General features: G+C 34.9%; 4 protein-coding genes and 1 pseudogene across 5 annotated transcripts; 4 read left to right on the top strand and 1 right to left on the bottom strand.

Annotated features, from left to right (window-relative positions):
- Positions 1-3,501: 3,501 nt before the first annotated feature.
- On the top strand, positions 3,502-9,636 carry LOC117704246 (olfactory receptor 4P4-like). 2 transcript variants are annotated; one of them, XM_076929051.1, is made up of 3 exons: positions 3,502-3,604; positions 3,951-4,055; positions 5,640-9,636. In XM_076929051.1, exon 3 carries the CDS (start codon positions 5,672-5,674, stop codon positions 6,605-6,607), a length of 936 nt encoding a protein of 311 aa, XP_076785166.1. In that variant the 5' UTR covers positions 3,502-3,604; positions 3,951-4,055; positions 5,640-5,671; the 3' UTR covers positions 6,608-9,636. The 2 variants fall into 2 exon arrangements, with proteins under 2 accessions (XP_076785166.1, XP_076785165.1); XM_076929050.1 differs by lacking the exon at positions 3,502-3,604 and adding an exon at positions 3,615-3,706.
- Positions 9,637-11,147: 1,511 nt separating this feature from the next.
- On the top strand, positions 11,148-18,768 carry LOC117704206 (olfactory receptor 4P4-like). Its single transcript, XM_034496253.2, has 3 exons — positions 11,148-11,174; positions 12,923-12,955; positions 17,317-18,768. The coding sequence occupies exon 3, from the start codon at positions 17,349-17,351 to the stop codon at positions 18,276-18,278; it is 930 nt and encodes a 309-aa protein (XP_034352144.1). The 5' UTR covers positions 11,148-11,174; positions 12,923-12,955; positions 17,317-17,348; the 3' UTR covers positions 18,279-18,768.
- A 7,113-nt stretch (positions 18,769-25,881) lies between these two features.
- Positions 25,882-26,800, top strand: LOC117704537 (olfactory receptor 4P4-like; annotated as a pseudogene).
- On the bottom strand, positions 26,772-33,189 carry LOC117704123 (olfactory receptor 4P4-like). The gene is made up of 2 exons (XM_076929049.1): positions 33,065-33,189; positions 26,772-29,273 (listed from the first exon to the last, which is right to left on the bottom strand). Exon 2 carries the CDS (start codon positions 29,249-29,251, stop codon positions 28,280-28,282), a length of 972 nt encoding a protein of 323 aa, XP_076785164.1. The 5' UTR covers positions 29,252-29,273; positions 33,065-33,189; the 3' UTR covers positions 26,772-28,279.
- Positions 33,190-45,136: 11,947 nt separating this feature from the next.
- On the top strand, positions 45,137-51,234 carry LOC117704231 (olfactory receptor 4P4-like). The gene is made up of 3 exons (XM_076929048.1): positions 45,137-45,397; positions 45,997-46,064; positions 48,120-51,234. The coding sequence occupies exon 3, from the start codon at positions 48,152-48,154 to the stop codon at positions 49,073-49,075; it is 924 nt and encodes a 307-aa protein (XP_076785163.1). The 5' UTR covers positions 45,137-45,397; positions 45,997-46,064; positions 48,120-48,151; the 3' UTR covers positions 49,076-51,234.
- Positions 51,235-72,089: the final 20,855 nt, after the last annotated feature.

Raw genomic sequence — 72,089 nt, 5'->3', positions numbered from 1 at the left:
TTCTTTAAGTTCTTAGAAATGAATGTGAAATTTCACACATGCTGCATAAATGCTTTCAAATCATCCCCTGAGTGTTTAGGCATCTTGATGATGGTTTCATCTAGTGAATAATAAGTATTGCAAACTTTGAATGAATTTACCTTACACAAACATTACTTAAAATGTGATTGTATCATTACCAGTGCATTCAAACACTGTGCCTACCAAGATCTATAATCTTAGATTCATATACTTACTGCTATATGAATTCCTTACAAGGTTGAGGAAAATAGTAAGAGTTTATTTATGTTATCTAAAATTGTTGTGAATGATCATAGAAATGATGTAAGATAACAATGTTTTAAAAACATACAAATGTGTATGTCAATAATATTTTTTCCTTAATTACTTTATTATTTTTCCAATGCTAGACTACTAATACACAATTTACATGAGGTCAGTTTAGCCTAGGAACAAAGTAGGAAATGAAACAGAAAAATAAGGACACAGGCTCCAGATTTACAAAGACATATATTCAAATCAATACTTTGATAAGTCTCCCATTTAATAGATTATTAAAATTATTTACATCAGAAAAGCCTCACATTTCAGTTAAATTACCTAGTGAAGTTGTATGTGTATGCTGTACTTGGGAGACTCAGGTAAGGAAACAGGCATAATTTCTGGTATAGCCTGAGTTTTGAAGTTAGATGTGTTGTTGAAAGGCTGGGTTCCCAGACTCAAGATGACAAAGAGAAGAGCTTACATGCTCACTTGCAATAGCTGTAGGATATATTCAGAAATAAAACCTTTGTTGTTTGAAACACCAATGACAAAAATATATATTTAAAACATCTACAACATATTTCTGAATTATGAGAAAAAATCTAGAGGTTTATTTTACCTTGTAATTCTTGCTTCACCTGATTTTGGCATAATCAGCACCACTAGATATTTTATCTCTTCTTTTAAAATACTTTTTTGTCTATATAACCATTTTGGGTTTTTCTTTCTTTCTTCCTTTCTTTCCTCCTTTCTTTCTTTTTTCCTTTCTTTCTTTCCTCCTTTCTTTCTTTCTTTCTTTCTTTCTTTCTTTCTTTCTTTCTTTCTTTCTTTCTTTCTTTCTTAGTGACAGTATTGGTAACTCTTAAAAGTCATGAGCATTGATTTTTGTTTTCTTATCTACTAATCTTAAATAGGCTGTCTATGAAGCTATGAAATTAAAGGTATCTGTTGGAGCCTGGTTGGTTCCTGGGAAACTCTTGCATCCCTGGCATCTGGGACTTTCTAGTGGCTACCTCAAGTTCCTCATTACTCACTGCTACACACCTCAGTTCAATTTTCTAACCCTCTGTACTTCTCCCCTGTCTCCTCCACACCTAATCCTGTCTATCTCTTGCCTCCCACCTCCTCTCTTTCTCCCAGGTACTTCCCTCCCTCTACCTTCTGTGATTATTTTGTTCCCCCTTCTAAGTAGGACTGAAGCATCAACACTTTGGTCTTCCTTCTTCTTGGACTTCATATGGACTGTAAGATTCTCCAACATGTAACAAGGACATATCTTCACTATGTTCATAGCAACCTTATTTATAATAGCCAGAAGCTGAAAAGAACCCAGATGTTCTTCAACAGAGGAATGGATACAGAATATGTGATACATTTACACAATGGAATACTACTCAGCTATTAAAAACAATGAATTCAAGAAATTCTTAGGCAAATATATGGAACTAAAAAGTATCCTGAGTGAGGTATCCCAGTCATAAAGGAACACACATGGTATGCACTCACTGATAAGTAGATATTAGCCCAAGAGCTTGGAATACCCAAGATACAATTTACAGACCACATCAAGCTCAAAAAGAAGGAAGACCAAAGTGTGGATGCTTCAGTCCTTTTTAGAAAGGGGAACAAAATATTCAAGAGTGGAAATACAAAATACAAAAAAAAAAAAAGTGGAAATACAAAATTTGGAGCAGAGACTGAAGGAAAGGCCATTCAGAGACTGTCCCACCTGGGGATCCATCCCATATATAGACACCAAACCCAAACAGTATTGCAGATGCCAAGAAGTGCTTGCTGACAGAAGGATCCCTATACTGCTGTACACTGAGAGGTTCTGCCAGAGCCTGACAAATACAAAGGAACATGTTCACAGCCAACCATTGGACTGAGCACTGGGTCCCCAATGAAAGAGTTAGGGGAAGTACTGAAGGAGATGAAGGGGGTTTGCAACCCCATACAACAAATAATAATATCAATCAACCTTACACCCAGAGCTCCCAGGGACTAAACCACCAATTAAAGAGTACATATTGAGGGACCCATGTTTCCAGGTGTATATGTAACAGAGGATTGCCTTATCTAGCATCAATGGGAAGGTAGGACCTTGGTCCTGTGAAGACATAATGTTCAAGAGTAGGAGAATGCTAGGATTGTTGAGGTGGGTAGTAGAGAACCTTCTTAGAAGCGGGGGGTGGGGGGGGTAAATAGGGTAACAAGTTTGTGGAGGGGAAACCAGGAAGTGTGATAACATTTGAAATGTAAATAAATAAAATAACCTATAATAAAAAAAATCCTGGGAATATTGAACTATTGTTCCCAACTCTCAAAAAAATATCAAGCTAGGAATCTGAAAACACTGATAAACTTGTCCCCCAATTGTGTGCCATAATTCTAAAGTGTATCATTGTTTCTAAATACATAAGCTTTTTAATTTAAAAATAAAGCAAAACCCAACAAGATAAAAATATGGCAAGACAAGAAGTCCACAGACCCAAAAAAATATCATCAGATTATGGCCAAATCTTCGACAATGAGCCTAATTGCGGCCACTTCATATTGAAACTGTAACAACCACAAAGAGACAGACAGACAGACAGACAGACACATACACACACATAATTTATTTCTTCTTTCATCATCTAATATTTTTGAATGATTAATTTGGCTAGTCTTACTTATCATTGGGAGTAGCAATGCATTTATATGCATTTATATGAATTTAAACATTCATTTCTCTGTTCCTTTTCAAATCACATGAAATATTCAGTGAAGGACTGTGGAATAGTTTATTACTGTTCTGTGTCATCTGACCAAAAACATAATGTTCAGATGCAAATCACAGAACTCATAGGGACTGTCTGTGTCTGTCTGTGCTTCCTTTCATGATGTTTCTGGGTAACATTCTGAAGATTCTCTCTCTCTCTCTCTCTCTCTCTCTCTCTCTCTCTCACACACACACACACACACACACACACACACACATACACACACACACATACAATACACATATACAATTTCCATTTATGCCTCCTATCCAGAATCAAGGACCCCCTGCAAGTAAAACAATGTTCTTTTAGAGATTCTCAAGTGTTCTTCATATTCTTCAGAGAAGGATATTTCTTTGAAGTCCTTGAGGCTTTCTGGATCTCAACAATAATATTGCCCCCTGGAGACACTGTGCTTAGAAAGAGGCTACTACAAAAAAGAAAAATCAATTGTAGCTTCCATATTCACAAGAGGCTCGAGAGTGAAAGGTGTAAAGGTGCACAGCTGATAATTCTGTGGCATAAGCATCATTTACAGAAAGCTTTTAAGGGAAGAGGTAGCCCTACATTCAAATGTAAAGATGTTATAGTTTCTTTTGTTTGTACTTTACTCTTGTTGTCATTTTAGAATATGATATGTATCTGTGAATATTTAGCTTTGTACATATCTGTAAATGGTACTTTCGAAATATTCTCATTAATCTTTGGTAGACTAAGTATAAAGAATGATTAGGGTTCAAGATGAAGGATAATTTTCTTATCTACTGAAAAAAGATGGCAGTGCAAATCTATAATTTTTAAATCGTATTCTTCTTAAACATTAGTAGAACTTTCCACATGGAAAAAAGAAATTTAATCTTGAAAATGTTTTGAGCAGTTAAATTTGTCTGGCCTGATTTATAGTCTTTTGTTTTATTTCAGGTGTTCATGTTAAGAAAAGTCAGCAAGATGAGCTACTGAGAAGGGTACTTGTGGAATGAGGAGTATTAGACACTAATCACAAGATCATCCATAAGTCATGTGCAGGTAATGTTCATACTACTGTATTGTAGGTATTCGATGTTAACTTGTTATTTTTAAGTTATTAATCCAGATGTTATCAAAAATTGAACCAATGGGTTTGGAGTCTGATACCATATGTAAGTTCTTCAAATTATTAGATTTTCATATTTGACTCTTTTTGGAACAAATTTTCTCCAGAAATAAAGCACAAATTTCAAATATAAATCTGATCTATTTTTTAAAGAAATGAAATATTTACTATGTTTTGTGAAGGTGCTATTACTTGTACACATTCTTAGGTTAAGTTCTGATGTTTAGGAGATTAAATGGGAGACAAAGATTAGGAAGATATTCTCAAAACATGAGACATTTAACACTTCTATTGGTAATGTAATAAAAAAACAACTCAAATTAAATTTTTAAGTCAATATAATAAATAATTACTTCTAAAGTTCTATTTAAAGCCTCAAGTAGTCACAGAGGTCACATTTACTAAAATTATAAAATATGGCAAGTTTGGACAAATACCCTAAACATCACTTGGAATAGAAGGTATGATTTACATAGAGGTGTGGTTAGTAAATTAGGATTTAGGTTCATGTAGGAATTCCTTTTGGCTATCATTTAACTTTGTCAGCAGAGACAGAGGGGAAGTATTTTGTTCTTGCCCTTCTCCTCCTTTCATAGCTTGGTAATAAAGCTTGATAGTGTACCTACAGAATAGAGAATAATATATGTGAATGTACCAATAAGTCTCAAAACAGATGCAAACTAATATTTTTTTACTACAGAGTTTATACTTTGATTATAGCCTATCTTTAAATTTGTTGGCTACACATACACTGTGAAGACTATAAATTATCTGTGAATTTCAGGCATTTTTTTCCTGAAGTTACTGTACACTGTTAATCAGTCTAGATTTGCATAAAGATAATCTTTTATACTAATGTATAGATGAGAAATACAAACAATTTTTCTTTCTTTACAAAATCTTGATAAAAAGTTAATATATTTTTACCTTGCTAATTATCTTTAGAACTTAACCAACTAGAATATTTTATTAACTTTAATAAGTGATTCTCATGTCTCTACCTCTTTGACATATCTCTTGGAATATTTCTCATCAGTCATATAATTCTCAATTTAAAAATTTTAAAAGTCACAAATATTTTTCTTTAGAGAGTATGAAGGTAGCTACAATATTTAATATTGGAGAGAAAGAAAACCCTATTGAAATACATAACTGTTTTGAATAAACTATGCAACTGAAAGCATAAATAAGACATATTTTCCACATTACATTATATTACTTTCTTGTTTCAAAATTTGCACACAAAACAACATTTTATTTTCATTGAAAAATAGTAAAGATAATTTATGTTTTAACAGTTAAAAGATTTTTGATATTGCTATTAAGACAGATTATTAGAGATAATCAATAAAGAACTATTTGAAATACAAAGTTTAATTTCCAAATACCAAGGCAATTTATATTGATTTATAAATGATCGACTGGGGTATTTTATAATAATGTCCAATACTTGTTTATAATGCTTATGTAGTTGTTATTACATTGAAAATACTTTGCCTAAATCTTTTTTTCCATAGGTACTCAATAATTCTTATACAGACTATAATAAATGGAATGCAAGAGGAATATATCAGAATTTCTTCTCATGGGACTATCTTCCAAGCAGAATATTGAAGTGTTTTGCTTCATGTTCGTCTTATTCTGCTACTTTGCCATCTTGTCTTGGAATCTGCTGATCCTTTTCTCTATTAGATGCAGTTCTCTGTTCAACCAACCTATGTACTATTTCCTCAGTCATTTATCTTGTATGGACATTTGCTATACTTCCTGCGTGACACCCAAATTAATTGGGGAATTGCTTGTAGGAGGAAAAACCATCTCCTATACAAACTGTATGGTACAGGTCTTTGTCATGCACTTCTTTGGAATGATTGAAATTTTAATCCTAACAGCCATGGCCTTTGACCGCTGTGTGGCCATCTGCAGACCTCTTCACTACATGGTCATTATGAGCCGAACCAGGTGCAATGTCCTTATCTGGGCTTCCTGGGTTGGTGGGGTTGCCCATTCCTTTCCCCAGGTTATGATGCTAATCTGTTTGCCCTTCTGTGGCCCCAATGAAATAGACCACTACTACTGTGACATTTTCCCTTTGCTGAAAGTTGCTTGCACTGATACCTACATCGCGGGTATCCTCATGGTCGCAAATTCAGGAATTATTGCCTTTGTAATCTTTGTTATTTTGTTTGGTTCATATGTGGTTATACTGTTCACGTTAAGGAATTATTCAGGAGAGGGAAGACGCAAAGCTCTTTCTACCTGTGGATCCCATATCTCCGTGGTTATTTTATTCTTTGGATCTTCCATCTTTGCCTACCTGAGACCTCCTACTACTTTCCCTGAGGACAAAATCTTTGCCCTGTTTTACACTATTATTGCTCCTATGTTCAACCCCCTCATATATACTCTAAGAAATACAGAGATGAAGACTGCTATAAAGAAAGTTTGGTGTCAGACAACATTTTTAGGAGAAAAACATAGTTAATTTGCTTTATTAATAGGATGTTAAAACACTGCACAACTGTTAAAGAGGCTGTATCATCAAGAGGAACAATTAATGTTTTAACTGTTCCAAATTTTGCTCATTCATAATTAGCAAAAATGAGAATATGAAGAATAATTACTAACAAATATTTTACTTTGCAACCTAGTAAGAAAATAAACACTGAAATTATTCTGGATTTAATAAATGATACTTTAAATTCATAAATATTAAACTTTATTATTTTTTATTTTTCCCACTCTGTTTTTAATACCATTTTAATTAAATGCAAGTATTAAGGTCAGTTCAAGGTTGAGGAACTAGCAATACAATAAATGCAAATAGTCAAGGAACAAGCAAGACAATAAAGACAAATAGTCAAAGAACAAGGAAGGCAATAAATAAAGTCCTGTTACACAATCATTTTCCATACTGATTTAATGTTACTAGCTCCTTCAATTGATTTATTACATGATGATAAACACTTTTTCAAGCACAGTTTAGGAATAGATTGAAACTGCCTTCAGAAGAAGTGTTATAGTAATGAACTTTGTATTGTGACAGAATTTGTAAATAACCCTTATGTAATAAGTCTCTGAAACAAATCATTCTATGAAATCTTAAAAGAAGAGAGATAATTTGAGTAATTCTCACATCAAATATTCATCATGAATTCATTTGAGAGTTGCTAGCTTGCCTACTTATAAATGTAGGCATATACATTAGCTTTATGAGTGGTCCCATTTATTGTCACAAACAATGACTTTACGGATTGTTTCATTCTTAGGCACATACAATAGATTTATGAATGATAACAGGTTTAGGGTGAATTTATGAGTTTGTCTCTTTAAACGTCTTCAGCTTGTAACGACACTGAATAAGAAAATACTTTTTTTTTCTTTTCAATAAAATTTATTTAGTTGAGGAGTTCTCTGATTACATGTTTGGAGAAAAGCAGCACATGCCAGATTGTCTGGATACATTTATATGACAAAAAAACAAAACAAAACCAAAAACAAAACCAAAAACAAAAACAACCTATTTTACTCTGATCAAATGTTATAGTGCCACAGGTTTTTTTTGTTTTTGTAATGTTTAGGCTATTTGTTAACATATAAAGAATTGTTATGCATATTGTGGTCTTTTGATACACACAGTTGTCTCCCTTCCCTCTAGCACTCTTTGGAGCTTCCTACCCTTTTTCTGATTTGTTTTGTTTTTAAATTATTTTCATAACATTGTATTTGGAGCATATTCTTTCTTGTTTATAACTCCTCCTAGAACCTCCCTCCCTGCCTCTCTACACATCCAACTTCATGTTTTCCTTCATCTTCCTCTCTCTTACTCAAAAAATTCAAAACAAAATAAACTGATAACAAGTCTAAATACCAAAACAAAACAAAAAGTATACAAAAATCCATGGAATACATTTTGTGTTGGCTAAGTACTAATGAGAATCGGGCCTATCCTGGAGTACTGTTAAAATACTCAGTTACCTTCCATTGAGGGGGGGGGGTGCAGATTTTCCCTTTCTCAGTAGGTATCAATCAGAAATAGCATCTTTGTTAGGAAAGAATTTTGTGTCTACTTCCACTTTGCCTTTATGAAATTTAGTCCAGAATGAACATGTACAGGTCTTGACTTGCTCTTGTAGTCTCTGTGACTTCACTTGTGTATCAGTCCTAATGTTTCCAAATGGTGCTTTTTCTTAGCATCAATTACTACCTCTGGCTCTTACAACTTTTCTGTTTCTTTTTCAGCACATATGCTGAGGGGAGAGGCTAACAAAGACATTTAACTTAATGCTGAGTGTTCCAAAGTCTCTCATTATCTGCACATTGTTCAGTTGTAGGTCTCTTATTTAAAGCCACCTACTACAAGAGGAGGCTTCTCTGATGAGGGCTGGTTGCTGCACTGATTTACCAATATAACAATTATGTCAGTGAGAGTCATTTTATGTTATGCTTCCTTATCATAATAGTAGTAATAGCTGGTTCTTTTAAAAAAAAAACTATTTTTGTGTTACATGTATTCCACTGCCTTCATTTGTCCCACATTCCTTGTTTCTTTATAGCTTATTTTCTTCATATTTTACTTTTTTCTTTTATATATTTATGTGCTTTTCTAGGCTCACTCCTTCCCCCTAAAACCTATTTTCTCAGTTTTAATGGTAATCATTTACTTGCCTAACAACATAAAGCAATATATACATTTCATGGTTGACGGTCATTTTATATCTATTTTCAAAGTATTCCATGATTGCCATTCCTAGGACCTAAATGTGCCCACTTTATCATATAATCATGCAGATTCTATGAAGAATAATTAGCTTGAATTAGTGGAGCTAACAAAAGGATGTAATGTAGATACTGATTTGGTAACTCTTAGACCTATCAATATTACCCAAGTGACCATTGCCTAGGGTCGGCTGTCCCCGACCTATATATATTTATTTCAACATTAATTTCAATTCATACTCTCACAAAGGAAACCACTTATCCCATTTATGTTTCTCATGGAAGAGTCCATGGACCTTTTATTTCAATGGTTAGGCTCTTGAAGGTGTTGAACGTGTATCTCATCTTACTCAGAGCTGCCTAACAAAATGATGTGTAGACACTGGGGCATGCTCTAGTAAGGTAACCTTGTAAACTTTCCCTTTATTTCAGTATCTCCCTCACTTAATCTCTACTTCCATTGCTTTAGTCATAAGAATAATTCAGGTTTCAATATAAAGAACATACTGGATATTCCACTTCAGCTTTTATGTATGTATAATAATCAAAACTAGAACAGGAATTAAGACTGTGGTTCTCATTATTGTATTATATAACTACCTTCTATTTAGTAAATTTAAGGTACATTTATATATCAATAGATACACCTGCACATCAGTTTAAGTAAATTTGTTAGCTAGACAAATTAAAAAGGTAGACAAAAGCTAAAATTCTTCCTCAGGATCGGTTATTATTCTTAATTCATAATTATTTGAACTTTAAACAAATAAATAAACTTGTTTACTTATTTATTCATTAATTGATTCATTCCTTGTTCTTTTTCCTTTTCCTCCTTTTTATTGAAAATATAACATTTCTCATAATATAATCCTGATTGATAATTGGATATATAAAACATTCATTTCTTTCCTTTACAGCACAGTATACCTCTTCTTAATCTCCTGGAAATATGTTCTTTCTAGATTTTAGACCTTTAATCAGTTTTTCAATAGTCTGCTGCTAATTTATTAAAATATTCCAATATGAACTTTCGTGAATTCTAGAATTTAAAGTGAACAATTAAAAACACACTCTCTTCCTATGTATGTTTCCTGGAGACTTACTGGATCTTCCTTATTCCTTTTGTCTTCAAGATTTATTTTATAGTAAGAAAAGCTGTGGTTTCTTAACCAAGTCATTGAGAAAATTTTTGCTTCTTAATAAAATATTAACAATTTTCAAGAAGAACATCTTGGGTTTGACTATTTATATTTTGTGCCTTTAAACAAAATTAGGTGGATTTAGTTTATAGCAGGGGACTTTTTCTATAACTCTCACTCTTTTTTTTTTTTTCATTGAATGCCCTTTACTGCACCAGGTGTTAGTGTGTGTTCATGGAAGGAGTATTCTTCATATTCTATCAATTACTATAAATGGTAATGTTTAAATTATCATGCTTCAATATTGATGTTTCTTCTTCCCACTGTGTTAACAGAGATAGCTATAGCCTCGGTTAGACTTGAAATCCCAATCCTTCTACTCCAGTCCACAACATGCTATGAAAAAGACACATTTGACCATGATCAAAAATATTGGTATTCTTCATATTATAGTCTTAGACTATCCTAATTTTAGCATAAATCATAAGGACTATTGATATATGGTATGTGAGATTATGCAAGGAATAAATAAACAGAAGTATGTGCATGGACATAGTGTGCATTTGTGTGTGTGTTATGTGTGTGACAATGATAAAAAAAGAGGCTATCAACTTGAGAGTGAGAAAGAAAAAGGAGAAATTTGAGGGAGGCTGTCTTAGAGTAGCTGAAGGGATAACAAGTAGAATGGAAAATGATAAAATTCTATTTCAATTAAAATCATATTTTAATAAAGTAATACATTACTGTATTTGGTGATGAGTGAAGAAATACATGAAGAGACAATAATGAAATGAGAAATGAAAGCATATTTTCAAAAATTTATTAGTTATATCTTCTCATACCCTTCAGAACAATAACAAAGGAAACTAGTTACAGTTTTCTTATGAAATTCTACTATCAACAAGAAAAATAATCCCACTGACATAGAAGTCAAAGGTATTATCTTCTCTTAGAAAACTTTAGAAAAATGGAGGTGATAGATCTTTCTAAAAGTTTAAATTCAAATTTGTTTTCTCCTGAAAACTTGTGTGAATTTGCAAGGGAATCCAGTCATTGATGTCCAGGGGATGAACAGTGCCTGGAATCTTTACATCAGTAGCAACGTCATGTGTGGCTGGATGGTTATTTATAACCCACATCTGGTGCTAGCTTCAGCTTCTCAGCTAACTGGGACCTACAGGAAATTCTTTTCTGGTGAGTTTATAATATGGTGAGTATACCCAAGTCTCTTCTGAAAGAAAAAAAATCAACATACATAATTAAAAACAAATAGTTACTTTAGACTCTATATTAATTTATAAAATATCCAGTGATCTTCTGTCTCTTTTTTACATGAAGTAATTTTAGTAATAGAATTAGATGTTATGACTTGATGAGTTTGGATGTTTAACTCATTACACTTATATTAAAATTCTCCCCATAATAACATGACCCTTACTTCTGTGAATGTTTCATGAGTGACAGGTGTCAGTTTTCTTTAAAAGATGCAAGAGATTTTTCTATAAGCATCTACTAGGTGTGTATGTGTGTGCGCGCACGAGAGAGAGAGAGAGAGAGAGAGAGAGAGAGAGAGAGAGAGAGAGAGAGAGAGAGAGAGAGAGAATGGGTGGGGAGAGAGAAATAGAGAATAACTTAAAAGTGTTGAAACATGTATAGAGGAGAATTAAAATATCAGTGTAAAAATCCAGAAAAAAGTATAAAGAAAGGGGGACTAACAAAGGGTGAAACAAGATGGTATTATAAATAAATTTCCTTTCCCATCATCTTCTCTGAGTACACGCTCTGTTTTTTGCCTCCACTATGTAGAATGCCATGTAAGTAAATGTCAAATAGAGGTAACTGCTTTGATATGGAGATGGGACTTATTTTGAAATCAGTTCAAAATGTTGTTCATAGAGATTAAAATGTGACATGTCAAATGTTCAGGTGAGCACAGCAGGTAAATGATGCCTACTTAGGTTTTAAAAACCTATATAAGGGGAAAAATCACTGGAATGTTCAGTAAATCAATGGAGTGTTGATTAAGCAAAAAGTTATTTTAAACCTACTAAAAAATTCAGAAGAGTAAATTGATACATGAAACACATTCTGTCAAGAACTGCTTGCTCCCTCCCTATTCTTCAGAGGGAAACAAAGAGAAAAACATACCAATAAACAAACAAAAATCAAACTCACATGAAAAGAGAATTAACTGTAGTCAACCTCTCCCCCTAAAAAAGAACAAGCCAAATCAAAGCACCTGAATGTTTATTTAGTTACCTTTTTTGAAGTAGACTGTGTTGATGTTTATGTAGATTATTGAATAATTAACATTAAAGTAAATTAAATATTTGAAGTGATTTATTTTAATCACTTAAGAAATACTTAAGAATTAATTCGTGGCCAGCATTGGAAGGAGATCAATAAAAACAAGAAGACTAGACAGAATTAATTTGAACCATTTACAGGATGGAGTTACTCCATGAACTTATCTTATATTTGAGAGTTAATTATCTCAAATTAGTAAATGATAAAAATGATGCTTATAAACGTTCTTATCAGTATTTCTTACATCAGAGAAAATTTATTACAGGACAAAAATCACACAGAGCAATGGGTGGTAGCTGGCATCCAAAATGAGTAAAAGTAGTTTTCTTAGTGTTGGAAGCCTGTAAGACATACCTTTTTAAAAAAGAATTAAGTTCAGGAAAATCAAATACAGATGGAGATTACTGTTAAAAGGATTTAAAATGAAATATATGGGGCCATTGTACCTCTGTTTTAAGTAGTTTTTTTTTATTGTACTGCATTCATTAGAAGTTTTATTTTCATTGCTGCCATTATATTTAGATATAAGGTCTTAAGATAATCATTGTGTTAATAATGATTTAATATATTCTTTGGTAAAATAGGTTTACTAAGACTTCTTAGTGCTATTTCACTTAAATTATTAATTCTTTTAGGAACAAGGAAAATGGGAAGGCTTGAATATCATGGTAAGAATACAGAGATTGAAGGAGCTGAAAAGGTTTGAGGCCCCATGGGAAGAGCAACAATACCAACCAACCAGAGCTCCCAGGGTCTAAACAGCCAGCCTGGGAACACACATGGAGAGACCTAAGGCTCTAGCCCTATATGGAGCAGAGGATGGCCTTGTTGGGTATTTGTCAGAGAGGAGGCCCTTGATCCCTTGAAGACTGGATGACCCAGTGTGGGATAATGCAAGGGCAGGGAGGCAGGAGTGGATAGGTGGGTGGGGCACACTCTCATAGAAGCAGGAGAAGGGGGGATAAGATAGGGGACTTCTGGGGAGGGATGGGGAAAGGAGATAACATTTGAAATGTAAATGAATAAAATATCCAAAAAAAAAAAAAAAGAGTACACCTATAAGATGCTTCTATGAGAATGGCTTACCAAGGTCAGATATTTTATCATGCTAAAATGATAAGTCCTAATTATTTCACTTTCATATGTTTAAAGTTTGACTAAAAATTAATTTTTCAATGATTGGGTAATAAGTATATAATCTTAGTGAAAATATTGTTGTACATTTATTAAAAATATGTCACCATTGTCATATTAAACTAAAAGCAAATTATTAAGAGAGTAGTAAATTAGATTTAAAAATGTCATATTTTTTTGTTTCCAATTCTGCTCATGCAGAATGGCCATTGTAGCTGCTCTAATGGCTGTGAGACCTGAGGCTGAAGAATCCATGGTTTTTTACACAGGAAAATGAGCCTTATTTTTTTGTTCATAAATATATGGAATGCAAAGGACAGAGGAACACATCTAGGTTCAAGTTTCATTGTATATTTCTTTCTTTTAGTTAGGTACATTTTAAAACTCAATTTTGTAATGCACATACTAGTAATTTGAGACTGCCTTGATATACTAAAAGTTATAATTCTGTTTTAATTCTATGTTGGGTACTTATTAATTTGTCTAACAAGAGTAAGATGCTCTTATTATCTTATTTGTAGATTAAAATAAAGCATGAGTTTGATTGCAATTTACATTGTTTAGACTGCAATAAAAAGTACTGAATCATAAAGTGAAAAAAAATCTGCTAAGTGGCTGACTTAGATTTTTTTCAAGTAATAAAATAAACTTTGGTTCAGGATTATGTGAGTGTACATATATGTTGATCTTTGGTCCCATGTTTTTATGCAGAGATTCTTAGCATTGACAATTAGGAAATCAAAATATCCTCAGAAATTGAATAGGCTCTGCATCTGTAAGTATCAAACATCCAGTCAAGATTAAGTTCTTTATAAAAGTACCATGCACATCCATATCATTGTTATGAAGATTGGCTTTGTCTTTAATAACTGGAGACCTGAGAATTAAAAAAAAAGATATAATTCTGATGGCAAAATAAGATAATGCAGAAAGAGGTGAAAAGTGCATCTTAAGTTCATTATAGAACTTTGGATGTATTCAGTGTATGTAATATTTTTGGCTCCAGACCTAAAAAAATTCTAATTTCAAAGGTCTAACATGTTGCATGATCCTGCTGTGGGTTTCTTTCCTTGATCATTAAGACTCAATTAATTTTTACATTTCTCAGTTTACACTATTCTCAGATGTATATGAAAGTAAACTGAACATGGCGACATGTTTGGTATATTTTCTTCTCCTCTGTCTTCCGACTTAAATTTAAGACATGGGTGAATTATTTGACTTATTTTTGAGTGTTGAAGGAAATGAACTGAGATCACACTTCGTGTGAGATCACACTAAAATTCATTGCTGTGTTAAATACAGAATCCAATCATCTTTTCAATTCTAAACTCTCAATGGAAGTTTATAGAAAGAAAACAATGGATTAGCAAATAAATTGAAGAAAAGTCTGTCAAAAATCAAAATAAAGTCTCAGCTGTGGCTTCGTGGAAAAGGATAGTTAGAGATTCAAATCTATTTTGAAACTAGAATTACAATTTCAAGCCATATTTAGTAAAACTTAGTTTCAAAATTTTTTATCAATAAGACAGAATGATCATTTACTTCTTACCAAGTATTTTTTAACAACTCAATTTCTCAGAGAATCATGTTATATGTGAACTAAAATTTTAATTTCATTTTTTTGAGAACAATGAATTTTATCTCTATGAACCTCACTGAAATAATGCTGCTGTTGGACTCACATGAATAAAAATGACTTTGTGTGAACATGACTCCATTAAGTGGAAAATATTTACATATGTGTTTGAAAAACTATATATAGCAATAGATATTAACGGTTTGGCTATTATGTAATTATAAATCTTAAAATTATACTGCAGAAATAAATTCTTTCTCAACATGCTTTCATTTTTAATGTGGATGTTAACATGAATAATGTAATTCATAGCAAAGAGATTAGAAAAAATTAATAAATGAGTAGGTAACAATATTTTTAAAATTACTAGAATATACAAGAGATTTCAGTAATGACCATAGTTTTACTCTTATTTGGATTCAAATTTATTATAACAGCATTGGTTAATTACTCTGTCATTCTTTCAGCTGGATTGGGAATGTTAGTAAATTAGAAGTACTCTCAGTCCCTAACTCAGTGTCTCAATTTTCATGAATAAAATCCTATTGGGTTGTCATCTGATGATTGCTGGATAAAATAAAAATTATATGAATAATTTTCTCTGTGACTTTTAATGGAAATAATTTTGTTTAGAGATAAAATATTTAATTAGGGAATCTCATTCCTTCTTACATAAGTTATCTTTTGATATTAAAATATCAATTTCTTCAAAGAAGTCAAATTCACTGAATTCTTAGACTATTTATTCTGTATCATCAAAGTTTAAATTACAAATTTAGACTATACAAATCTCTGAATACAAAGCCATTGTACATTTATTGATTGATTTATTATTCACTCCTACTATGTAATTATTTCTAGGAGAATTTCTACATCATATGTGGCAGATAAACTGGAATAATAAAAAAGATTAAGTATTATAGAAATATCTGTTCTGTAACATAAATTGAATAGACAACTTGGAGATCAGATATGTACCAATAGAAACAATTTTACATAATTTGATTTCTGAAATAAACAATATAAATATTCTTCACACATTTTCAGAAGCAGATTGAATTGAATAAAATAAAAATTAAAATTGAAGTCTTTCATATAAAAAATAGAAAATATATTTATATTTTGCTTATTGTATATACATGATCTCAGGGCTGACCACTTGGTTTTGGGTAACCAATTAGGAATCTCACTCATGAAGAGGATATTTCTTTTTCTCTTGGTACTCCTCAGTTGCCTATAATTCTAGTGTGTGTGGAATGGGTGACTTTCCCTTTTCTATGTTAGCATGTCTGAGATACCTTCACAGGTCTTGTGTAAGAACACATGTTATTGTGGTATCATGGGTGTAGCAAAGGGTCGGGCTTGGCATGGTTGGAGATACCTTCACAGGTCTTGTGTAAGAAGACATGTTATTGTGGTATCATGGGTGTAGCAAAGGGTCGGGCTTGGCATGGTTGGAGGGTAAAATTGAAGGATGCAAATGACATATTTATGTTTGATATAAAAATTTAAAAAGCAAAATTATACAAGTAAATAAGTATTCTACCATTCTTAATTTTAATAACTACCATGTTTCATGATTAAGTATATAATTTTAATGAAATGCCTACAGAAATAATATGTTTTTAATTACAAAATATTAATACAATGGTGTTAAGATCACAGATAATAAAAGGAAAAAATAAGAAACTTGGAAAATTAGTAATTGTGTTTAAGGTGTAGTTTTTATTGGGTATAGGTCTGTGTGTTTTTATGTCAGCATAAGATTTAAAGAACAGGAGTTGGTTGTAAGCAACCCCATATGGGAGCTAAGAGCCAAACTCAGATCCTTTCTAGGAGCATTACTCATTCTTAACACTGAATGATGCCTACAGCCCCCTGGACAATTAATCAAATCAGTTTTATAGACTTGATACTTAGACTTCTCATTTTCCAGTTCACATACACATCTATGTATATAAATTTTGTTCAACTGTACCAAAATCAAAATTTTGATGAATCAGAATCAAATTTTGACTTACAGTTTAAGATTAGATTTTACCTGTGCTTTGAATAAAACTTTTATTTGTAACAATCTTGGAGTCTTTTAGGATCCCAAACTCATCTTTTACAAGAACTTAGTTGTATATTAAAAACATTCAGTAACTAACCACAATTCTAAGCCATTCTTTTATTATTTGATGAGTCAACTCATTATATTCATGTGAAAACTAACATAAAATCAATAGGGTTATCTCTCAAAGACAGGCTGATATCAGTATTAATAATCAATGATCACCATATTGATGTCTCTTATTAATCTATCTGTCTTTTCAGAAACCTGCCATGTTTTTCTATGTCATTGAACTATGGGGAATATTACTGTGTTTATTCTCTTGGGATTGTCTGACAATCAAAACATTGAAGTCTTCTGCTTTGTATTATTTCTATTTTGCTACATTGCTATTTGGATGGGCAATGTACTCATAATGGTTTCCATCACATGCACTCAGCTCATTGACCAACCCATGTATTTCTTCCTCCATTACTTATCACTTTGTGATCTTTGCTACACATCCACAGTGACACCCAAACTCCTGACTGATTTACTGGCAGAAAGGAAGATTATTTCCTATAATAATTGCATGACCCAGCTCTTTGTTCTTCATTTCCTTGGTGCCATCGAGATCTTCATTCTCACAGCCATGGCCTATGACCGCTATGTGGCCATCTGTAGGCCCCTGCACTACACCATCATTATGAGCAGACAGAGATGCAATGAAATCCTTGCAGCTTGTTGCACTGGAGGATTTGTGCACTCAGCCAGTCAGTCCCTTCTCATTTCCTTTTTGTCTTTTTGTCATCACAATGAGATAGATCACTACTTCTGTGATGTATATCCTTTATTGAAATTGGCTTGCACCGATACACATAGAATTGGCCTTTTTGTTATTGTTGATTCTGGCCTAATTGCTTTGGTGACGTTTGTAGTTTTAATGGTATCTTATTTTTGGATAGTACACACCATTAGTATTTACCCCGCAGAGAGCCGTTCCAAAGCTCTTTCCACACGTAGTTCACATATAACCATTGTGGTCCTGTTTTTTGTGCCTGTATTCTTCATTTACATCAGACCAAACACAACATTCCCAGAAGACAAAGTGTTTGCTCTTTTCTACACCATCATAGCTCCCATGTTCAACCCTCTGATCTACACACTGAGGAATCTGGAGATGAAGAGTGCAATTCAAAAAATGTGGTATCATCAAATACCTTCATACAAGAAACAAATTCCATGAAAGACATGAAAAAATGTGTATATGTGAATATCAAGTAATTCTATAACTGTCTTGTTCTTTTCCTCACTTATTAGATTTTAATAATAGTTCACAGGGTTTGTGTGTGTGTGTCTTTTGTTCTCCCTTCTTTTGTCTTTCAGTGTGACCTTCATTGGACTGAGATTCTTTCCAGTGTAAACCAAATGCTGATTTTGTGAGTTTTATTTTCTTCATGACCTGGTATTTCCTTGTGACTTTTTTCTCTCATCAACTATCATATTCTAAAAAATTTTGAAAATTAACTTATAAGGTTTCTTGGGTTCTGAGTAGTGATTATACTTGTTGTGATTGTGTCTCTAAAATCACTTTTTCGTTGGTTTTCTTAGTAGAAACACAGCACCCCAAATGTCCAGGCCTGACTGGTTGTATAATATTATTTTAATTCAATAACATAAATAAGGTGTTCCCATTTAAAGGCATAAATTTTACAATTAAGAAGAAAACAATTAGAAGTCACATGTCATGTTTCAACAATTCTGTAAATAAATTTTCATGTATAAATACATATGTAGTTTTTCATTTCTATAACTGCATAGAGAAATAAATAATATATTGGTAAATATGTTATTAATTATACAACTCTATTTGCTGAGAGAATCATCTCTGACATTGTATATTAAAAGTTCAGTAAGCCATTATAGCTTCATGTTGAAACAAATCAAAGTCATGGTGCATGTTTGCAGAGGATATTAAATCCAGCAAAATGGCTACTCTGGGGGGAATGTAGACACATCCTTTATACACACACTTTTAATCTCGAACATGAAGTCTAATTGAGGGACAGATAAATGGATAAATCAGAAAAAGAGTTGACAAAATAGGATATGCCCAACTTTCTTCAGAACAGCAAAGGGAAGAGAGGCTATTTAGCAGAGTGCAGGGAGAGCCAGTGGAGTTGAGTTGAAGTCTGTTCAGTCAGGTGAGTTAAGTGCAGTTGAGTTCAGTTCAGTCAGCTGAGGCAATTGAATTGAGTTCAGTGAGTCATTGTAGTGGAGTTGAGTTCATGCAGTTCAGTACAGGTCATCAGAGCCAACTGAAGCCAGAGAGTAAGGAGACAGATGATTCGAACAAATTGTCAGAGTTGGTTTGAGGCCAAGCAAAACGATTCAGTGAGAAGTTGAGAGAAGCCAAATTTAAATCAGTCAGCTTTCAAAGGAGTTTGAGCCAGAACAGCTGAATTGAATCAGGCAGCCAGAGTTCAGAAAGAAATAGAAAAATAAACTTATTCAGAAGTAAGTCTCAGAGGTTGAAAACATTGAAGGTCTGGATTAGATTGTATTATAGCTAGTACCTTCCAAGACTAGGCCTAGATTACCTGACAGAGGCAGTAAGCCACAAAGGAGACAATTACTTAAACCAAAAAACAGTTAATCTCACACATATCAGTTTCCTAGGGGCAAACTTGAAAACTAATGTGAAATGAATGGTTGACCTAAAAGAAAAAGATAAGAATTTTTTGTTCCATTTTTTTCTTATCATTTCTGAAAGCTCAAAATTAAGACACCAATATGTGTGATTTCTATAAAACTAGTCTTTTTGGCTTACAAAGGCTCATGAAAAAAATAACCAGAAACAAGTCCAACCATAACTTTCTTTTTCTCTTTTATTTTGACCTTTTTATAAATTAGATATTTTCTTTATTTACATTTCAAATGTTATCCCCTTTCCCAGCCTGCCCCCCCCCCGGATCCCCCTATCCCATCTTCCCTCCTCCTGCTTCTATGAGGTGTTCCCCACTCACCCATTCACTCCTGCCTCCTCTCCCTAACATTCCCCTACACTGGGGCATCGAACCTTCACAGGACCAAGGGCCTCTCCTCCTATTGATGCCCAATAAGGCCATCTTCCCATACAAATGTGATTGGAGCCATGGGTCTCTCCATGTGTACTCTTTGGTTGGTGGTTTAATTCCTGAGAGCTCTGGGGGGGGGGGTTCTGCCTATGGGTTGCAAACCCCTTCAGCTCCTTCAGTCCTTTCTCTAACTCCTCATTGGGGACCCCATTCTCAGTCCAGTGTTTGACTGTGAGCATCTGCCTCTGTATTTGTCAGGCTCTGGCAGAGGCTGTCAGGAGATAGCTATATCAGGCTCCTGTCAGCATGCATTTCTTGGCATCCACAATAGTGTCTGGGTTTGGTGTATGTATATGGGATAGATCCTCAGGTGGTGTAGTCTCTGGATGGCATTTCCTTCAGTCTCTGCTTTACACTTTATCTCCTTATTTGCTCCTGTGAGTATTTTGTTCCCTCTTTTAAGTAGAACCAAAGCACCCACACTTTGGTCTTCCCTCTTCTTGAGCTTCATGTGGTCTGTGAATTGTATCTTAGGGATTCCAAGCTTTTGGGCTAATATTCCCGTATCAGTGAGTGCATACCAACCATAACTTTCAAATGAACATAGTTTATAATTAAAGAATATAATGTATACTCACAAATAAATATTGTGATTCAAAAGCTGTGTATTTTTGGAAGACATTACAGGAAACTTGGCAAACTGAAGACATGTTTATTTTATAGAAGACATTTTTTTTCTCCAACTGAGTTATTGATTCAATACCAACTGCAATCCAATTTCCCTGGCATATTATAAAATACAGGAAATAACAGATTGTGTTTAAGGCATGATTATTTTGAAGAAATAAATATTTTGAGAATTCCATACATGAATATTTTATTTTCATAATTTCTCATCCGTCCTTTTTACCCTCTAGTTTCTCATTGTCCCTCCCTGTCTCACTGTCAAGCTCATGACGTCTTCTATAATTAGTATTGTCACACCATTTAATGTTGCTCTTATGTACATGGTCTTAGGACTAATCGCTTGAGATTAGATCCCTTTCAGGGGGCTTGTTCATGCCAAATGTTGATTTACCCCTTTCAGCAGCAATCGGTTGCTTATAAGGTTTTTTATTTAGTGGTGGGAACTTGTAAAAAGTTTCTCTATTCAAATGGTATGTTCACTGGTTGTGAGTGTAATTATTCAGCTCTTTCAATCATGGATATTTTTGAGATTTCATGGGACAGCATCAGCATTGTATCTAGAAGACACTGTCACCAGGAGTCCTTATCCTGTAGTCTCATAGTCTTTTCATCTCTCTTCTGTCTTGTTTTCTGACAGTAGATGTCACAGTCCCCAAAATATGTCAACTGAGCATCTACCTAGGCACAAAAATGTAAGAATATTAGAGGAGATACTCAAGATTCTGAATGCAATATTAAAATTAATTAAAGCTCAGAAAAGGAGGAGGGAAATTCCATGTTTCCCCATCCCCACTCTTATCAGGTAGCAAAGCAGGAAAAAAGAATTATGTAGGAGAGATGTGTATATTAGAACTTGTTTGGCTCACTAATTCTGATTAACACAGGAAAACCCATTACTTGGCATGGTCAAGGCCCCAGAACCCATGCTGCAGAATGAGTTTCTCCAGATTCCATGTGCAGGACAGACCAGGTTAAAAACACTTACCCAGCATATTTGAATTCCATTCGCAGTGAAACCCATGTCCCCAAACCCAGGCTGACCCTTAAGTTCTGTGTTAAGGTTTTCTCTAGAGGCCTGCTAGGCCCTTCACCTAAGACTCCAGAGGATCTTGACCATATAGCTATCATCAGTCTTTAGGTCTATAGCTCTCCTCTGTGAGAATAGCACTTTCAATATTTAGCAAATTCCCTAATTAGCCCATCTCTAAAGCTAGCATCTGTGATATGGCAGAGGTTCCTCTAGTACTAGGGTTCATGCTCTCCCCTATAAACCCTAATTTGGAGCTTGCTCACACAAGATCTAACTTGTGATTCTCTTCTAGAAATGAAACACAGACCTGGTTGTTAAGACAGAAAACATGGGTTGCCACAGCAACTCAGATAAAGATATTAGGTAATTTAGATTTGATAATGCAATACAATCATTCCTCCTACTCTGAACAACTGTTTTTTGTTTTGTTCTAACCAAACTCACAGAAATTGTTCTTATTTCCCTGCATCAAATATTCTTATGTCATGCCCTTTGGCACGCAGAATGCTTTAAATTCTCTTTGGATTTGCGTCAACGAGAGTTTGAAGATTACTATTATGAAGTACAGGTCAACTCCAGGATTATATGCAGACTTCAGAGTATAACTTATTAATAACTTTAGAAGAGCTATTTTTGAAAGTCTGAGAGGAATTAAATCATTTAAATTGCACAGTTGCCCAATGTTCTTTTAGGATATGCCTCATGCCTCAGAAAAAGTAAGAGGATATCTTGAGATCTAATCTCCCAGGTAATGCACTTTGGAATCATGGAATTATACCAGAGAATTTATAACTATATTTACCACCTCTGAAACCACAGTGGGTATGTATCTTAAGGAGAGAAACATGAACATTCTTCCCCCAAATCTAAGTCATGGTTTTGTTTCAGGAGAATATGTCTTTTCTCAGAAAGGAGCAGGGAAATTCTAGATCCAGAACACATATAGACTGATGGAATACGTGGTATGTAACAGCCATTCAGATGGAAGTAATAGCTATAGCAAAAAATAAGAAACTGAATTGCCTACACTTGTATAGTTTAAATCATGTGTGTGCATACCTATTTTATAAGTCCTCTTTCTTTCACTATTTTGGAAACATTTTACCTGCTACTTTTTCAAATAAAGTTATGAATAAAGAGTATTGAGAGATTAATGAACTGTTAATTTTGTATAGTAGTAAAGAGATATGTAACAAAGAGTGAATTAAAAGTAATAAAATATATTAGGACAAATTATTTTTTTCCTTTTCTGCCTTCCTTGTGAGATAAAGACATAGTGAATGGTGAAAGAAAATTGAAAAATATCATGATTTAGTTTGCCAGAGTTAGAGGATTGTAAACATCATGAGGATCACAGTTGATGAATAGAATAACAGAGTGAAAATGAAGTTAACACCTAAATTATAATTAAATTAAAAGAGACTCAGAAAAATCTGTGAGACAATGATCCAAAGCTTTGAAGTAAATTTATCATTCAACTTTTACTCTAAAACTTATTTTTATAAATTCTTTGAGATTATCCTACATTGTAGCTTGAACATATTTGCCCCTCAACTAGTTTACTTACCACCTTCTCAGCCCTCCCAATTTGTTCCAACCAACTTTGAGATTGCTACTCCTTTTTGCCTGTTTTCTTTTTTTCCCTTCATGTTCAGTATGTGTTGCTCAGCTCATCTTGAAACTGGAGCCTGCTCTCATTTCTTGTGTGTGGTCAAAATACAAGGAATAATATCATTAAAACAAAACATCTAACTTTCCCTTTCTTAGAAGCCATTAAATGTTACTCCCTTGTCAGGCAGTTGTTGGATTTTTATATCTACTGTCCACTCTTCATGCTTGGATTTTGTCTAGTTAGAGCTGTACAGGTCTTGGCATGCTGCTCCAGTCAGTGAGAATTCTTGTGTGCCACTGTCAGGTTGTGTCCAGAAAACACTGTTTCTTTGACATTATCTACCACTGCTTACAATTTTTCCTGTTCCTCATTGGCAAAGATCCCTGATCATTAGAGTGAGGTATGGACGTCTATTGTAAGGCTAAGCACTCTGCAGCAGTCAACAATTACCTGTTGTGTGTCTCTGTGTTGATTCCCATCTACTGAAAGAAAAAGCTTCTCTATTAAGGGTTGTGAGATGCTCTGATATAAACATAAGATTAATGAATTTGACTTCATGGGTTTTGATAAACAATTACAAATAAGTAAGTAAGTAAGTAAGTAAGTAAGTAAGTAAGTAAAAACACTATAAAATTAGAAGTTTGGACATGTAAAGCATATTTCTAGGATTTAAATAGCAAGAAAAACTTTAATGAGTATATATAGTATTCAGTGTGTGTATATCTAAATTATCAATAACAACTGTTTTCAATTTTTGAAGGTTTGAAAGAAGAATTTTGTGCTCTTATAATATAAAATATATATTTTATATAAAACACTTGAGACTGTATTCTGATAAAAAGGTAAAACCTAAGCACATATTGGTTATTGTCATTTCTCTTGTTGCCATGGGAAAGACATAAAAAATATTTGTTTTATGTAAATGGTGATATTCAGATTAAATTTTAATATACCATTGGTAAGCTTTTTTATGCTTACTGTGTAATCGCTATATATTTGTATCTGGTAACACAAAAATCATCTACTAGTGCTTGTTATCAATTGAACCCTAGGTAATTTAACCTTTGTGGTCATGGAAGATTGAAAATAGAAATACTTGTACTAAAGAAGAGTGGGTAAGCATAAGGGAGGTTAATATCTTTGTCTATGAAACTATGGCCAGAACTTGTCTAAATATTAAGATTGTGCACTGAAATAAATTGACCATGGCAGAAAATTATGAAAAACAGCAAGAATATAAGAAAGGGTAGCTGCTTGTCTGAAGAACTGCCTTGAAGAATCCCAGAAGAGATGATAATAATAGTATTGGCGGAATCATGCAGGAGTCAGAGGCAATGCAGACTTGGAAAATAATACAGAGCCTAGGGAAGTTTCCTAAGGGTGGAAGAATAATGAGCAGGTCTGGGTTAATTGAGTGACAGGTCAAGATGGAGCTGCATAGAGATGTTTTTGGTTTACCATGGAGGAGAGTCTAGGTTCAGTGCATAGTAGGTTTGAGTTCAATGAAAAGAAATAGGATTTTAAAGTTTAAAGAAAATAGACACAGAGACTAAGAACATCCTACATGATGTGCAAATATCCAGTTTAATGCTTACTTTTATGAAGTCATTTCTTCAAATTCAGAACTTTCTCAGTTCTAAATATTCTTGTAAACATGATTAAACTTTTGGCTTTTGTTTGTGCTATTCATGGTTTGAAAACTAGTAGGAAACCAGTGTTCAAAGAGACTGTAGCAACATTATTTTGTCAGATTATAGTCTAAGGATTACTACTTTTAATTCATGAAATTGAAAATAGTACAACTACACAATCTTCACTTAATAGGATGTTCTTAGTCCTGCTTCATATGCCATTCACAAGTATATGATATTTTTCAAACTATGATCAGGGATTAGATTTAGCACCTAGAAGGCTTTTCAGGACCACAATTTAATAACCAAATATTTCACTATCAATAGTAAAAATTCTACAACAAATATTAATTTTACAACAATATTATATACTTATTAGTTCTACTTCCTTCAGTTTAAGACTCGTGATTATAAGCTACCAAATGGGTAAATTACACAGTGATAAAGAGATCACAAGCCTAAACTCACTTTTTGTAGAATGTAAGGACATGTCTTTGATTATGATCTCTACTAGGCTGATTTTTAATTTTATTCACTTTTACTAACCTAATGTAATTTAAATGATTTTCAAATGATGAAAATATTGTGTAGAATATAAGAATTAGAAATATACAAAATATATATGTGTATGTGTGTGTATACACACACACACAGAGAAAGAGAGAGAGAGAGAGAAGATGTGAACATGTTTTAGTAAATGCATATACTAGTTATAATATTTGCTGCAATTCAGCAATACTATGCTGAATAAAAATTTCTAATCTTTGTCTTTCCTTTCAGCTAATGACATTGAATGTTAATTTATTTGGAATATGGAAAATACCAATAACATCACTGAATTTAAACTGTTAGGACTTTCCCAGAACAAGAAAATTAAAACTCTATGTTTTCTGTAGTTCTTGTTGTTACATAGCTATTTTGGGGGGAAACATGCTCATTATGATTTCTATCACATATAGCCAGCTAATTGAGCAACCAATGTATTTCTTCCTTTATTACCTTGCTTTGTCAGACCTGTGCTACACCTCCACAGTGATGCCCAGGTTTCTTACTGGTCTTCTCATAGAAAGGAACATAATTTCTTATACCAGCTGCATGGCTCAGCTTTTCCCCTTGCACTTCTTTGGAGGAATTGAGATCCTCATACTTACAGTGATGGCCTATGACTTCTATGTGGCTATCTGCAAGCCTCTGCACTACCATCATAATGAGCAGAGGAAGGTGTCATGCCTTGGTAACTTTTTGCTGTACTGGTGCTTTTATACATTCCTTCTTCCAGAGCCTCCTTGCTATTAGCCTCCCCTTCTGTGACCACAATGAAATGGATCACTATTTCTGTGATATTTATCTTTTGCTGACTCTTGCCTGCACCAATACATACAAAGTCAGACTTCTGGTGGTTGCCAATTCAGGCATGTTGGGACTGGTCACTTTCATGGTCTTGATGTGGTCTTACTCTTTCATATTATACACCATCAGTGCTTACCCTGCAGAGAGCCAACACAACGCTCTTTCCTCATACAATTCTCATGTCACTGTTGTCATTTTCTTCTTTGTGCCTTTACTTTTTATTTACATTAGACCAGCTACCACTTATCCAGAAGACAAAGTGTTTGCTCTTTCTATACCATCTTAGATCCCATGTTCAATCCTCTGATCTACACACTGAGAAACACAGAAATAAAGAATGCATTGAGAAATGTTTGGTGCCACAAACTATATTTATTGTAAAGAGAATAATATAATATTTATTGCTAAATAAGCATGAAAAACTAAGATGTGATGTTTGTCTTCCTAAATCTCTAGGTTGTTTCCAGTTTCTGGCTATTATAAATAAAACTGCTATAAACATAGTTTTATTTTAAATTAGATACTTTATGTATTTACAAATGTTATCTATCACCTTTCTTAGTTTCCCCTCCGAAAACCCCTAGCCCATCCGGCCTCCCCCTGCTTCTATATAAATAAATAAAATATTCAATAAAAATAATAATAGAAAAAAGTTTCCCTTTCAGAATAATAAATGAATATTACAGAAGCAAATAGCAGGCCAATTCTCAATAAGTAAGTGTGGAATGTTCATCTTTCTAATGTGTTGGATATACAAGAGGATTTAGATAGGTATTTGGAACAATGGCTTGATACTCTTTATCCTATTCAAATTATTGGAAGGAAGTTCAGAGTTTAAGAGTAAGGAGCCATCTCGAGTGAAATACCAAATACCATTGGATTCATGTTAGTTCTAAAATTTACAGTGGTAGTCATTATAATTAGGAAAAAGTTTCAAGACACTTGCAGTGTATTTGGCATAATTCTAACAACTCTCTGGATGTTTTAACTTTGCATAGTGAGTATATGAATTTAAAGAATGCTGCTCTGCTGAGTATTGATGCAGCAGATACGACTAATAAAATTATCGATGGCCTGAGGTCAGTATTTCTATTGTGGTCAATCTTCAAGAATGGCATATAGAGCTTCATCTTGCTAGCCCTTTTTGTCCTGGGAATACTTTTCCTCCTGCCCATCATGTTAAAGCTTGTCTCTAACAACATCAACTTGTTGGCAGCCAAAATACATGGCTTGAATGTTCATTTTTAAAGGAAACATCTATAACACAGAAAGACATCATATGGCACAGAACACAGTGAAGAAGAGGGGATTGTGGAAATTTTGTAAAAGCCAGTGAATGCCAAAAGGACTACTGTTAAAAAAATAATTTACGCTTGAGAAAAGTGAATTGAGTTTAGAAATATAAAAAGTTAAAAAATGTTCTTTTTTAAAATTAAAATAGAATACAAAAATGTAAGAAATATTCTGTGACATAGAAAGTATATCTTTTAGATATTCTCTGTTGTAGGTACAGATAAGAATTTCTTTATTTCTAGAAGCTAGATATAAACTGAGTTTACTAAACATAGTCACACAGCATAATGCATTATATGTGCTCTCTGTGTTCACATGGGGAGCACTTTGCTGTGGATGACTTTCTGTCAAGCATAATTAATTTTAGAACAAAAGGAGCAATTTAGTACAAACAATGTAGACACCAACAACAGCAGAATATTAGAATACCAACACTACAGTCAAAATATCTGTTTTAATATTGAGAACAGCAAATATATTCTCATTGAAAAGAACCCTGTACATATCACTAGGTATAAGACACATTTCAGGACATTTGCCTTTTGCTGATTTAAGTTATAAACACTTTCAAGAAACTGTGTAATGGTAGAAAAGAGTGACACCATTCAGCCTGTTTCCTTCACTCCCTGACATACGGTAGCAGAGTCTCTTGATGGCATTCTTCATTTCCTTGTTTCTGAGTGTATAAATCAGGGGGTTGAGCATGGGGGCAATGATAGTATAAAAGAGAGCAAATACTTTGTCTTCTGGTAATGTCCTTGCTGGTCGAATGTAAATAAACAGTAGAGGTGCAAAGAAAAGGACTACCACAGTGATATGTGAACTGCAAGTGGAAAGAGCTTTGTGACGACTGTCTGCAGAGTAAGACCTGACAGTGTATAAGATCACAGCATATGATATCAACAAGACCACAAAAGTCACTAAGCCCATCAGGCCAGAGTTAGCAATGACCAAGAACCCAATTTTTCTGGTGTCAATACAGGCCAGTTTGAGCAGAGGGTACACATCACAGAAGTAGTGATCTATTTCATTGGGGCCACAGTAGGGTAAGAAGACTGCCAGGAGAAATTGACCAAAGGAATGCAGAAATCCCCCAGCGCAGGAAGCAACAATCACAGCATCACACTTCTGCCTGCTCATGATAATGGTGTAGTGCAGCGGCTTGCAGATGGCCACATAGCGGTCATAAGCCATTCCTGTAAGAATAAAGACTTCAATGCCCCCAAAGAAGTGCATAGTGAAGAGCTGTGTCATGCAACCATTGTAGGAAATTGACTTTTTTGTTGCCACTAAGTTGATAATCAGCTTGGGTGTCACAGTGGAGGTGTAGCACAAGTCTGAAAGTGCAAGGTAAGTCAGAAAGAAATACATAGGCTGATTGACAAGGTGACTACATGTGACAGAAATCATGATAAGTAGGTTCCCAAATAAAATTGCAATGTAACAAAGTAAAAATAATACAAAGCAGACAAGTTCTATTTCTTTTTTCTGAGAAAGTCCCAGGAGAAGAAATTCTGTGATATTTGTCCTATAGTCCATGATCCACAATGTGTGTATCTATCTGAAATTAAATAAATTATAAACAAGTAAGAAATATGTTTACTACATTACTGAATATTGTCCACTTTATGGGAGAAGATTAAATTAAAAATGTATAGTGTTTGTAGAATTTTGATATTTCATTTTTATTTAAAAAAGATTTCCAAGAGACCTTTTTGAAACACCTGGAAAATACAAATTGCTGCTAAATCTCTTACATTCTTGAGATGCATATTAATGTTCTAGGATAAATTATGTTTGTGTAATAATTTTATGATTATGAATTATCCAATAAAATATATATGAAATCACCAAAAAACTACAAAATACATACTTCTAAAGTATCAGAACCCTGTTTAATTTTTGCTGTTATTTTAGAGATGCAGAAATGAATGATAAAGTATGAACCTAATTACATGTAAATATATGAACTGTAATATTTGAGCACTGCCACATTTAAAATATGGTGATACACATCCTCTGTCAAATGTACTTGGAAGGTCAGCTTTTGTATTTGGAATTACTAGATAACTAGATAAAATTTTGGTTCTTAATTAAAATGTGTTTTAGTATCACTAATTTTAACTGTTATATTTGTGAATACGTATGCATTTATATTTATGTAAAGAATTTATTTTCCAACTCACAGAATAAATATTAGCACAAGAAAAAGCACTCTAGAATTTTTTAAATACCAACTATGTATCTATGTCCAACATATTTAAGAGAACATTCATATATTTTGTGTGTATTTTAGCATCCTACCCAGGTCTTTATCAAACACTCAAGTCACCTACAACTTAATGAATAAAAACAAGTCATTCAACCATTCTAGACTGTCCGTTGTAATTTGTTTCTGTTTACTGTGATAAGACACTGATCAAAATAAATTTTGAGGAAAAGGTTTATTTGACTTACTGAAAACACTTGTTGATGATAAGGCAAATCAAGGCCAGAAGCTGGTGTCAGGAACTGAAGCAGAAACCATAGAGGAATGCTGCTCAGTTGTTAGCTCCAGGCTCATATATTGTAATCCTTCTTATACAGACTTAATCCAATTTCCTAGAGATGGAATGACCCACCCTAAACTTGGATCTTCTATATCAATAAACAATCAAGTAAATGCCACACAGACATGCTCACAGACCAATTATATGGCAATGATTCTTCATCTGAGTGTCCCTCTTCTGAGGTGTGCCATGCTAACAATGAAAATTAGCCATCATGACATATATATATATATATATATATATATATATATATATATATATATATATATCAGTTTCCAACATACCAGTGTCAAGATCTCAAACTGAATTTCTCACATTCTCCAAATTATTTTACCTACTCTTCCTAACTTTCATTGTCTTGAAATAATGTGATCCGTACATCGTCTGTGTTTCTGTGTTCACTTTTTGCTAACATTGTTTTGATGAAGCATAGGATAGATAGAACCCAGGCTTCATATACACTGTGAAACTGTTCTACCCACACAATCACTTTTTAGGATGCATAAACTCTTTTGAACTGTAGACTTTTAGATATCATTGATACAATAGGGAATAATCTAGAAACAAACTTTTGAGCAGTCTGCTAGATAACACAAGAAATTCACTAAACTTTTTATGCAAAGGAGAACTTTGTAAAATATTTTATGCTAATTGTGTATATTACCAGTGATGGTGACTTTAAAATTAATTTCTGTTTCAGTGATGTTAAAAATACAGTGTATATCTAAAGTATGTTTTATCAGAACAATAACAAAATGTAAAAAAGAAAATAGGCAAAATTCTGAAGAACTCAATTCTTTAAAAATGAAGATTATAAGTTTATTGTTCTGAACATATTGAATATACAGATTTAAGTTCTCAAGAATAATTGCATACTTGAACTCATTTAAATTAATCGAGACATCATGTATTTAGTTCTAACTTTACACAGACCTCATATAGTATATAAATCAAAAGAATAACCAATGATCTTGAATTACTTGAATTTATTTTGTACCCCATTTTATTCATCCCTTAAAGTAATATATGTGTATATAAGTGTATTGTCATTTTTTAAGCTCACCGAGTCACAAAGAAGATGTGAAAGATGGAGGAAGATGGTTTGAAAAAGATGGTTTCTCAGGAGTGACAGGATTTAAGAGACATTAGTAGGGGGTAAAATATGATGACAGTATCTTACACATTTCTATAAATTTATTAATATATATATATAAAACATAAGCAAACCTTTTCATGACTACTATGGCAACAATACTGTTCTTCATCTCTTTCATCTGCCTGTATTTTTTCATGGTTTATTAAACATCAATAGATAACATCCCTGTTAGGTAATTCTGCTTAGGTGTAAGTCAATGCAAGTACAAACAGATCTTCACAGATCAATTTAATTTTGCCTGTGTTTCTTTGATTTGTAAAGAGGAACTGAAGTTGGAAGCTTTTACAAAGTTGCTTTTACTGGTTGCTTTTACAAAGACAGCCTCTGTCAGTTTTCCTCCTTACCACTGATGCTTAACTTTTCTAATCCCAAAATTACAGCCAACCTTCTTTTCCTTTAGAAGGTCAGGTTTCCTTACTTATATATGTCCTAGCATGCTGACTGAACACTGCTTTCATGCAATAGAGTTAGAAATGTTCAGATCAGAGATAATTTGAATGTCACAGCTTTCGCTGATTTTTCTTTTACCTGTGCTGGTTACTTGGGATACTGACAGTTTCTGTGTAAATTTGTTCCATTAGTGATCAGAATATTTATAGTTTCCAAAAATCATAACTAACATAACACTATTATATATACTCATAATCACTATGTCTAACTACTTTACCTCATATAATAGAACAACTCATTATTTTATAAGTATTAAAGCCATGATGTTAATATTGTATTACTACAACATAATTGAAAACAGAACAGAACAAAATAAAGCAAAACTAGATTATATGAATCAATATTATTTTGAATCTTAATTATCTGTCTTTGAAATAGATTATGCAAAGTTCCTGAATCTAATATATATCATGAAATGAAAATAAAACAAATATCCTTTCAATTTGAATAGATTTAGTCATTCAATCTTTGCTATTACGCAATATGTATTATGTAAGATTGTCAATTCCTAAATCATTGAGGATGGACTAAGATTTCTATTTAATAAGAAAGATATCTGCCTCCTCTGTCAGCAAGACTGTAAACCACAAACCTGAAACAGCATTTTATAAATAGACACAATACTTATATTTAATCAATTAGTCATTAGTTACCTCACCAGGCTCCAATGGATAGCTACAACTTAATGTTTACACAGATGGCTGTGGTAAAATTGAGTGAGTCAAAAACAAAATAAAAAATTATCAACCTTGAAAAATGACTGATAGGTAAGGGAGTTAGATAAGGGATGGAGAAAAGTAAGAGAAAAGGTGTGAGGAGAAAGTAACCAGAATACATTAGTTATATGTATGAGCTTACCAAAGAACCCAGTACAAAAAAGTCCTTCCTTTTTACACTGTATCTAAATTGTCCCTAAAATTTAAAACAAATGGTAGAAAATTTCTAAATAATCATTTTATACATATTTTAAGAATGTATTCTAAAAGTATGGTTCATATTGTCCCATGCACAATTTTCATTGAGAGCCAATTAAATAAAACTAATTCAAATGTTCAATTTACTAGTTACTTGATTTGAATTTTAGATATCATGTTCTACAACCACTATTAATTTGGCATCATCCAATAAGTGGAAAAATTATACATTAACTAGTTTTGACTTCATAATAATTATCTGTAACCTGAAGGTAGAGCTTACCTGACTTGATGGAAAGGCTTGTGGTTTGTTTCCAAAATAAACCCAACTCTTACTACCTTTAGTTAATGTATTTAAAGAGGTGGACAAGCTGATGTAATTTTCATGTGTGTTGGCAAATATTCACAGCCTTCTTCCAATAGCACATTCACCCTACTCCCTGGAGAAAGTGAAAATGGAGATATTTTGATGTGTTCACTTACAAAGTAGATTTCTTGGCAGCTACAGTGCTTAGAGAAATACAACACAGTATCACTGTGGACCTAGATGAATTATTTGGGATTATTTGATGAAAATGAAGTAGAGCCTTTATTTAAAACTTTGTTTAAAAATCTAAAAATGTAAAAAAAATTTCAATTAAAAAAATCTAAAAATGCTTTCCATCAATGAAGCCATTATTTGTGCATACCAAAAAGCTACAATACAATTACCTGCCATTGTGGTGAGGAGGTAGTGATGGAAATCTGATTATTGAGAAAGAAAAGATAATCTTAAACATTTGATAACAAGAAAAATAGCAGCAGCATCAACAACAAAAACAACAGAACTGGAAGCTTTAAGTGGTAAATTCAGGAGAAATAGAAATGCTCTCTCTACAGTTATTGAAGATTGTTAAATATTTTAGAAAGTATATATTATTACCCATTAGTAATAATTAAAAATTAGTACAACTTATTGTCTTCAAGTTCTCTTTTTCTCTGCATATGTATTATTATGTGGGTATATGCACATATTTTAGAGTCCAAATATATACATAAAAATGATCTCTAGATCATAGGTTGACTTACTGTCTTTGACAATTGCTCTCTATCTTGTTTGGGAGCGGATCTCTCAATGTACCTGAAGCTCATTCATTTATTAGGATGAATGCTCAGTAAATGTCACATATTCTTAGAGAAGTTTTTCAATTTTGTGAAATTTAATTTGTTGTTGCTCTTGGTGCCTATGTTAACAGTGTTCTGTTCAGAAAGTTTTCTTCTGAAGACTCTGCCAATGAGTTCAAGGATATACCCCACTTTATCTTCTATCAGGGTTAGTGTATCTAGTTTTGTGTTGAGGTCTTTGATCAATTTGCATTTGAATTTTATTTTTTATTTTTTTTATTTTATTGGATATTTTATTTACATTTCAGATGCCATCCCCTTTCCTCATTTCCCCCAGTAGAAAACCTCTATCCCATGCCCCCTTTTCCTTTTTGCTTTTATACACCTTTTTAAAAAGTGTTAATCAAAGGCTTTATAAGTTTGGTAATGCTCAATCAGAAGTGTAACCCAATACCCAACCTAGATATATCAACTATCTTTGACTGGTGGAGACACGTGAACATCTGCCTCCATATCCCCCCACTTTCTCTTTCTTTCTCTCTCTTGTCACCTAGCTTCTCCTCTCCTTCTCCTCCTCTCCTTACTCTTCTCTTCCTCTAGGTACTCCTCCCACCTTAGCTCCTCCTACATATCACCCTTCATGTTAAAATAAAACTTTTCTCTCAAAATACAATTAGAGCATAATTATGCCTATTTGTACCAGTGAGGTACAAGATAGTCCTAATACCCAGTCCATCATTTTGTTGACTAACCAGAATCTCTGTCATCTCTCCTAACTAAAACGCTTAGTTCTGAACCTGCCATTTTCCTTGGCTTTGGAATGAATGACAGCTGAAAACCATCCACTCAAATCTTTTCTCTCAAAGTAAATAGCCAGGATTGGCTATGAGACTATAGGTCTTCAACCCCATGAGAAATCCAGAATGACTGAGTTAACTAAAATTATGAGAAGCACAAAGCATAGCTTCTAAAACTTAGCCAATTTATAGAGACCACTGAATGCCTGGACAGTCCCTGTACTACAAAACATTGGAGCATCTGATCTTCAGCCTTCTGGCCCAGGATCATCTGACAGACCTTAGTGATGTAGAATTATTAAGGGCTGATTACTCTGTCTAGGCAGATATAATCAGTCAACTATTCTGCAAGTGTGTCCTTTTCTGAACAGTAATTTGTCTGTAGATGGGAAGAGGCAATTCTTGCCTAGTGGCTGTCTCACCACAACTGGAGTAACTCCAAGGATGCTCAATTTGTTCTTAGAATCCACAACAGGAAGCTGTCAGGAGCAGACAGGTCTCTAATCAAAATGAACATTAATACAGAAATCTTTGTAACGTCAATTCTGTGGACTTCTGATGTTTTGAAAATCAACTATCCATGTAAGGTAATCTGGACTGTGTCTGTTAACTCCACTCAGCTATTTCAAAATAAAATATAGAAAACACCCTAACAATAAACTCAAAGCCTTGAATTTGCTATAGGCCCTTAACTCACAGGCTAACCATCCCAAATCAGTTAAAAAAGTTAAGGAAGGACTGGGTCTAAGCCTTGTATTTCTAAATGTGTTATACAGGCACAATGCCTATGAGAGTATCAATATTCATCTCACTTTTATATCAATAAGAAGCTAGTACCAATGAAAACCTTAAAATTTGTAATCAAAGTAAATTTGTACCATTTAAGAAATTATATCTTCATCTTGATAATAATTATATAGATTTCTACCAATAGGTTATGGCTATGCAATAAATCCTACCTAATCCTCCCTATTCCCATAAAACCACTACTTTTCCCTAGAAAGACTGCCCAGTATTAACCACCTTAGTCCCCAAACCCAGGGAATAAGGGCACTGACTCTTCATTAACTTCCTCAAGCTGATTATGGGCATTGAGATATTAGAAGAGGGGTTGGGGAAGAGTGAATTGATAAGCCTCTGACACTGTGTCTTCACTGCATCCAGATGGAATTCCAGGACCTCATATGTTTGAGCAGGTCTGCTCAGCTTGCTTGATGAGTGGATACACCAAGGCTGTGTATTCTGCAATATACAATTCTCAAAACAAATTTTAGTATCTTGATAATTTTTTAGAGGGCTGACATTTTAATAAAGATGTTGGTTCTAACAACTTTTCTTTTTCCCCCTCTTTTATTGGATATAATATTTACATTTCAAATTTTATCCTCTTACCCCATTCCCCCCACTACCCAGGAACCCCTTATCTCATCCCCCCTCCTCCTGCTTCTATGAAGGTGTGCCCCTACCTACCCCCATTCCCCCGCCCCACCGTCATATTCCCCCCCTCCAGTGTTCAGCCTTCATGGGACCAAAGATCTCCTCTCCCACCTATGTCCAACAAGGCCATCCTCCCCTACATATACAGCTGGAGTCATGTGTCCCTCCCTATGTGCTCCTAGGCTGGTGGTTTAGACCCTGGGGAGCTCTGGCTGGTTGGTATTGTTGCTCTCCTCATGGGACCACCAACCCTTTTGGCTCCTTCAGTCTTCTCTCTAGCTTCTCCATTGGGAACCCTTGATCAGATTAATGGTTAGCTGTGAGTATCTGCCTCTGGGTATTTGACTTTTATGCAGAGTGATAAGTATGGATTAATGTTGTTAAAAATATGGCTGAGGATCCCATGGTTCCTCCCACCATGCTGTGAGTAGTCGGCTGGGAATGCTCTGGGTTCCTCCAGCTGGAAGTTGGGCCTGCTGCTCACTAACTAAAGGCCTCTCAAGGGCTCCTCAAGGTTCCTCATGGTGTCGGGCCCCAACCCAAGGAAGTCCTTGGGTTTCCAAAACCGGTTTATTGACATGGCAGATGGTGGATGGATCTGGATGCATACCCCATAAAACCCAGGGCAAACCAGAGTTAAATAGGGAGGGGAGGAGGGTGGAGGGGCTGGGGAGGAATGTTTAATCGGCTCCACTCTCTGGCCTTCAGGTACCTTATTAGTATATAAATCTCTCTCGGGCCTGGGTCAAACCATCCACCTGTGTACCTGACTGAAAGGTGAAGGTAGAATGGAGATTAGACCTTGTGATAGGCTGGACAGATTAATTTGCTTTCTTCTACAGGCAGACATACAGGCTGATCAGCACCATTTGTTGAAGATGCTATCTTTTTACAGTATGTATTTTTGGTGTCTTTAGAAACAATCATGTGTCCAAGTCATGTAGATTTATATCAGGGCCTTCAGTTTGATTACATGGATGATTGTGTCTGTTTTTATGTCCATACTACTTTTATTACTATAGCTTTGTAGTACAACTTGAAATTAGGAATGATGAGAGCTCCAGCAGTTCTTTGATTGTTAAATATTCTGGGTGTTTTATAGTTCCCTATGAAGCTGAGTTATGTCCTTTCAAAACCTGTGAAGAATTAATTTTGTTGGAGCTTTGATGGGGACTGTACTTAATGGGAATAGATTGATTTTGTTAGGGTAGCCATTTTTACTATATTAATCACAATGTTCCATAAGAATGGGAGACTTTTTCATCATCTGATATCTCTTCAATTTCTTTCTTCAAGGCTTGAAGTTTTTATCATACAAGCCTTTCATTTGCTTGACTAGAGTTATCTCAAGATATTTTTATATCATTGGAGGCTAATGTGAAAGGTTCTGTTTCCCTGGTTTCCTTTTTACTCCATATATTATTCATATATACAAGGGCTACAGATATGAGTTAACTTTGTATCCAGCTACATGGATGAAAGTATATCTCAGCTTTCAAAATTCCCTGGTGGAATTTTTAGGGTTACTTATGCATGCTATCATATTATCTGAAAATAAAATATACTTTGACTTCTTACTTGTATCTCCTTTATCTTTGTAAAGTCTGTCAATGCCCTAGCTAAAACTGCAAATAATATATTAAATAGGTCTGAAGAGTGTGGTTAAACTCTTGTTTTCTGAAATTAGTGGGATTGCTTTCAGTTTCTACTCATTTGATGTTTATTATAGGATCACAGTAAACCGGAAAGGACACCACCACTAGGACAAGACAAAAGCCTACAGACTGGCAAAAAAAAAGTTTTATCAACTCTGTCTCTGATAGAGAATTCATATCCAACATATATAAGAAAATGAAGATACTAAATATCAATAAAGTGAACAACTCAATTTAATATATGGTATAGATATAATCAGAAAAATTTCTACGGAGGTAATTCAAGTGGTTGTGAAAGACCCCCCCACAAGGGGACCCTCACCCAAGTCCAGACCTGCATGCCCCAAGGACACACGAGAGACCTTCTTGATGCAATTGCAGAGGAGGTTTAATGATGAGGGCCCTCGGGCCGGAACATATCTCACGCAGGAGATAGAGGTTCCGACCCAGAACCCAGGAAATTTGGGATATTTATGGGTAGGGGTTGGGGAGAGTGGGAAAATTTGGCATGCTTACATATAATTGGATATTTCAAACATCAGCAACTTGCAGAAGTGGCTACGTGTGAGCTGGCAGGATGACTAGTTATTTTGACCATGAAACCTTGGACTTCTCAGAAAGGGGGAGAGAAAAGTAAACACCAGATTGCCCATTACTCACTTGGGCTTGTCTGGGCACGTCTTAGCATGCCTTTTCATTTGGGTCACCCTGCCCCTGCAGGGGCTTAATATTTTTATTATGACTATATTTAACAAATTGTTGGTGTTCTTTGCTGACCATGAATTTTTGTTATTGTTTCAATGCTGCTTTCAAATTTTGTCCTCATAATTGTGAAGTGAAGAAATGTTTAATATCTTTAACCATCATGGAAATGCAAATCTAAATCTACTGTGAGGTTCCATCTTACCCCTGTAAAATTTCTAAGATCAATAACAGAAATGACATTGCATATGGTAAAGATGTGGATTAAGAGGAACACTCATCCATTGCTAGTGAAATTTTACGGCCATTATGGAAATAAGTATGGCAGTTCCTCAGAAAGTTCAGAATTGATTGACCTCAAGATCAAGCTATACAACTCTTGGGCATAGTCACAAAGGATGCTTCATTCTACCAGAAGAACATTTGACTAACCTTGCTCAATGCTGCTCTATTAGTAATAGACAGTGTTAGTTTTAAAAATCCAACCACAGTTCAGAGCAGACCACTCCAGACCACGCGGTTCCAAGGGGGAGGAGGTTTATTCAGTGGATAGGGCAAAGGTTGGGAGAGGAAGGTGGAAGAGATAAAAGAGAAGAGAAGTAGAGGCCGGCCATGACCACGTGGAGAGTAAGGTGGGGGAGGGGACAGAGAGGCAAGAGGGTAAGAGAGAAAGAGAGTAAGAGGAAGAGGAAAAGAGTAAGAGAGTGAGGAGGGGGCAAGCAGCCCCTTTTATAGTGGATCAGGCCTACCTGGCGGTTGCCAGGTAACTGTGGGGAGGAGCATACCTGGCTGTTGCCAGGTAACTGGGGAGGTGGAGTTTAGACAGAATACTGACAGAAACAGAAAACAATCTAGATTTCCTACGAGAAGAATTTATAAAGAAAATGTGGTACATTTACACAATGGAGTATTACTGAAGCTATTAAAAAAAAAGATGGCCTGAAAGTTTTAGAACAATGAATAAAACTTGAAAAACCATCTTGAGTTAGATAACCCAATCAGACTGAGGAAAAAAATACAGTATTTATTTATTTATTTATTTATTTATTTATTTATTTATTTATTTATTTATATGTGGATATTAGCTATTGAATAAATGGTATTCAAGCTATAGTCTGAAGACTCAGAAAAGTTAGGTACAGAGGGAGGGTTTAAGAAGTCACATGGATCTCTCTCGGATGGAGGAAAAAGAATCAATTTTGGTTGTGGATTGAAGAGTATGGCATAGAAGAGGAAGATCACGTATTGGGAATGGGGAGATGGGGATGAGAAAGGAATGTAGGGAGACACAGAATTGAGGAGTGTTTGAGGGAAATTATGTAAGCCCAGTGCAGTGAAAAATGTCCTAAAGCATATGAAGGCCATCCTTATTAAGTCTCCAAATAAGGAAGAAGAAAGAGTCCTGGCTGACAAATCTTTTATCAACAAATGAAGCTTCAGGATTTGGTTCCATAATATTGGATGACTGGCTAAAGGATTCTTGCAAGGAATCGTGGAGTTAACCTGGTTTAGGTCTCTTTAAAAGCAAGTGTCATAGGTTTTTCAGATTAGAATCTGGCTACCAGGGCACAGTGTGCCTTCTAGTTCCTGAGAGATTGCTTCACTGCCATAGACAGATTCCATGAAAGACATGAAAAATGTGTATATGTGAATATCAAGTCATTCTAGAACTGTTTTGTTCTTTTCCTCACTTATTAGATTTTAATAATAGTTCACAGGGTTTGTGTGTGTGTATGTCTTTTGTTCTCCCTTCTTTTGTCTTTAGTGTGACCTTCATTGGACTGAGATTCTTTCCAGTGTAAACCAAATGCTGATTTTGTGAGTTTTGTTTTCTTCATGACCTGGTATTTCCTTTTGGCTTTTTTTCTCTCATCAACTATCATATTCTAGAAATTTTTAAAAATTTACTTACAAGGTTTCTTGTGTTCTGTGTAGTGTTTATACTTGTTGTGATTGTGTCTCTAAAATCACTGTTTAGTTGGTTTTCTTAAGAGACACAGCACCCCAAAGGTCCAGGCCTGACTTATTGTATAATATTATTTTAATTAAATAACATAAATAAGGTGTTCCCATTTAAAAGCATAAATTTTACAATTAAGAAGAAAACAATTAGAAGTCACATGTCATGTTTCAATGATTCTGTAAATGAATTTTCATGTATAAATACATATGTAGCTTTTCATTTCTATAACTGCATAGACTAATAAAGAAATAATATAATATATTGGTAAATATGTTATTAATTATACAACTGTATTCACTGAGAGTATCATCTCTGACATTGTATATTAAAAGTTCGGTAAGCCATTATAGCTTCATGTTGAAACAAATCAAAGTCATGGTGCATGTTTGCAGAGGATATTAAATCCAGCAAAATGGCTACTCTGGGGGGGAATATAGATACATCTTTTATACACACACCTTTAATCCCGAACATGAAGTCTAATTGAGGGACAGATAACTGGACAAATCAGAAATAGAGTTGACAAAATAGAATACATCCAACTTTCATAAGAACAGCAAAGGGAAGAGAGGCTATTTAAGAGAGTACAGAGAGACCCAGTGGAGTTGAGTTGAAGTCTGTTCAGTCAGGTGAGTTAAGTGCAGTTGAGTTCAGTTCAGTTAGCTGAGGCAATTGAGTTGAGTTCAGTGAGTCATTGCAGTGGAGTTGAGTTCATGCAGTTCAGTGCAGGTCATCAGAGCCAACTGAAACCAGAGAGTAAGGAGACAGATGATTCGAACAAATTGTCAGAGTTGGTTTGAGGCCAAGCAGAACAATTCAGTGAGAAACTGAAAGAAGCCAGATTTAAATCAGTCAGCTTTCAAAGGAGTTTGAGCCAGAACAGCTGAATTGAACCAGCCCCACATTTCAGAAAGAACTAGAAAAGGTTAGCTTATTCAGAAGTAAGTCTCAGAACCTGAAAACGTTGAAGGCCTGGATTAGATTGTATTATAGTTAGTATCTACCAAGACTAGACAGAGGTTACCTGACAGAGGCAGTGAGTCACCAAAGAGACAATTACTTAATCCAAATAACTGTTACTCTCACACATGTTAATTTTTTAGGGGCAAACTTGAAAACTAATGTGGAATGAATGGTTGACCTAAAAGACTTAAAAGACTTAAAGATAAAAGAAGTCTTAAGTCTTAATGATGATCCTATTAGAATTCCTAAAATTGTATCAATGATTATTAAGCTCTTTTATAACAGGACTGCTATTAGGTCCCTCTCTGATAGTCAAAACTGCAATGAGAACTCTGCCAGTGCCATATGAAATTCTCATATGATCTTCACTGCCAGATAACAAAATCAAACTCAACACTACATGAGATAATTGATAATTAATGAAGTTTTCCTTATGACCATGCATTGTGCTGCTAATAGAAACATTGGAAGGAGGAAAAGCAAACCTATGTCTAGAATGATTGTTTCTCTAAGAATAAATTCTGCTCCTTCCATTCTGGATAATTTCTGGTATATTCAACCTACAATAACAGAGGTCAATATTCCCATTAAAAACTGTAACATGTTGAACATTCAACATTGTTGTGACATAATAATTTGCAAGAATATTCTACTAAAATATTTTCTTCTATTTGATTTGTGTACTTTGTAGAATTTTTAAATTTGTAAAATTATCAATTAGTGAGCAGTTTTGAAACAATGTTTTATGAAACCTATGAATTGATAGACATTTGAGAACATAAATATAATTAGCCAATAATATTCAGTAAAGTAGTGTAAGAATTTAAACAGATATTTAAAATGAAATACTACTTAAAATGACAAAATATTATTTACATGTCAACATTTTTAAAGTAAAATTAATAAAGTGCATGAAATATGAATCAATAAATAAAATATATACTGTCTTCATTTAAAACCGTTAATATTCTTAACATTGGAGAATGACAGAAAAAAATGTTTATGCTATTTAAGGGTCATATGAAAAAATAACCAGAAAAAGTTCAACCATAACTTTCTATTTTTTGACCTTTTTTTATTAGTTACTTTCTTTATCTGCATTTAAAATGTTATCACCTTTCCCGGTTCCCACACCCCCAAACTTTCTATCTCATTACCTACCCACTCACTCCTGCCTACCCCGCCTTAGCATTCCCCTACACTGGGGCATCAAGCCTTCACAGAACCAAGGGCCTCTCCTCACACTGATGCCTGGCAAGGCCATCTTCTGTTATATATGTAGCTGAAGCCATGGGTCCCTCCATTTGTACTTCTGAGTTGGTGGTTTAGTCCCTGGGTGCTCTGGGAATTCTGGCTGATTGATATTGCTCTTCCTATGGGGTTGCAAACTCCTTCAGGTCCTTCAGTCTCTTCTCTAACTTCATTGGGGACTCTGTTCTCATTCCAATGGTCAGCTGTGAGCATCTGCCTCTGTATTTCTCAGGCTCTGGCAGAGCCTCTCAGAGATATACCAGGCTCCTGTCAGCATGTACTTCTTGGCATCTACAATAGTGTCAGGGTTTGGTGTCTGTATATGGGATGGATCCCTAGGTGGTGTAGTCTCTGTATGGTACTTTCTTTAGTCTCTGCTCCACAAATTGTCTCCTTATTTGATCCTGTGAATATTTTGTTCCCCTTTCTAAGAAGAGCCAAAGCACCCATAATTTGTTCTTTCTTCTTCTTGAGCTTCATGTGGTCTGTGAATTATATCTTGGGTATTCTAAGTCTGTGAGCTAATATCCATTTATCAGTGAGTGCATACCAAGTATAAGTTTCAAATTAATATAGTTTATATTAAAGAATATAATGTATACTCACAAATAAATATTGTGATTCAAAAGCTGTGTATTTTTGGAAGACATTATAGGAAACTTGGCAAAACAAAGACATGCTTATTGTACAGAAGACATTTTCTCTCCAACTGAATTATTAATTCAATATCAACTGCAATCAAATTTTCAGGGCATATTATACAATATAAGAGATAACAGATTGTGTTTAAGGCATGATTATTTTGAAGAAATAAATATTTTGAGAATTCCATACATGAATATTTTATTTTCATAATTTCCCATCCTTTTTTTTTTCACCTTCTATTCCCTTGGTGCATCTCCCCAGTTCAATGTCAAGCTCATGGCTTCTTCATAATTAGTGTTGTCACACCATTTAATGTTCTTCTTATATACATGTACTTAGGACTGATCATTTTATATTGGATCTTTTTCAAGTGGCTTGTTCATGTTGATTTACGCCTCTTTTGTTAGGCACTGGTTGCTTATAAGTCTTTATTTAGTGATGGGAACTTGTAAAACATTCCTCTATCCAAATGATATGTTCACTGGTGGTAAGTATAATTATTCAGCTCTTTCAGTCACTGATATTTGAGATTTCACAGGGACAGCATCTGCTTCATATCTAGAAGACATTGCCTATCACCAGGAGTCCTTATCCTCTAGCTCTCAGTCTTTCCAACTCTTTTTTGTTTGTTTCTAACACTAGATGTCACAGTCCCCAAAATACATCAATTAAGCATCTACCTAGGCACAAAAGTGTAAGAATATTAGAGGAGATACTCAAGATTCTGAATGCAAAAGAAAAAGAAGTGAAAGCTCAGAAAAGGAGGGAAGGGAGTTTTCTTGTTCCCCATTCCCACTCCTACAAAGCAGCAAAGCAGGGAAAAAATTATGTAGAAAGAGAACAGTGTATACTAGATCTTTCTTGGCTCACTAACTTTGTGATTAACAAAGGGAAACCCATTATTTGGCATGGTCAAGGCTCCAAAACCCATACTGCAGAATGAGTCTCCCCAGATGCATGTGCAGATCAGACCAGGTTAAAAACTTAGTGCTTACCCAGCAGATTTTGATTCCAGGTGTGTTGAAACACATGTCCCAAAACCCAGGCTGACCCTTAAGTTCTGTGTTAAGGTTTTTCCCCAAAGCCATGCTAGGCCCTTCACCTAAGGCTCCAGAAGATCTTGACCATATAGCTATCCTCAGTCTTTATGCCTACAGCTCTCTTCTGTGAGAATAGAACCTTCAGTATTGAGCAAATTTCCTAATTATCCCATGTTTTAAGCTAGCCTTTGTGACATAGCAGAGGCTCCTCCAGTCCTAGGGTTCAAGTTCTCCACTATAAACCCTAGTTGGGAGCTTGTTCACACATGATCTAGCCTCTGATTCTTTTCTAGGAATAAAACAAACCTGGTTGTTAAGCCTGAAACCATGGGTTGCCACAGCAAATCAGATAAAGTTATAGGGTCATTTAAATGTGAAGCAATGCAATATAAACATTCCTCCTGCTCATTGAACATTTGGTTTTGTTTTTGTTCTAACCAAACTCACAGAAATTGCTCTTATTTCCCTGCATCAAATATTCTTATGTCATGCTATTTGGCACTCAGAATGCTTTAGAATCTTTTCAGAATTAATGTCAACATATAACCAAGAGTTTGATGTTTATTATCATGAAGTACAGGTCAGTCCTTGGATAATATGCAGACCTCAAAGTATAACTTATTAATAACTTTGGAGCAACTACTTTTAAAAGTCTGAGAGGAATTAAATCATTTAAATTGCACAGTTGCCCAATGTTCTTTTGGGATATGCCTCATGCCTCAGAAAAAGTAAGAGGATATCTTGAGATCTAATCTCCCAGGTAATACACTTTAAACATCTTGGAATTTAACCAGAGAATTTATAACTCTATTTAACACCTCTAAGACCACAATGGATATATATCTTGAAAACAGAAACATGAAAATTCTTTCCCCAAATCTCAGTGACAGTTTTGTTTCAGGAGAGTAGGTTTTTTTCTCAGAAAGGAGGAGGGAAGTCCTAGAACCAGAACACTTTTAAACTGATGAATTACTTGGTATATAACATAGTCATCCAGTTTGAAGTGATAGCTACACAAAATAAGGATTGAATTGCTTACATTTGTATAGTATAAATCATGTAAGTATGTGCATACCCATTTTATAATTTCTCTTTCTTTTACTGTTTTGGAAACATTTTATCTACTATTTTTCAAATAAGGGTATAAATAAAGAATATTGACAAATTTATGAATTGTTAATTTATACAGAAGAATGAAGAGATATAAGAAAAAGTGAAAAAAATTAATGGAATCTGATAGAATAAAAATTCTTTTTCCTTTTCTGCCTTCCTTGTGAGATAAACACATGGTGAATGGTCAAAGAAAATTGAAAAATGTCAAGATTTGAATTTACCAGAGTCCAAGGATTATGAACATCATGAGGATCACAGTTGATGGATAGATAACACAGTGAAAAGAAGTTAAAAACTAAATTATAATTAAATTAATGGAGACTCATAATTTTCTGTGAGACTATGATCCAAAGCTTCGGAGTACATTTGTCAATTTACCTTTATTCTAAAAATTATTTTTATTAATTATTTGAGTTTTTATACATTGTTTTTTGGATGTATTTGCCAGTCAACTCATTTACATGCCACCTTCTCAATGCTCCCTTCTTGTTCCACACAACTTTGAGATCACTACTTCTTTTTGACTGTTTTCTTTTCTCTTAAAGTTCCGTATGTGTTGCTCAGCCAGTCTTGAGATTGGAGACTTTTCTGGTGTATGGTCAGAATACAAGGGGTAAGTAACATCATTAAAACAAAATATCTGACTCTCCCTCTCTTAGAAGCCATCAAAGGTTAATAGCTTGTGAGCCAGTTGGAATTTATACCCAATGTACTCTCTTCATGCTGGGATTTTTTTCTAGTTAGAGCTTGTACAAGTCTTGGATATGTTGCTCCAATCAGTGTGAATTCTTGTGTGCCACTGTCAGGTTGTATCTGAAAAACACTATTTCTTTGACATTATCTACCACCATTTACAGTTTTTCCTGTTCCTTGTTGGAAAAGATCCCTGATCTTTAGAGTGATCATTACATATGAAAGTCTGTTGTAAGACTAAGCACTCTGCAGCACTCAACAGTTACCAGTTGAGGGTCTCTATGTTGATTCCTGTCCTCTGGGGGGGGGAGCATTTGTATTGAGGTATATGAGATCCTCTGATATAAACAGAGGATTAATGACTTTGACTTAAAGAGTTTTGATAAACAATTACAAATAAATAAATGAATAAATAAAGCAGTATAAAATTAGAAATTAAGTCATATAAAGCAGAATTTTAGGATTCAATTAGCAAAAAAAAATTTAAGGAAGATTATATAAATAGTCTCCAGTATGTATATATATACATTATCAAGAATATTAATATTGTTGTTTCTCTTGTTGCCATGAGAAATACATTAAGAATATTTGTTTTATGTAAAGGGTGATATTTAAATTAAAATTTTAATATATCATTGGTAATCTTTTGAAAATATTTATTGTATAATCACTATATATTTGTATCTGGGAAGACAAAGTCGTCTACTAGTGCTTGTTACCAATTGAACACCAGCCAATTTAACCTTTGTGGTCATGGAAGATTGAAAATAGAAATACTTGTTAAAGAACAGTGGGTAAGCATGATGGAGGTTAAGTTCTATGTCTATTAAATTATGGCTAGAACTTCTGTCTAAATATTAAAGTCATGCACTGAAAAAAATTGACTATGGCAGCAAGAATATAAGACACAGTAGTTTCTTGCCTGAATAAATGCCTTGAAGAATCACAGAAGAGATAATGATAGTAATTATGGAATCAGAGGAGATGCAGACTTGGGCTATAGTCCAAAGAATAGGGATGTTTCCTAAGGGTGGAAGAATAATGAGCAGGCCTGAGTAAACTGAGTCACATGTCTAAAGATGGAGCCATGTGGAGATTTCTTATTCATCATGCAGGAGAGTCTCAGTTCAGTACATAATGTGTTTTAAGTTCAATGAAAAAAACTAAGATTTTAAAGTTTAAAGAAAATGGACACAGAGACTAGAAATCTCCTGCCTGATGTACAAAAATCCAGGCTGACACATATTTTTAGGAAATTATTTCTACAAAATCAGAACTTTCTTAATTCTAAATATTCTTGTAAACATAATTAAACTTTTGACTTTTCTTTGTACTATTCATGGTTTTGAACACTGGTTTCCTTCCAGTGTTCAAAGAGAATGTGGCAACATTCTTTTGTCCCTTTATAGTCTAAGGGTTACTATTTTTAATTTGTGAAATTAAAAGTATTACAACTATTTAATCTTCATATAATATGATGTTCTTAGTCCTGATTCATATGACATTCACAAGCATATGAAATTATTCAAGCTATGATCAGGGATTGGATTTGGAACCTATAAGTCTTTCCATGACTATAATTCAATAACTGAATGTTCACTATCAAAAGTAAATATTCCACAATAAATATTAATTCTACAACAATATTATATACTTATTTGTGTTTCTTCCTTCACTTTAAGTCTCATAACTCTAAGCTACCAAGTGGGCAAATTACACAGTGATAAGGAGATCATGTCCCCAAACTCATTTGTATAAAGTAATATGATCTTTAATTTTATGTACTTTTTCTAAAAAAAACTTGATTGAAATGATTGTCAAATGACCAAATGATGAAAATTTTGTGTAGAAATAGACATGTAAATACAAACACACACACACACACACACACACAAACACACACATAATATATATATATTGCTTGATTCATACCATGCTTAATAAACATTCCTAATCCTCTGTCATTTTCTTTCAGCTAATGCCATTGAATGGTCATTACTTTGGAATATGGAAAGTACCAATAACATCACTGAATTTATACTGTTAGGACTTTCCCAGAACAAGAAAATTAAAACTCTATGTTTTCTGTTGTTCTTGTTTTGTTACATAGCTATTTTGGGGGGAAACATGCTCATTATGATTTCTATCATATATAGCCAGCTAATTGAGCAACCAATGTATTTTTTCCTTAATTACCTTGCTTTGTCAGACCTGTGCTATACCTCTACAGTGACACCCAAGTTTCTCGTTGATCTTCTCATAGAAAGGAACATAATTTCTTATACTAGCTGCATGGCTCAGCTTTTTACCATGCACTTCTTTGGGGGAATTGAGATCCTCATACTCACAGTGATGGCCTATGACCGCTATGTGGCTATCTGCAAGCCTCTGCACTACACCATCATCATGAGCAGAGGAAGGTGCCATGCCTTGGTAACTTTTTGCTGTACTGGTGCTTTTATACATTCCTTCTTCCAGAGCTTCCTTGCTATCAGCCTCCCCTTCTGTGACCACAATGAGATGGATCACTATTTCTGTGATATTTATCCTTTGCTAACTCTTGCCTGCACCAATACATACAGAGTCGGACTTCTGGTGGTTGCCAATTCAGGCATGATGGGACTGGTTACCTTTGTAGTCTTGATGTGGTCTTACTCTTTCATATTATTCACCATCAGGGCTTACCCTGCAGAGAGCCGTGGCAAAGCTCTTTCCACATGCAGTTCTCATGTCACTGTTGTCATTTTGTTCTTTGTGCCTGTACTTTTTATTTACATCAGACCAGCCACCAATTATCCAGAAGACAAAGTGTTTGCTCTTTTCTACACCATCTTAGCTCCCATGTTCAATCCTCTGATCTACACACTGAGAAACACAGAGATGAAGAATGCATTGAGAAAAATTTGGTGCCACAAACTATTTTTATTTTAAAGAAATCATATGATAGTCACTGCTAAATTAGCATGAAAAGGTAAACTTGGATGTTTGTCTTCCTAAATCTCAAAGCATTTGAAGGCATTAAATTCCATGTTTAATCAATAATAATAAAATCAATAGTAACTCTCATGGACTAATTGCAAATATTGTCTTTAATTAAAGATTATAATCAAATTTAATATCAATATTCATTACTTGTGATTGTTAATAATATATTTAATCAGATTCAAAGTACATGTTATAGTGTTGTTTGTGTGTTTTATTTTTTTAGTTTTCATATATATATATATATATATATATATATATATATATATATAATGTTTGTGTGTGATGTTTGTAGCATGTGGACATTATGAGAAGAGTACTATGTCAGGGTTTTCTATTCATACCATGCTCCTAAGGTATTGAATTGATCATTAACCAGGTATACACATGCACCTTAGTCTAACATAAGATAAAAGAGTTCACTGAAGGAAATGAGATATTGGGTTGGCATGTTCACATCCCTACTTTACGTTTCCCTCAAACCATGTAGAAGAGAATCTCTGTGTGGAATGGCAAGGAAGTGTGGACTTAACCTTGTCTGGGCCTCTGACTTTGTGAATGGCACAATAACTCCCATCCCTTTGCAAGCATCAAGTCATCTCCTATGCTAACTGCATGCTGTAGGTGTTTGCTATGTATTTCTTTGGAATAATTGAAATATTAATCCTGACAGTCATCATCTGAAGCCTTCTGCAGGCTTCTCAACTTCATGGTCAGCATGTACAAGACAAAATGCCTCTTCTAATGTTAGCAGCTTGGCTGCTGGAGCAGTTTTCCTCAGTTTTCTGTTGCAATCTTGCCCTTTTTTCATCCCAATCACATTATCCTCTATGTCTGTGAAATTCGTTCAAAGTTTCCTGTGCTTATACCCATATCACTGGTGTACTTGTTCTGGCCAATGCAGGTGTAGTCACTTTAGTGGTTCTTGTGCTGCTTTCATTTGCTTATTACGTCATTATTTTATTCACATTAAGAACACACTTAGCAGAAGGAAGAAGAAAATCTCTATCCACATGTAGGTTTCATATCACCCTGATACTTTCAGTCTTCAGAACTCACATCTTCCTATGCTAGACTTTCTACTACTTTCCCTGAAAACATTGTACTTGCAATGTTTTATAATATTGCTGTACCTATGTCAGTCGCTCAATATTGAAGGTGAGAAATGCAGAGATAAAAAATTTAGTGAGAACTTTTAGAAATTAAGGCATGTAAAAAATTTTGAATGTAATTACATCTATCTTATAGATTTCACTGTGTTTAGTGGAATGAATGTAGAAAATAACACTTATTTAAATTAATAACTACCCAAAGACTATTAAAATATCAATTTTTCAGACTACTGAACTGGGGTGAGCATTGAAATCATGAATCAAAATGAATAAATGTTGGTGTGCTTATCAGCAGCATATTCTTCAGATTTAATGAAATTATTGGATATTGAGGGCTCTATGAAATTACAGATATTTCATGATTGTAGAAAAATTTAAATTTATTACGGAATGTTATCTTTTTAAGTTTTGATAGTAATATGGCCATCTACATCATCTAGCAGTATTCATAAATCAACTGTGGAGCAGAGACATCAATATGATATTAATATGAAATAAATTACATCTTGAGTCAATACCTGGACTTATTATTGAAAAATATGAAGCACTGGTGAAAAGAAAGTCGGAGGTAATAATTCAGAATGTGAAAACAGATGTTGATTGTCTACTAATCACCCCAACTTTTAGAGCATTTCCCAGAAAATATATGAAGTCTGATTATAAATTTATTTGTATTGCCCTGCTTCTGTAATACCTAGAAGTTTCAAGTAAATTATTAGTGATTGGATAGGACTTAAAGGACTTTCTTGCTACAATGAGTAGAAAGTCACAAAGAAGAAATTAAATGTTCTTTAGAAACAAGGAAATTATAATATTGTGGTAAGGTAATAGTTATAGTATCTTAATTATCCTAAACAGTAAGTTACCACAATACCTACATGATATAAAATGGATTATTGAATTCTGATAGGAAATCAATGTGAAAACATGAAAAGATTTGAAGATACCTAAATATATATTATATCATAAAATAAACTATTCAAAAAGTTCTGTGTATATGTGGTAGAGCTTGTATACATAAAACATATACGTCCTGCTAATTTCTGTGGGTAACTAAAAATTCTCTAAAAATTAGAACAATAAGGTAAATTCCTTAACACAGAAAGAGCTTTGAGATATCAGAAGAAAGTTTTATCAAGGTTCACTGACAGTTGTTTGATCATCTTCATTTAAAAATAAAGAGGGTTGTTGGAGGGGTGAGGTGCGAGTAGGTAGGTGAGTAGGAGATCACCCTCTTAGAGGCAAAAAGAAGGTAGATGAGGTGAGGGCTTTGTGAAGGGGAGACAGGAAAGGGGGATAAGATTTGAAATATAAAAAAATAAAATAATTAATAAATAAAAATGCATTCTAGGGAAACAGAATTTCATTTAGAAATACTATTATGTTCAATTTTTTAAAAAAATATTAAATATTACTAACATATAAGTAACTAATAAAACAAATTTCTTTTCTGAAAAATCACTGAAAGCTATTTGCTAACCCAAAAGTTCAATGGTAACATATTTAAATGATCAATTCCACATCCATGTTAGAATCTAGGGGTAAATCTCAAGGTTTGGGTCAACACGTTTTACATTTTTAAAATAGAGAAATCTAATCTTTGTTTTGGAAGGAAATGCATCAAAGAAACAATACATGTGTTTTCATTAAAATATTAAAGTGTTTCTGAGAAGAAATCAGCATCTCTCTCTCTCTCTCTCTCTCTCTCTCTCTCTCTCTCACACACACACACACACACACACACACACACACACACATATATCACCAGATATTATTATTAGCAATTGTCCATTAACCAGAAGAATGTTTTGTCAGAAAGTTGAGGAATATAACCTGTATCTCCATGAGCCAGAGGAGGCTCATTTTCATGGAGGGGATGAAACCCAGCCATCTCTTAAATCTTGAAACAAACTACTTATTTATTTTTTCAAAATATTGTAGTAAGAATAAACTTCTATAGACTTATTATCACCTTTCAATTTTCTCTATGGAACCTAGAATTTCTAGTTTCTTACTGGAGCCCTCTAGGAAAACAGATTAAAGAATGCTATCTCTTTCAGAACAAGGTAGTTATGACCTACCAGTAATTAGTTGTTTTCATTGAATTGATTTAGTATCAGTTACTTTGAAATTATTTTTAAGGAAGTAAAAATCTGTGTGTGTGTGTGTGTGTGTGTGTGTGTGTGTGTGTGTGTGTGTGTGCGTGTATGTGTGTGTGTGTGTGTTTGTGAATGTATGTGTTTGTGTGTGTTTGTGTGACACCTTTGTGGATATGCTGAGGAAAGTGCAGATGTTTTACTGATGGCTCTCATAGGTTCTTTTGTATCAGAGACAGTGACAATCAAAAGATCATGTAATTTATTAATATTTTTTACTCAAAGGATCAACACAACTTCATTTTCAGAATGACTAAGTCATTTTAAGAATTTATTTTGATCATTTTTATTTATGTGTTTGTGTGAGTGCTGTTGAAGTCTACTCTCCCAGCACAGTTGTAGCATTTGGTTCCATGCCTGCCAGACATTTCACCTTGTTATTAACACATAAAAATAACTTGACTTGGAGCAGGGTCAAGCTGCCCACACATACCCTGTTATGTTGTGAGATTTGTTAATCCTAACAAATTCCATGACCATGAGCTCCGTTTAGAACCCTTTAGAATAAAGGTCATTTAGAAATGTTTTGTCTATCTAGCCAAAGTAGCTTGAGTCAGAGTCTACTACCAGCAGCTCTTCTTGCACCTGTACATGAGCTTATTGTGGTTTTTGCCTTTGTAAAATGGCCCTGAGAAACACTTGGGTCTACAACCCTGATCATTCAGTCCTGGGGTGAATGTGTAATTAACTATTCCTGTCTGACTGAGATCGATGTATGTGTGGTTTGTGTGGTGACCTAGGGACCCCAACAAATCAGTCTGTATATGGATGTGTGCACATAAGTACATGTACTTTGAGAGGCCAGAGTCATCCAATTTTGTAAAGCTGGAGTCATAGATAGTTGGAATGCTAGGACTGGAACTCAGTACTCTAAACAGAAGTATGTGCTCTTAGTGTTCTTTCATCTCTCCAGATGCCATGATTAAAATCATAATTACCTCCTACATGTTTCCTTTTTTTTTCTGCTGGCCCTCAAGGGTTCAAACTTTTTATGTCACCCAATACCAGATCAGGTTCCCCTCTCCCCTTTTTGTCCACTTTCCTTCTTATGTATCTCCCTCTCCCACTTGTGATTTCTTACTTCTCCCTCCCAAGTGGACCTTTCTGCTTTGTTGACCTTTTTGAGTTCTGAGGATTGTATTTTGGGTATTCTGTACTATTTTTTTATTACTAATATCCACTTATTAATGAGTACATACCATGCATGTCCTTTTGGGTCTGAGTTACCTCACTCAGGATGATAGTTTCTAGTTCCATCCATTTGCCTGAAAAATGCACTAGAGACCTGGGTGGAACCCTTTTACCCTTAATGGGGGGGGGGGTTATAGGCATGTGTAGTTAAGTATGACTTTTTACATGAGTTCTGGGAAATAGAACTCAGTTCCTATACAGCAAATGGTCTTAACCTGTTCATCCATCTCCCCAACCCCATTACCACAATACAGTGGTTTTCATCTAGTTGGTTGGAATCAGCAGGGGTCAAAAAAGCCTTTCACAAGGGTCACATATTAGATATCCTGCATATTAGATATTTACAGTAGCAAAGTTACATTTAGGAAGTAGCAGCAAAAATAAATTTATGGTTGGAGGAGTCATCCGAACAGGGAAGACTGTATTAAAGGGTCATAGCATTATAAAGCTTGTGAATCACTGCCTTAATATAATATTTAGTGATAGTCATACCTAGTCCCTGAGGCCCTAACCATCCCAGTGTACAATGATCCACTAACCAAGTATTAGGAATGCAGAGATTTAAAAATAAAGTTCAACTTGAATGAATATAGATGGTTTCAACAGACCTCCAAAGGCAATGGGTGTGACGTGAAATATTCTCAAGGAGGTTTCAACATTAATAAACCATGATAAAGATGGACAGTGCCAAGGAATCAAATATGACTGAGGAGAAGCAAGGTATTGTGAGATATAGGCACTTACAAGCTTTTAAGATCTTAGGGTCTCACTGCCAGACAGAAAACTCCCCCAGATGGAAGACACTGGAATAAAAGAATAGAGGAAGAACAGAAAAAACAGTGAATGTTTGTTAGGAAGTAAAAATATTGCTTACTTCTAAAACAATTTGTTGTTTATATTTTATTGGTTCACAGCAATGACAGAGTGCTCTCTTGTTTATTTTTATGTTAGATATTTTATTTACATTTCAGATGTGATCTTCTTTCCCCATTTCCTCCCCTACCCAGGAACCCACTATCCCATCCCCCCTCCTTCTATGAGGATGTGCCCCCACCCATTCACCCACTCCCACCTCCCCACCCTGAAATACCCCCACACTGGGGCATCCAGCCTTCACTAGACCGAGGACCTCCTCTCCCACCTATGCCCCACAATGCCATTCTCCCCTACATATACAGCTGAAGCCATGGGTCCCTCCTTATGTGCTCCCAGGCTGGTGGTTTAGACACTTGGAGCTCTGGTTGGTTGGTATTGTTGCTCTCCCCATGGGGCTGCAAACCCTTTCAGCTCCTTCAGTCTTCTCTCTCATTCCTCCATTGGGAATCCCATGGTCAGTTCAATGGTTACTGTGAGCATCTGCCTCTGTACATGTCAGGCTCTGGCAGATCTTTAATGAGATAGCTATGTCAGGCTCCTGTCAGCATGCACTTCCTGGCATCCACATCAGCATCTACCTTTGGTGACTGCACATGGGATGGATACCCAGGTAGAACAGTCTCAAGATGATTCCTCCTTCAGATTCTGTCTCATGGTTTGTCTTCATATTTGTTCCCATGAGTATTTTGTTACTCCTAAGAAGGACCAAAGCATTCATACTTTGGTCTTCTTTCTTCATGAGCTTCATGTGGTCTGTGAATTGTACCTTGGTTATTACAAGCTTTGGGGTTAATATCTAATTATCAGTAAGTGTATACCATGTGTTTTCTTTTGTGATTGGTTACCTCACTCAGGATGATGTTTTCCAGTTTTATCCATTTGCTTACGAATTTCTTGAATTCATTGTTTTTAGTAGCTTAGTAGTACTCCACTGTGTAAATGTACCACATTATTCACCTTTTATTTTTATTCATTCATATTTATTCAGTTCATTTTCAGTTCATTGATCTCCCTGACTGTGTACCTTGTTTTTTTATATACTTAAATTATTCATGTTTTATTTGTATTTCATTGAAAATAGGTCTTTGATGCAATATATTCTGATTATGGTTTCCCATACAGCAGTTTCTCTGTGATTATCTCCACCTCCTGCCTTATGCAAACTCATATCCCTCTCTCCTTAGGAAACAGAGACATCTAAAGAATAAAAATAAAATGGGAAACCTGGAGTGGGTGTTGAGTAATTATGTACAGAAGGCCACTGTTCAGGCCAACTATCAAATCTGTGGCTGCTCTGCCTAGCTCAACCACGTGGCCAGAGGTTACATGCACGCTGCAGCTCGAAATGACCAACCAGAAACACCAGCCTTGCCACCCATGAGATGCCAGCATTGGAGATGGCTCTGCCAATCTTCCAGGCTGTCTCGGCAAGGTTGGTCATTGCCCAGACCATCCTGCCAATCATGCAGGCTCAGTACAAAAAGACTCTAATGCTTAGATTATTCAAAGGCTTTATATATTTTGGTAATGCATCAATAACAAGATGCCCATACAATCAGAGGTGTAACCCAACACCCAACCTAGATATACCAATTACCTTTGACTGCCAGAGACAAGTGAACTTTCGCCTCTATGATGTCCCCCCCTCTCTGTTGTTCCTTTCTCTCCCTTAGCTCCTCCTCTTCTTTTTCATCCTCCTCTCTTTACCCTCCTCTTCCTCTCTTTATTCCTCCCACCTTAGCTCCTTCTACAGGGGGGTTGGTTAGGGGGTTGGGAAATCCTCTAGGAGACAGGGGAGGAGGAATGGGATGAGAAACTGTGGGAGGGTGGACTGAGGGGAGTAAAAAGTGGACTGTAAAAATCTAAAAATAATAATAATAATTTTTAAAACTCAAAATAGAACTAATGAATAAAAGAAAAAGAATCAAAAGAAAATTACAAAAAATACACAAAGACTCAGAAATATATATTCACACACACACACACACACACACACACACACACACACACACACCATAAAAATACCCAGCCAGAACCATAACATATATGCTAAGAAATGTGCCATTTTAAGTGGTTTAAGATGAATCCTCAAAGCAGTTTTAATTGCATTTATCTAATAAGTAAAGATCTTGAACATTCTCTCTCTAAGTGCTTCTTAGCCCTTTGAGTTCCCTCTTTTGAAAATCCCTTTTTAGATATGTATCTCATGCATTTGGCTAAATATATTCCAGTTCAAAGAAATATTCATTATATTATAAGATTTTCTCTCTCTCTTCATATGTGTGTGTGTCTGTATATATATATATATATATATATATATATATATATATATATATATATTCTGAAGCGTGCAAACACACATGCACACACATGCACCAAACACACATGCACACACAAATAAATATTCAAAAATTTGCTGAATTTTATGTGGAGACTCTGCCAAGTATATAGACTAGTTCTGTGTATGTTTCCTGCTAAATTATTTTTCAGAGATTTCATCGTAACTGTAAAACTTAGATGAAGATAAACAAGGTTAAATGTTTGAAGAAATTATTTTTCCATTTTTTTGAATTGTTGGGTCTTTTATATGGAATTGAAGGGCTACCCCATGCTTTTCTGATTAAAGAGAGCTAGCCCATGTTTCTCTGTTTACAGAGACCAAGTCCATGTTTTTTTTCTGTTCAGAGAAAGCTAGCCATGTTTTTTTCTCTACACCCTCTTCCATCATACTGACAGCTCTTATAGATTCCTGCTTTATTCAGCACGCACTATGTTGGGTGTTGTTTGAATTAGACTGAAGATAAACCATCTTACATCCATTTCATGTGAATGCAGTTTTTCTGAGTCCTTAGAACTTCTCTTAAATCAGAATTAAGTATTGATTAGCTTCAGATACTTCTTATCTTAACTTTACAAATATTTTTGACTCGTGTTAGCTCAATGGTACGATTCAATTATTACTAATTTTTGTTGATTATTAACTATTAAATAAAGAAAAATCATTTCAACCCTCATTAAAGAAGTTTCCCTGTCAGAATAATAAATGATTATTACAAAAACACACAGTATGCCAATTCTCAATGAGTAAGTGTGGAATGTTCATCTTTAAATGAAACATCTATAACACAGTGAGACATCATATGGCACAGGACACACTAAAGAAGAGGGGATTGTGGAAATTTTGTAAAAGCCAGTGGATGCCAAGAGGACTACTGTGAAAGAAAATTTTAGGCTTTGGAAAAGTGAATTAATTTTAAAAATGTAAAAAGTTAAAAAAATGCTCTTTTTAGAATTAAACTCAAATATAAAAATGTAAGAAATATTCTGTGACATCGAAAGTATATCTTTTACTTATTCTCTGATGTGGATACAAATAAGAATTGTCTTTGATTGTTTCAGGAAGCTGGATCTAGAATAAGTTTACTAAACATAGTCATACAGCACAATGAATTAATGTGCTCTCTGGGTTCACTTGCAGAACACATTGCTGTGAATGACTCTCTGTCAAGAGTAATTAATTTTAGAACAAAAGGAGCAGTTTAGTACAAGCAATACAGACACCAACAACAGCACAATATTAGAATAGCAACACTACAGTCAAAATATCGGGTTTAATATTGAGAACAGCAAATATATTCTCATTGAGAAGAACCCTGTACATATCACTAGGTATAAGACACATTGACAGAACATTTGCCTTTTGCTGATTCAAATTATAAATACATTCAAGAAACTGTGTGATGGTGGAAAAGAGTGACACCATTCAGCCTGTTTCCTTCACTCCCTGACATATGGTAACAGTCTCTTGATGACATTCTTCATCTCCTTGTTTCTGAGTATATAAATCACCAAAAAACTACAAAGTAGATACTTCTAAAGTATCAGAACCCTATTACATTTTGCTGTTTATTTTAGAGATGCAGAAATGAATGATCAAGTGTGAACATAATTACATGTAAATATATGAAGTGTAATATTTGAGCACTGCCTCATTTAAAATATGGTGATAGACATTCTCTGTGCAAATGTACTTGGAAGGTGGGTTTTTGTATTTGGAATCACTAGATAACTAGATGAGATTTTGTTTCTTAATTGAAAAATATGTTTTAGTATCACTAATTTTAACTGATATATTTGTGAATACCTATGCATTTATACACATGTAAAGAATATATTTTCCAATGCACAGTATAAATATTATCACAAGAAAAAGCACTCTAGATTTTTTAAACATCAACTATGTACTGATGCCCAACAGGTTTAGAAGAACATTCATATATTTTGTTTGTATTTTAGCAACCTATCCAGGTCTTTATCAAACACTCAAGTCACCTACAATTTAATGAATAAAAACAAGTCACTCAACGATTCTAGACTGTCTGTTGTAATTTGGTTTTGTTTACTGTGATAAGACACTGACCAAAATAAATCTGGAAGGAAACGGTTTATTTGACTTACTGGAAACACTTGTTGATGATAAGGCAAGTCAAGGCCAGATACAAATATATAGCGATTACACAGTATGGTTCCTAAAGTTGTCCCATACACAACTTTAATTGAGAGCCAATTAAATAAAATTAATTCAAATATCCAATATACTGTTCACTTGATTTAAATGTTAGATAGCATGATCCACAATCACTATTAATTTGTAATCAGCCAATAAGTGAAAAAAGTATATATTAACAAGTTTTGAAAAGTTTTATAAGTATATATTACAAGTTTTAGTAATTATCTATAACCTGAAGGGTAGAACTTACCTGTTTTGAAGGAAAAGGCTTGTGGTTTGTTTTCAAAACAAACCCGACTCTTTCTAGTTTTAGTTAATATAATTAAAGAGGTGAAAAATCTGATGTCATTTTCATATGTATTGGCAAATATTCACAGCCCACTTCCAATAGCACATTCACCCTACTCCCTGAAGAAAGTGAAAACAGAGATATTTCAAGGTGTTCACTTTCAAAGTAGTTTCTTGGCAGATACAGTGCTTAGAGAAATACAGCAGAGGCCAGCCAAAAGATGGTGTCAAATCCTGTGAATCAGTAGTTACAGGTTGCTCTGAGCCTCAAGATGTGGAGTCAGAAGACTGAATTTGAATTTTCTTGGAAAATAGTATATATGCTCAATTACTGAACCACCTCTCAACCCCTATTTGGCCTAGTCTTAAAATTTAGCAAAAGTAGAACCACTGTAAAAGTAACTGCCATTTGTCCAATGTAATTGTCATTTCAATGGGTTACTGCTGAATAAGTGTACCCTTTCTAGGTCTTTCTGAACTCTGGCTGGCTGGTTTAACTAAGCTTTTATGGCTCAAACTCATCTCCACATTCCTTAATCCAAACTGGCTTCACTCAGTTTCTCACTAAATTGCTCTGCTTGGCTTCAAACTAATGCTGGTCTCTATTCTAATCTTCTGGCTCATTCTCATTCTCTAGTATGCTCTGTCTACACCTTCATCTAGCTTATTCTCTTTGCAGCCTGTCTATAAAACCATTCCAGTAAAACACCTTCTTGTCAACTCCAGAAACTAAATTGCCAGGAGCTCCTATTCACTGCACTGCCTCTCAAATCACTGACTTACCTAAACTAACTGACTAGAACTCACAGTTCAGCATACTTTTCTCTTGAGTCCAGGAATTAAAAGTGTGTACTCTCACACCTGGTCCTAAGATTTTCTTTACCTGAAACTTGCTCTATACTAGGCTGAACTCAGAGATCTGCTTCCTTCTATCTCCTGGGATTAAAGCCATGCTGTGTTTCAGTTATATTACAGAAATTCAGTGTTTGTGTGTGTGTGTGTGCATTTGTGTGTATGCTTGTGTGTGTTTGTGTGCCCATGCAAGTTCTTGATTTAATTAATATGTATTCAAATTTAGTGCCAAAATTTAAGATCGTATAGGTTTATTTTTAATACTTCCTCCAACATTGTTACAATCAATAATATATTAGTTCTTTATTGTTATATAGTGTGAAAAAAGGTTTAAAATCAATCAATTTTTTAATAAATACAGTATTTTGAAGAAATCAAAACGTTTATTGATAAAGTTCTTAACCTTTTCTAATATAAATTATGTGTATCTGTTGCCATCTTGTATCATTTGTCTATCATTTATTTATCTATTCATTGTCATATTTTTGTTCTATGACCTGCATGTACCTTTTGTTTTCTGTAGTACACTGGTCTCTATATTTACATCAAAGTAAATCTCAGTGTGACCTTTACATTGTTTTTAAATATAGTTTTTTTCACACAATATATTCTGATTATGATTTCCTCTCTCCAACCTCCTCTCAGTTTCTTACCTCTTCCCTTCCCATCAAGACAGGTATTATTCTCCGTTCTGCCTCTCAGTATAAAACGGATGAGCATCTAATAAATAATGATAAAATAAAACAAAACAAAAAATGAGAATAGAAAAAAATAGAAAAAGAGACAAAGAAAATGCATAAGAAACACATAGATAGAGAAAAACACTTGTACAGTCACACACACACACAAACACACACACACACAAACACTTATAGATCTCATAAAACATAAAACAGTAAGCCTTAATTGTGTGTGTGTGTGTGTGTGTGTGTGTGTGTGTGTGTGTGCACTTGTTGGACTCCAAGATTCAACCAAGGGACACGCTCACCCAGAAGTACTCATGGACAGCAGGTTCGATGCAGTAACATGAGGTTTATTGATAAATCGATAACCAGTGCACTGGGATTTCCTCACATGCAGGCAAGAAGAACCCCAAGCCAAAGCTGAGGGTAGTTTTATTTTTTAAACAATAACCACAAATGCTGACTTCAACAGCTGTTCCCAGGCCTCATTTCTAGGTAACTCAGATTTGCACATTATCTTTATAACAATGAGTGTTAGCTAAGTGTCTTCTCATTGCCCAGGTTTATTACATTAAGGGCCCAGCTTCCAGATTACTTCTTATCTTGGGCTCTTCTTGTGGAATGTGTGTTTAAGTCTTTGGAATGTGCTCTTCCTGGGAGTGTCCTGGGGCAGTTAATTTTAAGTTTGAACTAAGATCTGAAATTCCTAAATTTGGTTCCTACACACTCACACATGTATGCAAGTATATGTACATGCACATGCAAGGGTTAAAAAATATCCTACACAATTTTATGTGACAAAATGTAAAGGAATTTTAATCCAGCAATATGGTTGCTCTAGTAATATCCAAGCAACTGGATATTTTAAAAGCTGAGCAAATGGACATTAAAAAATAACAAGCTGAGATAGCTATTCTAATATCTAATAACATATACTTTCAACCAAAAGATATTAAGAAAGATGGGCAAGGATTATTCATATTACTCAAAGGAAAATCCACTAAATGTTGTCTCAATTCTGAATATCTATGCTCCAAATGTGAGGGTACTCCCACTTGTAAAAAACATCTGTACTGAAGCTCAAATCACACATTGGACTCTATACAATAATAGCAGGGGACTTCAACACACCACACTCAACACTGGATAGGTCACTGAAACAGAAACTAAACAGAGAAACAATGGAACTATTGGACAGTATGAACCACATGAATTTAACAGTTATCTATAGAACTTTTCACCAAAACCAAAACAATATAATTTCCTCTCAGTGCCTCACAGAACCTTCTCCAAAACTGATCAAATAATTGGGCAAAACACAAACCTGAACAGATAGAAGAAGTTTGAAACATCAGTTAACCATGTATTAGACTGGACTTCAACAGCAGACAAAACAGAAAACCCATATAGTTATTGAAACTCAACAACTCTCTACTCAATGACAACTAGGTCAAGAAAGAAATTAAAGACTTTCTAGAATTCAATGAAAATGAAGGCACAACAAACCCAAACTTATGGGACACAATAGAAACAATGTTGAGAGGAAAATACAGAACTAAATGCCTTCATATTGAAGTTGAAGAGACCTCATACTAGCAACTTAACAGCAAAATTGAAAACACTAGTACAAAAAGAAGAAAACATACTCAAAAGCAGTAGACATAAGGACATAGTCAATCTCGGGGCTATAAACAGTCAATTAGAAACAAAGAGAACAATTAAAAAAAAACAAAAATCAAGGCCCATACCTAAACATAATAAAAGCAATAAGTGGTAAACCAATGGCCAAAATCAAATTAAATGGACACAAACTTGAAGCAATCCCACTAAAATAATGGACAAGAAAATGTTGACCACTTTCCCCCTATCTATTCATTATAGTACTTGAAATTCTACCTAGAGCATTAAGACAACAGAAAGAGATCAAGAGGATACAAATTGGCAAATAAGAAGTAAAGGTATCACTATTTGAGGATGATATAATAGTATGCATGAGAGACCACAAAATTCTACCAGAGAACCCCTATAGCTCATAAACAACTTTAGCAAATAGCCTGGATATAAAATTAATTCAAAGAAATCAGTAACACTCAATGTATACAAATGATAAGCCTGCTTAGAAAGAAATTAGGGAAACAACACCCTTCACAATAGCCACAGTTAATAGCAAATATCTTGGCTGATCTCAAACCAAGCAATTGAAAGATCTGTATGACAAGAGCTTCAAGTCCCTGAAGAAAGAAGTTGAAGCAGATGTCAGCAGACTACACCAAGTGCTCATGCTCTAAGATCAACAATTGATATATAGCACTTCATGCTTGGAGCATGTCTGGTTTGAATCTTCAAGGATCCTGCTCATGCTATCATAGTAACTATGAGTTAATATTTACATCATTCCTGTTATGTTTTGAAAATAAACTTGAGGTTTTTTGTTTGTTTGTTTGACTTTGGTTTCTGTTTTTGTTTTTTGTTTGTTTGTTTGTTTTGAGTACCCATCATCTCTGGTTCTTTCTACTTCCTCTTTTGCTTAAATCTCTGACCCTAAAGTGGAGGGGTTTGATGACTTCCCATTTAGAACTAAGTGCTCCAAAACCACTTATCCTCAGCTAATTGTGCAGGTACTAGTCTCTGTGTTAATGATCATTTACTGCAAGTACAAGCTTCTATGATGTTAATTGAACAAGAAGATACTTATTTTGGGGTCTTGCAATATGATATTAGGAGTCATTTTGTGGCTATGTTTATTTAACAGTAGTAAGTTTTATTCTAGAGCTGTGCACTATCTAGTCTTAGGTTCTTGACCACTAAAGCTTTGCAGGAATGTGTTATGTCATGGAGTGAGCCTTAAATATATTCAGAAAGTGGTTTATTAATATTCATGCTAACTAACATTTACGCCATTATTGCTTCAGAATTTCTTGGAAACAGGTCACTCTTTTAGGTCACTGGGTTTTCAATTGAGTGATGCAATAATTTTCTTTTTTATTTATTTAGATTAGTGTACATTGATTATACAAGATTTGTTTTCAATTATAATATTGTCTACAGGAATTTCAATTTTGCGACCATAGCTTATTTGAATAATTGTGTCCTGAGTTGCCAAATGTTTGCTGTCTTAATTTATTTTTATTTTGGAATGTATCTCATTATCTCCATATTTATTATTATGTGTATTTTCTCAGATAATAGTTAATGTTATTTGCTAAAATTTCATAATGTAGTATGTTTTTGTCACAAAATGTTTCTTAAACATTTCCTTTATATATTTTACTAGATTATAGTACTCAAATGGCTGAGTTTTATCCTCACATTTTATATTAGTATTGCTATGGCATTCAATCCACTAGGAGAAAGCACAGACTCAACTTTAGACTCAATTAAAATTTAGATTAAATTAATTTATTCTTACTGCTAGCAAGATATCAGCCTTATAGCCAATACAGCATGACATGTAAATGTGGGGTGAAGATGGGGTTTTAAAACAGACATCTGAGAGGTATGTATGACAACTATTCATGGAACCCATAGTGAGTAGGAAAATTGTTTTATGTCCCTCAGTTGTATCTTACCTTCCTTCTATATAGTAATAAAAATACCATTTTCCATAGCTATAGCGAGTTTTACAAAGGCAAAGACATCTGTTAGTACCATGCAATTCTCTATCCGATTCTCTGTCTCTCTCTCTCTCTTTTTTTTTTTTTTTTTTTTTTGACTTGCAGGCCATTTGCATTTCCCAGACATTTCAGAGCAAAAGATCAACAGCCCTTAATGGATTCCTGCCTCTATAGTAACTTTTATCATCATTGGGGACATGTGTAAATTATTACTTAGGTCTGAGCACTCAATGACTTGCATATAGAAGTTCATTTCTTGGAAGGCAAGAACACGGTAGTCCCACATTAAGGCTGGCTGTCACATCCTCACAGTATATAATGCTCTTTGCTATATCTACTCTTGTATAATCCTGCCTTGTGTCTCGTCCTTTTCTCTAGATTTACAAAGACTGTCCATATCTGTTGTTGGAATCTTAATGTTACATATGAGCTATAAAACAAGCAATGTTTCTTTTGAGTTTTGCTTACTTATCAGGATGATTTCCTTTCCCATCTAATTTCTGGCAAAAAAAAAGAGGATTTAATTATGTGTGTATGGGTGTGTGTGTGTGTGTGTGTGTGTGTGTGTGTAATCCATTGAAAGTAATACTAGTAGTCCCTTGAAAGCAAATATTTCATTTCTTCATTCATTCTGATAAAGCCAGTCTTTTGTCTTTCTGCTTTATTTTCTTTATTTTTCTTTTAAAACATACTGCTTTAGTTAAGGTTTCAATTGCTGTGAAGAGAGAACATAATCAAGACATCTACTAAACAAGTAATCAAAAACAACAAACAAACAAACAAAAACATTTTATTGGAGCTGGCTAACACATTCAGAAATTTACTCTATTATCATCATGGCAGGAAGCATGTTGTGTTGTCAAAGGAGCCAAGAGTTCTACATCTGTAACAGCAGGCAACAAGAAGAAAAAGAGACACGGGGCCTAGCTTGAGCATTTGCAGCCCCAAAGCCCATCCATGAACACACTTCCAACAAGGACACACCCCCTAATAGTTCCACTTCTTAATGATCAAGGATTCAAATACATGAGCCTTTTGGAAATATTCCTATTCAAACCAACACACAGTAAACTGTGGTATGTATCTTTATGTGCATCTTTGACACTGTCTAAAGAAGAGAAGCATTTATTGTATACATCAAAAAGTTATTACTAAACCCTAGCCAAGACCTTTGTAAGGGGTATTATTGAATATTACTCAGTATCAACCATATTTGTTTGTAGGATACCAACATGTTTTAGAGAAGATTAACTGAATGAAAGATTTACTTTAAATGTGGTTAGGACCACCTCATGGTCTGCAAGATTAGCTTGAGGAAAAGAAAAAGACAAACATACAAACACACAGACACCTATTTGCACATACACACACTCATACTCAAGAGCAAAAGAGAAAGAAAGAGACAGAGAGACAGAGACAGAGAGACAGTGAGAGACAGAGACAGAGAGAGACAGAACACAGTGAACACTGAAATTTCATTCTCTCTCCTTCCTGATTTGCTAAGAAAATAGGATCCATTCACTTTGCCTTTTAGTATTCAAGAACTGAGTTAAATCTCACTCTGCTGCTTCCATTCACTTCTTGCCAAGGCTTGAGTCATACAACCAAGAGGAACAGCCGTTCTATACATTATCATCATTTTCAGATCAGTCATCCATCCATTTGTATGTCAGTCAACATTCAGTTAAATATTATATGTAATATAGTATTGTTCTGATTTAATCCTCTCATTCTCGATAAGTAGTGGCTTTCTTTATCTTCTTTGACCGCTTTTGTCTGGAAATTGCTGACTTAGATTCCAGTGTGGCAATGTGCATTTGCTCGTGTCTTCGACTTGCTGGGCAGTGTTTTCCAGCCTTCACTTTCACTCTTATGTTGCTGCAGCTTTCTAGGCTTTTTAGTGGTTAGCAAAACGTGGTGTTTTGTTTCTGTTAGTTTTTAAATACTTTAAGTTAGTCTGAGCTTTTTTCAAATTGAAGAGTCATTTAGAGTACTCACTTCAGCAGCATGTATATACTAACCCTATAACAATTAAAATAGAATTATCATGACTATTGTACAAAAAAATGTGTAAACTCATGATGTGTAAGGTATGTTTTAAAGGGTATTTATAACTAAATTATTTAGAGATGTATTTTAGTGATGATTCTGAAAGGACTTTAATAATACTGTGGTAGCAGTGAAACACATTTAGAAAACACTGCTGTTGGATTTTTTTGTTTGTTGTTGTTTGGTTGGTTTTTTGTTTTGTTTGTAACCTTGAAGAAAAATTTTTCAAGGGACTGCTCATGTGTATAGTACACTGATGTGCTTAACATTGATATTAAATCTAGTAAATATAGTAGTTTCAAATTAAGATTTTCATCATGTCATAGTTGTTACTTTATAAACAATTATGTCTTCTCTTCTTAAAATTAGTGATAGGTGAGTGACAAGGAGCCAAAGAATTGTTTCTAGTCAAAATTAAGAAAGTTAGAATATATATATATATATATATATATATATATATATATATGAAGAAACATTTGGATTCAGTCATATCTTTTATTATCCCTGGAGTTTTATTATTCTTCCATTAGTTGAGAAAGCATTGGAATGGATAATCAAGCTCTATTAAAAATATAAATAGCATTAACTTCTAATGCCTTTTTCCTTTAAACAATAAATTGTTTTTCCAGTTGATTAGAATTATGGTGTCATTCTGCCACCTAGTGGGCATTATTTGTAAGCCAAACCAAAATTCTAATAGCTATTATTCTGAAGAGATTTGTACTATAATTAGAGTATGAGAAAAGAAATTTCATAAAATTTTACAATATGTGAAGTGCAAACACAAAAAGTAGACTTAAAATCCATGTAAATATATACAAGTAGACAATGCATACATATATTTTGTAGTCCTAGAGTATATTTATCCATTATAAACTCTTATACCTCCTCTGTTAATCCTAAATCATATATTAATGGAAATCTAATCCTCCTCCACCAAACATGAGGATCATGAGGACTGTCAGAAGTTGTAGATTAAACAATATAGTGCCAATTGCATTTATCTAAGAAGCACAGGTAAGGAGGAGCACATGACTGTCAACTGTCCCTCCTGAAAATGATATACGATTTCTAATTACATGTATAACACTAGACTCATTATGAGTTTCAGACCTTGAGATTAAAGTCTGTACTAGTTTAACATACAGTTCTAAGAGTTTACATCAATACTTGGGACAATTAGATAAACCTGTCTGGAACTGAAGATACAGCTTAGGTGTTAAACGCTAAGCTTGCTTACTAAACTATAAACCTGTGTGACAGATGACTCTCATCCTTGTCATAAATGGATACTTTAAGTTTGTCTCAATAGGGTTTAAGTTAAATTTACCTCATGCTCATTATCATGTCATTATTAGCCACCCACATGTTTAGCCAGTTAATTATTTTGTCATTGTGGGTCTTTTTAAAATTTTTAATATTTTATTTTAAAATGCCCTGCATATTAATTTATCAAACAAATGCTTGAGAGATTTCACAATTTGGTGTTCACAAATGTGTTCATATGGTTTTTTAAAATAATTATTTTGCTAATGTACATTTCAAATTTTGCTCCCCTTTTGGTCGCCCTTCCCAGAGTTCTTAACCACATTCCCCTTCCCTGATGCCTCTGAAAAGGTGCTCACCACTCCATCCCCCAACCCCCATGCAGGTTCCCCTTTCCCTGGGGCATCAAATCTCTACAGGATTGGACACATCCCCTCCTACTGAGGCCAGACAAGGCAGTCATCTTCTACATATTGACAGGACCTCAGACCAGCCCTTCTATGATCTTTGATTGGTGGCTTTTCTCTGGGAGCTCCCAACAGTCCAGGATCTTGGACACTGTTGGTCTTCCTACAAGGTTGCTATTATTTAGGCTCCTTCAATGCTTCCCTAACTTTTCTATAGGGGTCCCTGTGCTCAGTCCAATGGTTGGCTGTAGATGCATCTGTCTCAGTCAGCTGGTAGATCCTCTCAGAGAACAGCAACACTACCTTCCTGTCTGCAAACACAACATTGCATCAGCAATAGTATCAGGGTTTTAGTCTAATCCCTGGGAGGGATCCCAGGTTGGCCAGTCATTGGATGGCCTTTCTTTCAGTCTCTGTTCCATTTTTGTCCCTGTATTACTTTTAGACAGGAACAATTCTGTGTCAAAAATGTTAAGTTAGGTTGGTGCCATCTCACTGGGGGCCCTATCTACTAGAACTAGTCTATTCAGATTTCATCTCCCTACTATTGGGAATTTTGACCAAGGTCACACCCATTGAGTCCTGGAAGTTTCTCACTTCCCAAATCTCAGTGACATTCTAGAGGATACCCTGAGACACCCCCACCAGCATCTGCATATTTCCATTCATTTAACAGGTCCTCTGGGCTTCTCTCTTCTTTCTCCCCATACCTGCTCTACCCCTTCCATCTCCCACCCAGGTTCCTCATTCCCTCTGTCTCCCGTGATTATTTTGTTTTCCCTTCTAAGTGAGCTTAAACCATTGTTACTTTGGCCTTTCTTATTGTTAAACATTTTACAGTCTGTGGGTTGTTTAATGTGTATTCTGTACTTTTGGGCTAATATAATTTATATAATTTTGTATTTGGGATACCTCATTCAGGATAATAATTTCTAGTTCTACCTATCAGCATCCAAATTCATGTTTTCTTCCTTTTTAGTTCCTGAATGGTATTTCATTGTGTAAATGGACCACATTTTTTATATATATTCTTCATTTGAGGGACATATGAAGTGCTTTCAGTATCTGACTATTATAAGTGAGGGTGCTATGAGTATAGTGGTGCACTTGTCCTTGCAGTATGGTGCAATATCTTTTGATTCCTCTGTTAAGAACCCCTGTTGAAGAGAATTCTCAACTGAGGAATATTGAATGGCTGAGAAGCACCTAAAGAAATGTTCAACATCCTTAGTCATCAGAGAAGTGCGAGTCAAAAGAGCCCTGAGATTCCACCTTACATCAGTCAAAATGGCTAAAATAAAAAACAGGTGACAGCACATGCTCACAGGGATGTAGAGAAAGAGGAACACTCCTCCATTGCTGGTGAGAGTGAAAGCTGGTACAACCACTCTGAAAATCAGTCTGGGGCTCCTCAGAAAGTTGGGCATAGTACTACCTGAGGACCCAGCTATATCATTTCTGGGCATATACCCCAAATACGCTCTAACATATAACAAGGACACATGCTCCACTATGTTCGTAGCAGCCTTATTTATAATAGTAAGAAGCTGGAAGCAACCCAGATTTTCCTCAACAGAGGAATGGATATAGAAAATGTGGTTCATTTACACAATGGAGTAATACTCAGCTATTAAAACAATGACTTCATGAATTTCATAGGCAAATGGTTGGAACTTGAAAATATCATGCTGAGTGAGGTAACCCAGTCAGAAAAGAACACACATGATATGTAATCACTGATGGTGGAAATTAGCCAAAAAGAAGCTCTGAATACCCACAATACAACTCACAAACCATATGAAACTCAAGAAGAAAGAAGATCACACCAAACTGTGGATGCCATAGTCTTACTCAGAAGGGTATAGAAAATAATCTCTGGGAAGTAGAGGGAGAGAGGGATGTCAGAGGGAGAGAGGAAGGGGGGGAAGTGTGGCCAGTTCAGATATGGGAGGAGATGGGGGAGAAGTACAGAGGGTCAGGAATTTGAAAGTAAGTGTGGAGCACTGAGGGAGGGGGAACCGGGTTTAACCACTAGAAAGACCCAGATGCCAGGGACCCAACAGGTTCTCAGAATTCAACAGGGAGGACATTAGCCAAAATACTCAACAAAGGGGAGAGAGAACCTGTAGAGACCATATCCAGTGGATAGGCATGGCTCCTGTTGAGGGATAAAGCTACTCACCTCAAAAATATTATTTCAGAATTCAAAAAAAAAATGCAGGGACAAAAAGTGGAGCAGAGACTGAAAAGAAGGCCATCCAGAGACTGCACTACATAGGGATTGCTCCCATCTGCAGACACCAATCCCAGACACTATTGCTGATGCCGAGAAGAGAAGTGTTTGCTGACAGGAGTGTATTACAACTGTCTCCTGAGAGGCTCTGGCAGAGCCTGACAAAGACAGAAGCAGGTGATCACATCTAACCATTGAGCTGAGCTCTGGGACCCCAAGGCAGAAGTGAGAGCAAGGACTGTAGGAGCTGAAGAGGTTTGCAACCCCATAGGAAGAACAACAATATCAACCAACCAGAACCCTCAAAGCTACCAAAGACTAAAACACCAACCAAAGAGTACATGAGAGGACCCATGGCTCCAGCTGGGTATGTAATAGAAGATTGCATCACTGGGAGGTGAGTCTCTTGGTCCTGTGAGGCTTGATGTTCCAGCATGGGGAATGCTAGGATGCTGAAGCAGAAGCAGATGGGCAGGCTAGGGAGCACCCTCATAGGGGCAAAAGGACATAATAGGTGGATTGTGGAGGGTAAACTGGGAAGAGGGATAACTTTCAAAATGTAAATAAATGAAATAACCAATAAAAAGTGAAAAAAAAAAAAAAGAATCTTGCCCATTGCCCTGATCCCAAAGGCTGGAGAAGTCACACGGCTTATCTGTTCCCCTGAGGGAACTGCATCTGGAGGCATCTTAGGGAGGTCACAGACTGCAGAGCTGCAGGTAGGAAGAACTGCACACAGCCCTAGGCCCCAGAACCACAACTAGCAGTAGGGAGTCCCCAGAGCTCACTTGGTATCAAGAACCCTCCCCTGCGGAAAACCACTCCCCTTCCGCCCATTGCCAGGATCCTGGAGGCTAGAACAGTCACACAACTGATCTGCTCCCCTGAGGAAACTGAGTCCATCTGGAGGCATCCTAGAGAGGTCAGGGACAGCAGAGCTGCAGAGCAGGGGAAACCATATCCTGAAGCATCCTAGAGGAGCAACTACACTCAGAGCAGAAAACACCTAGCTGGTCTACCACCCTGGAGACTCCAAATCCTGAGATATCCTAGAGGAGCCACTGTACCCAGAACAGCTGGAGCTCAGGATCATAGAGACATCCGGACCCCAAGGAGTTCTGACACAACCAAGATAACTGGAAAGACAGACTCCAGTCAGAACCAGTGAGTGCAAGTAGCACTACAGCTAAGCAAATGGTGAAAGGCAAGCATAAGAATGTAAACAACAGAAACCAAAGTTACTCGGCATCACCAGAACCCAGTTCTCCGAACATAGCAAGCCCTGAACACCACATCACACTGGAAAAGCAGGATACAGAATTAAAATCACTTCTCATGATGATGATAGAGGACTTTAAAAAGGACATAAACAACACTCTCAAAGAATTTGAGGAGAACGCAGGTATACAGATAGAAGCCCTTAAAGAAATGCAAGAAAACACAACCAAACAGGTGAAGGAATTACACAAAACTGTCCAGGATCTAAAAGTGGAAGTAGAAACAATAAAGAAATCTTGAAAGGAGACTACCATGGAGATAGAAAACCTAGGAAAAAGATCAGGAGTCATAGATGCAATCATCACCAACAGAATAAAAGATAGAAGAGACAATCTTGTGTGCAGAAGATACCACAGAAAACATAGACACAATGGTCAGAAAAATGCAAAATGCAAAAAGCTCCTAACACAAAACATCCAGGAAATCCATGACACAATGAGAAGACCAA

Source organism: Arvicanthis niloticus, chromosome 2 (genome assembly GCF_011762505.2).
Source record: "Arvicanthis niloticus isolate mArvNil1 chromosome 2, mArvNil1.pat.X, whole genome shotgun sequence".
In the NCBI taxonomy this organism is placed as follows: domain Eukaryota; kingdom Metazoa; phylum Chordata; class Mammalia; order Rodentia; family Muridae; genus Arvicanthis; species Arvicanthis niloticus.
The sequence above is the reverse complement of the archived record's forward strand: the minus strand, read 5'-3'. Positions and strand labels throughout refer to the sequence as shown.

Bases quoted from the DNA above. Each gene is read 5' to 3' on its own strand.
- LOC117704246 (XM_076929051.1), top strand. From the start codon at position 5,672: ATGGAATGCAAGAGGAATATATCAGAATTTCTTCTCATGGGACTATCT.
- LOC117704206 (XM_034496253.2), top strand. From the start codon at position 17,349: ATGGGGAATATTACTGTGTTTATTCTCTTGGGATTGTCTGACAATCAA.
- LOC117704123 (XM_076929049.1), bottom strand. From the start codon at position 29,251: ATGGACTATAGGACAAATATCACAGAATTTCTTCTCCTGGGACTTTCT.
- LOC117704231 (XM_076929048.1), top strand. From the start codon at position 48,152: ATGGAAAGTACCAATAACATCACTGAATTTATACTGTTAGGACTTTCC.